This window comes from Pelobates fuscus, chromosome 5 (genome assembly GCF_036172605.1).
Source record: "Pelobates fuscus isolate aPelFus1 chromosome 5, aPelFus1.pri, whole genome shotgun sequence".
Lineage (NCBI taxonomy): Eukaryota > Metazoa > Chordata > Amphibia > Anura > Pelobatidae > Pelobates > Pelobates fuscus.
Window position 1 is genome coordinate 93080627 of NC_086321.1, and position 72089 is coordinate 93152715.

Genomic DNA, 72089 nt, shown 5'->3' on the forward strand with positions numbered 1-72089 from the left:
TGCGGCCGCCACAATGGGATAAATTTCGAATAGGGCTGAGGTCTCCCTGAATCCTGGCAAGGCATCTGTCTCAGCGGGCCAGTGACCCCTGAACCAGTCGTTCCCAAAGATGGCAGCGAAACCAGTGTTGGCTGCAGCGTCTGTGTGAATGATGGGTGAAGAAATGGAGAGAGGGGGGATAAACATGGAGATACCGTTCCAATCTGCCAAAAACTTCCCCCACATAGCTAAGTCAGCCTTGGCGTGGGGGTCCAATGAAACTGGGCAAGAGTCTGGTACCCCGTGGAGAAGGCAAAGAAGCCTGTATATAAAAGACCTTCCCTGCGGGATGATGCGCATGGCGAAGTTAAGGGATCCCAGAAGGGACTGAAGTTCCCTTCTGGTGCAAACATCATTCCGCAGGAACATGTCTAAACTCCCCTCTCAAGCGGATCAGTTTATCGTGGGGAAGGCTAGCTCGGAGGGTAACAGAGTCTAGCTCTATCCCCAAAAATGTTAATTTAGTTGTGGGGCCGATTGTCTTTGATGGAGATGATGGTACACCAAGTGTGGAAAAAAGTGCTGTAGTACTGCTGATAGCGGTGGGTGTTTGTGCCCCTGGCTCTATCAGTAAGAAGTCGTCTAATTAATGGATAACGGAGTGACACCTGAGGACGTTCAGAAGCAGCCAGCATAGTGTCTCAGTGAAGATATCGAACAGTTTGGGACTGCTTCGAGAACCGAAAGTGAGTAGTGTGGAGAAGTAGTACTTTTTTCGCCATTTAACACCGTGCAAGTGCCAGAGTGAGGGGTGCATGGGTAACAATTTAAAAGCATTTGTGATGTCCATTTTGCTGAGCAAGGGGCGACTACCAGATGAGATGATGGACTGTATGGCATCGTCAATTGTTACATACTGAAGTGAGAATTCGTCAGCGGGTATGAGTGCGTTTATGCTGGGAACAAAAGAGGAGTGCGGTGCCAATAAATCAATAATTAGCCGTTTATTAGAATATTTGTGTACTGCGACACCAATGGGGTTAGTGCGCCAGGAGGAAAACGGTGAGCAGGTGAAGGGGCCGATCATGAAACCGTTGGTAATTTCAGAGGAAAGGAGAGTGTCTGTGGAAACTGGATCTTGGCATGCTGACAATAGATTGGGACATTCCAGTGTGCCTGTGGGGATGGCTACAATACCCGTGAAAAAAAACCCTGTGTGAACCCAGTGGTCAGATATTCCGCCAAATGCCTGCTAGGGTGTGTCCTTAGGTAAAAAAACAGGTTGTTGACATTGATGTCGGTTAGTCATTTGTTAGGGGACAACCTGGCCGGGCACCTGGTCTTGGTATGTGCCCTAAAGCATATGGAGCAGATGTGCAACAATCTACAGGCGCTGAAACTGCAGGAGCCTGCGTTGAACTTATTGCACACCTGCGCCTTACCTAGAAAGGAGATGGGCCTACCCAGCTTATCACGTAGACCACCCGCTGATTTGTTGTGAGGGGTGAAAGTGGGATGAGGGGTGGGAGTGGAGGTAGTAGGATCGGCTTCGGAAGGACATAAGTCCACCGTATGAGATGTAGAGTTACATACGGCGCAAGACGGGGGCCTGAGACCAGCGAAATGGCAACAGAATAGTTCTGTATCCATCTGACACCAGTTAATTCTGACATGGAACTGTTTCAGATGGGTCGCCGCCTTCGCTGATACTGACTTATGATAGTCGTAAAAGGAGGAGCCCCCGTACTTGATGCCTAGATCCACCACCTTGTGGAGGTAGAGGTCTAACTCCTCTCTTCTGTGGGGATACACCGTGCAGATGACGTCACGGTATATCCCAAAGGCTATCACAAACTGGGGGATGGATAGTTTCTTGTTAACCCGTTAAGGACACATGACATGTGTGACATGTCATGATTCCCTTTTATTCCAGAAGTTTGGTCCTTAAGGGGTTAAGCCTGGGGAGGCATGGGGGGGCATGGTGGTACAGTGGGGATAGCCGTGGTGGAGACTGGGAGGCCCGGGGTATTACCTGGGGAGGCGATGGCGCTCTCCACCTTATATAGACTGTTATTTAAAGTCTGCAAGTTGGCCAAGATTGCTGCTAGGGTATCCTGGGTGGCCGTGCCAACGCTTGGTGGCTGTCCTTGAGAGCTAGTGCTTGGCCTAGGCTCAGGGGATTGAGCAGTCTGTAAAGTTCTGCCTTTCTAGCCATAGCTGGAAAGGGGATTACCCTGAGCCTAAGCTCAACAGTAATTTTTGGAATAGTCCATGCTCTCAAGGACGTGGGAGTTGAGAGGGTGAGAGATTCGCCTGGAGACTCTGGTCTGATGGGCGTACACAGGATCCTTTCTGGCAACTCTTCGATGGGGGTTGGTTCTTGGGACATTCTAAAAATGATTTAGTGAATCAGATATTAGAAGGGGAGTAGGGGAACTGGAGGGATATGAGCGGGGGTCTTTTTAGAAGAACTGGACTGTAATGCTAGTGCCGAAGCGAAAAACCTAGCTGTGAATTGGTGATAGGTGAGGCCCTGCTAATGCCAAGTGGCGGTGAGAGGCTCTACCTATGATTTGGCTTAGGAAAATCGTGGCCACAGACGTGGTGGCGGGGTGTTGGACTCTCGGTGACTGTAAAGAGATTTAAAATGTGTGGCCGTGACAGGTGAGGCCCTGACTATAGCCCTGTAGTAGGCCGGGCGAGGCGTATAACTATGATTTGGGCGTGGGGCTGTACCTCCGTGTTGAGGTGGGAGATGGCCTCGTGGGAGCGGATTTTCTACTAGGGTGAGCTAGGGCGGTAGCCTAGACCCTGTAAGCCAGTTCACTTGTATACTTAAGGTTGACTGGTAATTCTGGTGTAATGTGTGGATACTAACCTTGAAGGGGTTATAATCGAGAACTGGAACCTTCTAGTATTTTTATGTAGCGAGTCTTGGCTGCTGCTGTCCTCGTAGAAGAAGCCTAAGGATTAAGACAGATGTTGATGTATTTATGCGTAGCGTGGTGGCGTATGATTTGTAGTAAGGGTTGGCTGTTAGGAGCGCAGCATGAGATCCTGAATTGAGGGATCTGAATGGTTAGTCTAAGATTGGGACGAGTTTACGTTATGGAGAGAGGCTGATTGAGGCCTTGGGGTAGTGATTGCCGTACATGAGTAAGGACGTAAGAACCTGGTAGTATGGCTGAGTACCGGGTTAGGTAATGTGTGGATACTAACCTTGAAGGGGTTATAATCGAGAACTGGAACCTTCTAGTATTTTTATGTAGCGAGTCTTGGCTGCTGCTGTCCTCGTAGAAGAAGCCTAAGGATTAAGACAGATGTTGATGTATTTATGCGTAGCGTGGTGGCGTATGATTTGTAGTAAGGGTTGGCTGTTAGGAGCGCAGCATGAGATCCTGAATTGAGGGATCTGAATGGTTAGTATAAGACTGGGACGAGTTTACGTTATGGAGAGAGGCTGATTGAGGCCTTGGGGTAGTGATTGCCGTACATGAGTAAGGACGTAAGAACCTGGTAGTATGGCTGAGTACCGGGTTAGGTAGGTTGGGTATTTTCTTGCCTGATGGCATAATGACTGTAGGCCTAGGTAGAAAAATGTAAAGAATTTAACACACCGAGGGCGTAGGACCGTGAGTCAGTCGTAATGAAACGAGACCGCGTTAGGTCTTGTATGAAAAGGTCCTGTAATGAGTAGAGAACTATACCTTGATTTGTTGTACAGGTACTAGGATGAGCGTAACTGGTTTTATGCGTAGAAACCGGTGGAGGCCTAGAATAATTCTGGAGCTATGGTTTAAACCCATTGAATATTTAATAATTAGCGAAGGCTGTGACAGTATGTTATAAATAACAAAAAAATTTTACTGTGACAAGTCTAGAGTGCGTGTTGTATTAAGGCATAGACATGGATGACACCAAAGTGAGTAAATACTATACCTGGGTTTGTAAATACAAGAAACTTGAATTTGCTAACTTTAAGCAGAAATGCAAGAAACCGAGGCAATCTGTGAAGCCAAAGAAATGTAACAGAGGCAGGATTAATGACTGCGTAACTTTAAGGAGAAGACGTAGTAAATAAAAATGTGGGATTTTAGCAGAATTGCCTTAGAAGATCGTGTTAATAATTAGTATATGTATGTCGTTTTTGTACATGGTTGGCGTGGAATTAAAGAATTCTGCCCTTTTTAGTTTGGTGCCAGGGGAATCTATTTTAATTGATAAATGACCGTTAAACATAGTTTACTAACCACATAGGTGTAGGAAAAAGAACAGATTACTAAAATACAATGGCTGAGGTTTTAATATTTTTAAACATAATTAAAACTGGAAAACACAGTTTGGTAAAAGGTTGTAGTTTTAAACGGATTTAATAACTCATACTGACAGGTAGGTATAAACAGTTAAATAACCGAACAGAAAGTATGTGCTTTTAACCCCTTAAGACCGCAGCCAAATGTAAAGTTGTGAACCAAAAAAAATGTAAACAAACCACAGATTTTGACTATATGTCTGTTCAACAATAATTTACCTCTTTCATATTAAATGCACCCACACTTATTATATATCATTTTATTCAGGGGAAACAGGGCTTTCATTTAACATCAAATATTTAGGTATGGAACATAACGTAATATGAATACAATATAAAAAAATGAGAGAAAATACGATTTTCTAAAATTTTCTTAGTTCTATGTGACATTCTAACTGTGAATGTCATAATACTGTTTGCTTTTACTGCAATAAAATACACATATTTGTATTCAGCGATGTCTCACGTGTAAAACAGTACCCCCTATGTACAGGTTTTATGGTGTTTTGGAAGTTACAGGGTCAAATATAGCATGTTACACTTTTCAGTTTTTTCACATTGAAATTTACCAGTTTGGTTACGTTGCCTTTGAGACGGCATGGTAGCCCAGGAATGAAAATTACCCCCATGATGGCATACCATTTGCAAAAGTAGACAACCCAAGGTATTGCAAATGGGGTATGTCCAGTCTTTTTTAGTAGCCACTTGGTCACAAACACTAGCCAAAGTTAACGTTAATATTTGTTTGTGTGTGAAAAATGCAAAAAACTAATTTGAAAGCCAATTTTGGCCAGTGTTTGTGACTAAGTGGCTACTAAAAAAGACTGAACATACCCCATTTGCAATACCTTGGGTTGTCTACTTTTGCAAATGGTATGCCATTATGGAGGTAATTCTTATTTCTGGGCTACTATACGGTCTCAAAGCCAACGTAACCAATCTGGCGAATTTCATTGTGAAAAAATTGAAACGCAAGCCTTATATTTGACTCTGTAACTTTTGAAAACACCATAAAACCTGTACATGAGGGGTACTGTTATACTCAGGAGACTTTGCTGAACACAAATATTTGTGTTTCAAAACAGTAAAAAGTATGACAGCAAAAATATCGTCAGTGTAAGTGCCGTTTGTGTGCGAAAAATGCAATAAATTTCACTTTCCCTGACGATATCATTGTTGTAATAAATTTTACGGTTTTGAAACACAAATATTTGTATTCAGCGATGTCTCCCGAGTAAAACAGTACCCCCCATGTACAGGTTTTATAGTGTCTTGGAAAGTTATAGGGTTAAATATAGTGCTAGCAAATTAAATTCCCTATACTTTCGGCCTGGGTTGTTAGGCAGGTGCTGCAAATTGTAATTAATAAAAGGACCTAATTATGTAAAATTATTACATAAATATATATGTAAAATTATTATATATACACGTGTGTGTGTATATATATATGTATATATATGTATATCATTTTTTTTACTATTATTTTTATTTATATGTAGGTATACATATAGTGATGTATACGTATATACTTAGGTATATACATATATATATTATTTCGTTCTACGTGTATTTTGATATCTATCTCTCTCTCTCTCTATATATATATATATATTAATATCAAAATACAGTTAGAACGAAATTACACACATATTTGTAATTATTTTTTTTATTTTTATTTTTTTTTACGTATTTACATATTTTTTATTATAATATATATATATATAATTATAATTATGTATATATTTAATCAATATCCTTCTACGTGTATTTTGATATTAATATATATATATATATATATATATAATTATATATATATAAATATTAAAATACACTTAGTGTAGGTGTAAATGTGTGCGTATATATATATATATATATATATACATATATATACTTAGATCATATATATATAATATATATATATATATATATATAAATGATCTAAGTATATTTTATTTTTAACTTTAATTTTTATTTTTTTTTACTTTAAGGGGTTAAGAGGGGAGGAGAGGGGCAGAGACAGTGTCAGCCAGTGATTTTACATCACTGGCTGACACACAGGATCAGTGATCACAGTGACTGGCTGTCACTGTGATCACCTCCTGCAGATCGCGGTAATTGGCCACAGGGGGAGTGCCTGGGTGGCCAGGCATGCCCCCCACCACGATCTGCAGGGGGATTCTGCCTGCAGTTACTATGGGTCAGCCAATAGGCTGACACATAGTAACTCTGATCGCAGTGACAGGCTGTCACTGCGATCAGATCGCAGGGAGAGGCTGTCTCTGCATTCAGATCGCAGAGACAGCCTCTCCCTGCGATCATACTCTGCAGATCGCGGTCACTGACCGCAGGGGGACTGCCTGGGGGGCCAGGCATGTCCCCCGACCGCGATCTGCAGAGTGAAAATGCGGCCGGCTCCATGTGTCAGCCGATTTTAAAATCGGCTGACACATGGTAAATACCGATCGCAGTGACAGCCTGTCACTGCGATCGGAAGCTGCAGACCGCGGTCCCCAGGCACAGGGGGGCTGCCTGGGGGGCCAGGCATGCCCCCCGACCGCGATCTGCAGCGGCCATGTGCCGCCGGCCACGTGGGGGGTAAGACCGCCCAGGACGTACCATGCCGTCCTGCGGCGTTTAGAGCCGCCCAAATAAGGACGGCATGGTACGTCCTGTGGTCTTAAGGGGTTAAATTAATTTGTGTGTATGAAATGCTTGTATTACTAGAACGGGATTGGTAGATTTAGCCGTACGAGGGACCTGCTTAGGTAAAGTATAATGTGCGTTTGTTTAATTCCGCACGAATAGCAATATCATGAATTAGGTAAGTATGCGAGGGGTGAACAGGATTTACATCAATCGCTTAAGATGCACGAACGGTAAGTAAATAGGTACATGGTTCGTGCGTATGACCGAAAGGTAACTCAGAAATATAACGATTAGCACAGAGTTATGCCTATACATCGCTCGGCAGTTTTGACCGTACGAAGGTCCCAATGATACGTAAGTATAGCGGGCGTTCGTCTACTTTAGTGGCGCGAACGATGAAATGCATGAACGAGTAAGAATACGTGAACTGGTAATGTAAGGGAAAAAAAGGGAGCCCACCTCTACGCTTTTAGGCCCAAACGGAGGGAAATAGCCGAATGCTATTTCCCTCACTAGCTTACGTGAGCATGCCGGTCTCGTAACCAGAAGCCAAGTACCGCGACCGGGAGGAAGACGGGTGGCAGGGCCGCAGAAGGACAGAGGATTCCGCTGGACACCTCTTGCTGCAGGAGACTGGAGCTGTTTGGCGGGAAGCTCGGACCGGAAGTGCTGGTTGCTATGGGGATAGACAATCAACTGGAATGGCAGAGGTGAGTAGGGGCTGGGAGTTAAAGTAGGGGACTTACTCCTCCCACAAATTCAGGCCTAATGGCCTTTCTACATATAGCAAAAAACAAAAAAAAATAGTCTTGCACTCCACTTACTGGTGTCTCTGCTCGGTGCTTATCGGCATAGTATAACCAAATTACGTAGAGATAGCACTCCCAGGACTCCAAAGGTGTAAAAGTTAAATTTAGATTTTTCAGGATGATGAAAGTTTGGGTGACAAACTTAAACGTTGATCTTTTAAATTTGGAAAATAAAAGCAAAATTTTACTTTTACACCTTTGGAGTGCTATCTCTACATAATTTGGTTTTATATATATATATATATATGTGTGTGTGCGTGTTTGTCTGGGACATTAACAGCCGATCACATATACATATACACACACACACGTGTGTGTATGTAGAGGATATGTAATATGTGTGTGAAGAGGGCTTTTAAGGTCTGTAAAGGGTATGTAGCAGGTGTATAGGGGCTGAAAAGAGTACGTATCTCAGGTATGTGTCTCAGATAGTGGATGCAGTGTGTTTGTGTATGGAATGAGGTGTATGGAATTTGTGTGTAAAGGATGCAGTGTGCATGTACAATTAATTTAGTGTGTGTGCATGAATGTATTGGGTAGGAAAAAGGTTGTGTAGTGGGAGTCATGGAGGGGCTTTAGGATGTGCGTGTATGCAGCAGCAATTTGATGTTTTTTTTTTTTTTTATTTCTCATTATTTTATTACAAAATAATGATATTTATTCCTCCCTCCTTTATTCTTTCTTTGGACCAGAGAGAGGGGACATAGTGGTCATTGTGTAGTATCGGGGTGTAGTCATGGTAACTAGGCAATGCTCGGCATGACCAGAACTTGAGACAGGCATATACTCAGTCTGCACCCAAGTCTACCTGAGCCTCCCATGAGTATTAGGATGCACTGGGTTGGTGAGAGAAAGCTTTGATCTCCCCACCAGACCATATAGAGACATAACATCTTGGGCCAGCAATAGCCGTGCATGGGCATCAGAAGATGTCCTTTTAATTACCCCTATTGGCTCCAGCCCATGGACATTGTGACCCACCGGCATTTGCCTGGTTTACCAGTTGGCCAGTCCAGGCCTGGTTGGGAGAAATGCTACACACTTGCCACACGCAATCTCTTAAATGATCAGCAGCTGTCACTCTACGATTCACACGATTTAAAAATAAAACATAAAATGTGTGCTGTGTACATAATAAAATAAAATGTCATTCAATGAATGGAATTAATTTTCCTGTCCTCCTCCTGTAGTGTATTTACTCTTACTAGATTGGCTGACATTTGACCTGTACATGGTTTATGTTTACAAAGTATTTTCCTTTGACGTCTAATTTTCATTGACTTAATTGCTGTGTGCACAAGCTAAAAAAACATTATTGCACTGTGTTCTACAGAAGCCCAGAGAGGCCATATGTTTAATATTTTTCTACTTGTTATTTAGAGAAAACAAGTTAGTTTCTCAAGAAATGGGTCAGGAAAATATAAAAAATACACGGTCTCACTGGGCTTTGGTATTGTTCCCACGCCTCTCATTTGGTAAGGAAGTAAATGTTGCAGTAAAACCATAAAATTAGTTACCAGTATGCCAAAAAAGTCACCACATGTTGTTGATTGCATCTATATTCTTATCTGAAAATGGGAGAAAGCTTATTTTTTATTGGACATTGCTATAGATATAGATCTTTCCATAATCAACAAAATAGCAATATTTCTGTAATATCATTTAACCTCAGGATAACACAGGGTTGTTTAACTATGGTGTGTGGACCTGTTAACATTTCTATGATGATGATACTTTTTTCTGAATAGTTCAGGATAATTTTTCCCAATGAACATGTGACATTGGCAGATTTGAGTAATAGCACAATATAAATACACCCACCATATTAAGAAAATAACTGTACTCTGGACCATCAAAAAAAAAACCAAACAATCAAAAAAACAAAAGCAGGCGGAGCCTGACCAGCTTCCTGACTACACGCATGGCTGCAGAGCTCTTGCGACTAAACCTGAAAAACCACTAAATAATCGGGGGAAAAAGCGCTCACCCACATGAGACTACCCTACCTGGACTCAGTGTGCCCCACCGAACACCCGGATACCTCATAACGCTAACACAATGCAGCTCCAGACTACAGTCACTTCTAAGTGTAGCCTGCTTAGACCAAGCCTGAAGCATGACAAGCCTAGTTTAATCTATATTCATGTGCATGTCTATTTAAGCGATATAACCTTAAAATTGTGCATGTTCCTACAACAGTCAAACTACTATAAAACTATAAAATTGTGTCTATATACTTCGGGGAAAAAGGGAGAAAGAGAAAAGGGAAGGAAAATGTGCAAGTAGTCTAGCATGTTCTATTCAACTTTAAAAATGTGCGAGTTGCCTAGCATATCATATTCTACTTTTTACAAGGTGCAAATTATCTAGCATGTTACCTCCTATTTTTTTGAAAGAAGGAAAAAAAAAAAAAAAAGAAGAAAAAAATTGTCTAGCATGATATACTCTACCATTGCCCAGCATGTGTTCTTCTACTTTTAAAATGCATAGGGTTTCTAGCAAGTTATCTCCTACTTTAAAAGTGTGCAAGCCGCCCAGTATGCTATATTCTACCTAAAACTAAAAAATGCGAGCTGTCTAACAAGATACACTCTACTTTATAAATGTGCACATTGTCTAGCATGTTGCATGCTACATTGCAACTGTGCAAGTTGTCTAGCATATTACACGCTTCATTGCAAATGTGCAGGTTGTCCAGCATGTTGCATGCTACATTACACCGACACACAGCACAGCCACCCACCAGGGACAAACAGGGACGGAGAGCTCTCCTAAAAAAGATGGAGCCCCACTAAGGTACCCACCACACCAGCGCTCCGGTCCCACCTGCCAAAACTTCAGAGCCGGTGTCGGCTGATTATAGCGGAATACCTCAGAGACATTCTGTGCCCCTGCAGACCCTGCAGTAGAGACACTGCAAGATCCCACCGCACAGTCCATTTCACAATACAGCCAGTACTAGCCCCAGTAACTCACAACGGAGACTCTACTAACAGCACTATCTTTTAGTTGCCCATAACAGCAGTTGAGCAAGCAATATCTTATACTAACCACAGGCAATTAGCTCGCTAACCATAGCTCAAATATCAACTACCTATTCAATGCAACTGTTTCTTCATGCATGTCTGTAATACCCTTTTAAAATTGTGCAGACTCTACTAACTGCTCTAACGTGTTATGTCTAGTAACCCACTCGATACCTTCAACGTGTACCTTCCAGCAATGTTAATTTATGTTATGTTAAGAAAACACCTATGCGAAGTTAATCTATATTGTTTATAGCCATACAAAAAATGTGCCTGACCTACCAAGTACCTATGCGTTCAACTGTTTTTACCACGCTGGAGGACTGCCTTTGGGGTACCTCACAAGCGAATGTTGTAAACCTATGCACTACAAAAATAAAGAATTTAAAAAAAAAGAAAAAACAAAAGCAAAAACTAACTAAATATAAATGCGTGATATATATATATATATATATTTTCCTGGTCATAGGCAATGGCAGCACAACAATAGGTAACTCCTCCCTATCCTTAATTAGACAGGAACCTAATTAAAACAGAAGGTTTAAGTAAACTCTCCTACCACTCCCACCCTCAGTCTTGTTTCTAGCAATATCCCAGGGCGGGATCTTTGGGCTGCCATGGCCTATGATCAGAAAAGAAAATTACGGTAAGTAGGAATAAATTTACAATTTTCCTGGCCATATCCATGGCAGCAAAACAATGGGTAATACCAAAGCGATAACCAAGGGAGGGAAGAAATACACAAGACTTCCAAATTATGAATGTAAAGTGAAAACACACATACCTAACACACATAAAACGGATTACCCACTATTGCCCCATTACCAAATTGACCTACTTGAATGTACCAAAGAAAATGTCTGAAAAAAATATTAGTTGAGAACCAAGCAGGCATTTAACCTATAGGTTCCAGGTAAACATGGCCACTGTTGCTCAAGAGGGAGAAACAGCTCTAGTGGAGAGCTAACAGACCTTCAGGTACTATAACCCCTAGGACTTAGTAGCCTGAAAATAGCCAAGACTATCCTTCTGCTAATGGTTTATATAGAGGTATGAAGACATCTCCTAGTGCATTAGTGACGATATATAGACTATCAGAAGAAAGTCAGATAGTGAATCTATAAAATAGATCTTAAGACATCTATCTAGGACAAGAGAAGAAAGTTTCATTATGAAGTCTTCATTCCAATCAATAGGCTTTTAGAGCTGGAAAAATAATCCTTCATTAATATGGAGAGAATATGCCACTTTATGACTAAATTCAGTAACAGATTAAGGATTATTCCATATGTGAAAGGGTTTTATGCCGAATAGTGCTTGAAGATATGAAGATATCCTTCTGCCCAATGCTAATGTCACCAATAGACCTAACTCATGGTTAAAAGGGGGGAGAGGTCCACAGGAGCAATGGATAACTGAGGGATCATATAAATACTGCTGACAGATATTTAGATACCTCCATATCAAAGCCCCTTCACAAAAAGAGAGATCAAAGAGTGCCTCTGAGGTGATGTGGCTAGGTCCTAGATGAGTCCTGGCTTGGAGAACTTACTTGGTAGAAGGAATGTGAATGATTACCTAATTAGAAATAGGCAAGGAAAAAAGGCATTCCAACTCTGTAAAGGTATCCACGGATATACGTTTTTTCCTGGCTTTCTGAAGGGTATTAATTGTTGCACCTGAAAGAACCTTATATTTAAGCTTTTCAATATTGAAACCTTCAGAAAGAGGAGAGCAGCACCTCCTGGTGGAAGAGGAGAGTTCCACCTCCTGGTCTCTTTTGGGAGATCCCATGGAGGTACTGAAGAAGATACATAGAAGTGAAAACCATGTTGATGTTGATGCAACCTATGCAGATGAGAGGTATTGGATGTTAATGAACATATTCGATTTTGGAAAAAAGTTCCTCAACCCCATAGGATGGTACTCATAGTTTACACTGTCCAAGGCCACTTTCAGACAGTCTGTGCAGAGACTTTACTTTTACAAGGCTCTCTTATCATATGCCTCACAAAGGATCCTTTAGGGTGACTTCCCTTGTATGATCCGGATGATTTTCTTCCCATAGAGCTTTCATCGTAGGGAATTCCAATCATTAATAGGCACTCTTTTGTTTGGAACCACAGAAAAAATTAGAATGGCTTACCTATGTCCCTTAGGGTTTGACCCTTTTTCAGGGGGCAGAGGGATTTGAATCCATAACTGCATAGGATTCATATTTTATCCTTAGCAAAGCAAATCCTCTGCTAAAAAAACAGATTGATAGATACATAAAAAGATGTAATATAACTTTAATATGGGGGAAAAAAAACTATAAGAAAAAATTGTGCTTTTTGTGCTTAAAAGGGGAAGCCAATACGACACTGCAACCGTACTTACATTACAGAATACACATGCGCATGTCGGATTTTCACACATGCGCGTAAAAGGCATGGCGCGATCGTTCGAGTACCGCCTATGCATTCTCAGGTATTTTAACACCACGAAACAGACCCTAGAGCAGAAAACAAAGCAGCAAAAAGCCATGAAATTAAATGAAAGGCTGGGATAGACATACAGAGCAGCGAATAGCCGAGAATGCCCATTACCAAAGTACAGAGGCATAGAAATAAGTTAATAAAGCGGCAAATAGCCGTTAATGCCTAAAACCAAATATAGAGGCATAGATTATTGTAATAAAAGTGGCGGATAGCCAAGAACGCATAAGGAAAATCACAAGGTATAAAAAAATCAGTAATTAAAGCGGAGAATAGCTGCACATGTATTTTACAAGTCACTTAGAGGCATAGACAAAGTGAATAAAGCAGCAAATGAAAATGCAAAGAGCATAACTGATGTTTAACCAAGAAAGTTCAGATATTCTCTAATTATCCAATTTAATAGTACTCATTTAATCTACCTCAAAGGGATGACCTGCTGGGAATTGAACCTGCGACCCCCCCAGAGATGAACAGCTTCTGATGATGAATAAGCCCACTGAGCTATCTCTGTTTATGTATCTCACAGTTACATTATTACTCTAAAGGTATTGAAACTGCTTCATATAGGTCATTATAGTATTAATACACTTACTGTAACAGCTTCAAGTTTCTGAATCTTCCAATATATTTTGGTTATGTATCGTCATTTACATTTATGACATTGTTTGCTATTATTTTTTTCTCATATAATTCAATATATAATTCAAAAATAAAAAAAATATTTGAAAGACATGAAGCAAATCTAATTTTTCATGGAAAAGTTCAATATGTGTTATATGTGTGACTGTATGAATGCGTATTGCTTTTGTATATAATTTTACAAAAGGACACTACTTTAAAAGAGTATAAATTGCATTTTGGGCCATGTTTTTGAGAAGTATATTGCAGCTCTCATATTGCATACCGTTTCTCAGATAAAATATATTCTACTAAGTTGTACTAAGAAAAACGCACTGTTGTCAAAAATGATATAAACCTAAAACTTGAAAACCGCATACTTTTACAGTAATTGAACTTTAAGAAAAACAGCAAAATAAAATATTAAATGAAAAATATTTGTTTCAGTCTACCACGTTCGCGAGAAAGGGTAATTTTTGCATAAAGAATCAGGAATGTAACTTTTTTTCTATAAATATTAAACATATTTGTTCTTCATGCCACTAGAGACAGCTACACATGTCTAGAAAAGGCAAAACCCACATGTGTAATCTCCATATAATATTTAGAAATAAACAGTAACCAGCTTTATAATTAATATAGGTCAGAAAACAACAACATTCTGACTCTTTTTAAGATTCTATATCTGATCTGTGCTACTTAAAAGAAAGAAAAACGCACACACAAAAAAAAACTATTGAATATTTTAAAGTCAAAGTTAATGTATATATATATAATTTTATTCTTTTTCTCTTGTTTTCAAAGTCATACTTCATTAATAGAGATGTCGTGAACATAAAATTTTCTGTACGCGAACGGCGAACGCGAATTTCCACAAATGTTCGCGAACGGGCGAACCGGGCGAACCGCCATAGACTTCAATAGGCAGGCGAATTTTAAAACCCACAGGGACTCTTTCTGGCCACAATAGTGATGGAAAAGTTGTTTCAAGGGGACTAACACCTGGACTGTGGCATGCCGGAGGGGGATCAATGACAAAACTCCCATGGAAAATTGCATAGTTGATGCAGAGTCTGGTTTTAATCCATAAAGGGCATAAATCACCTAACATTCCTAAATTGTTTGGAATAATGTGCTTTAAAACATCAGGTATGATGTTGTATCGATCAGGTAGTGTAAGGGTTACACCCACTTCACAGTGACAGACCAAACTCCCCGTTTAACGCACCGCAAACAACCACAAACAGTCCATTTGCACAACCGCAAACTCCCCATTTGCACAAGGTTGGATACCAAGCTAGCCATGTCCCGTTCCTTGTCCTCACTGATGTCATTAAAGGTCTCTTCCTCCACCCAGCCACGTACAACACCAAGGGTCCCGAAAGGTGACAACAAGCCCCCTGGGACGCCTGCTGTGTTTGGTCTTCCACCTCCTCAAATCCACCTTCCTCCTCTGACTCCTCTTCTTCAGCCTCCTCTCTCTGCATTGCCTCTCTCTGCGTTATTATAAGGTGTGTTAAGTAGTACTATTCTTATCAGTTTAATCCCTGTTACGTCCCCTATCAGGGGACGTGTAAATGGCATCGATTTTAGGAACCGGGAGATGGAAAAAGATGCTCGGTTGGTCCTCCTACTTTAAATTTGGGGCACTGAGCGTGTAATCCAGGGCCAGATTAAGAGCCCAGTGGGTCTGGTGTGACGGGGCTCTATGACGGGGCCTAATTACAGAATTGACATGGCCCCCGGCTCGCCGCAAGGTGCGGTCGCACCCGACCGGTGCGACTGCGCCAACGAACTGAGCTTACCTGCACAGCGGCGAGTCGGGAACTACTCTTCCGGGTTCTCCTGGCCGCCTGCCAGGATTCAAAATGGCGCCAACCATGCGGTCACGGCCAGATATAGCTCTGCCCCCCAGGGTCACACGCACGTTCTGGGGCAGAGGCCAGAGAGATATTAAAATACCTAAAGTTCCCTAGGTTATTGCCCTGTCGTTTTTTCCGTTCCTGAGAGTGCGTTTTCTTGTCCTGTTTTTGATATTCCAGGTATTTTGACCTTGGCTGTTCCTGACTATTCTGATTTCTGGCTTCCCTGACTTGGCTTGTTAGTCCGGTCCTTCTAAGGACCGGTTTACGTTTTATCATTTTCCATGGGCCTGGGCCTGCGCCTGGAGCTGCAGCTCCATCAGCCCCTATGTTAATCCGGCCCTGGTGTAATCTAATGTGCCACCAGATAGGAGTGGTGTGTTAAGTAGTACTATTCTTATCAGTTTAATCCCTGTTACGTCCCCCTCATCAGGCCTTTTTTAGTCGAATGTATCGCCCACTGTCAGTCCCTTCGGGATCCATCCCTCATTCATCTTAATAAAGGTGAGGTAATCTAGACTTTTTTGACCTAGGCGACTTCTCTTCTCAGTGACAATACCTCCAGCTGCACTGAAGGTCCTTTCTGACAGGACACTTGAAGCGGGGCAGGCCAGAAGTTCTATCGCAAATTGGGATAGCTCAGGCCACAGGTCAAGCCTGCACACACAGTAGTCAAGGGGTTCATCGCTCCTCAGAGTGTCGATATCTGCAGTTAAGGCGAGGTAGTCTGCTACCTGTCGGTCGAGTCGTTCTCTGAGGGTGGACCCCGAAGGGCTGTGGCGATGCGTAGGACTTATAAAGCTCTGCACGTCCTCCATCAACAACACGTCTGTAAAGCATCCTGTCCTTGCCGGCGTGGTCGTGGGAGGAGGAGGATTACTTTCACCTCTTCCCCTGTTAGATTCCCGTTGTGCTGTGACATCACCCTTATACGCTGTGTAAAGCATACTTTTTCATTGATTTTGGAACTGCTGCATCCTTTCCGACTTTCGGTAATTCGGTAACATTTCAGCCACTTTCCACTTATACCGGGGGTCTAGTAGCGTGGACACCCAGTACAGGTCGTTCTCCTTCAGCCTTTTTATACGAGGGTCCCTCAACAGGCACAACAGTATGAAAGACCCCATTTGCACAAGGTTGGATGCCGAGCTACTCATGTCCCGTTCCTCGTCCTCAGTGATCTCACTGAAGGTATGTTCTTCCCCCCAGCCACGTACAACACCAAGGGTACCAGATAGGTGACAATGAGCACCCTGGGATGCCTGTTGTGGTTGGTCTTCCTCCTCAAAGCCACATTCCTCCTCTGACTCCTCTTTCTCACAATCCTCTTCCAGCGTTGCCGCAGGTCCAGCAAGCGATGCTGATAAGGCTGTTTCTGGTGGTGATGGTGACCACAACTCTTCCTCATCCTCTTCACGCTCATCTACGGCCTGATCCAGCACTCTCCGCAGGGCACGCTCCAGGAAGAAAACAAATGGTATGATGTCGCTGATGATGCCTTCGGTGCGACTGACTAGGTTTGTCACCTCCTCAAAAGGACGCATGAGCCTACAGGCATTGCGCATGAGCATCCAGTAACGTGGCAAAACAATTCCCAGCTCCGCAGAGGCTGTCCTAGCACCCCGGTCATACAAATAGTCGTTAACGGCTTTTTCTTGTTGGAGCAGGCGGTCGAACATTAGGAGTGTTTAATTCCAACGTGTCAGGCTGTCGCAAATCAAGCGCCTCACTGGCATGTTGTTTCGCCTCTGGATATCTGAAAAGTGCGCCATGGCCGTGTAGGAATGCCTGCAATGGCCACACACCTTCCTGGCCTGTTCAGGATGTCCTGTAAGCCTGGGTACTTATGCACAAAGCGTTGTACGATCAGATTACACACATGTGCCATGCACGGCACATGTGTCAACTTGCCCAAATTCAATGCCGCCAACAAATTTCTTCCGTTGTCACAAACCACTTTGCCGATCTCCAGTTGGTGTGGAGTCAGCCACTGATCCACCTGTGCGTTCAGGGCGGATAGGAGTGCTGGTCCGGTTTGACTCTCTGCTTTCAGGCAAGTCAACCCCAAGACGGCGTGACACTGCCGTATCCGGGATGTGGAATAGTACCTGGGGAGCTGGGGGGGTGCCGTTGATGTGGAGCAAGATGCAGCAGCAGAAGAGGACTCAGCCGAGGAGGTTATGGAAGAGGATGGAGTAGGAGGAGTAGAGGAGGTGGCAGCAGGCCTGCCTGCAAGTCGTGGCAGTGTCACCAACTCCTCTGCAGAGCCACGCATTCCATGCTTGGCAGCAGTCAGCAGGTTTACCCAATGCGCAGTGTAGGTGATATACCTGCCCTGACCATGCTTTGCAGACCAGGTATCAGTGGTCAGATGGACCCTTGCCCCAACACTGTGTGCCAGACATGCCATTACTTCCTTTTGCACAATCGAGTACAGGTTGGGGATTGCCTTTTGTGCAAAGAAATGTCAGCCCAGTACCTTCCACTGCGGTGTCCCAATAGCCACAAATTTTTGGAACGCCTCAGACTCCACCAGCTTGTATGGCAAAAGCTGGCAGGCAAAGAGTTCAGACAAGCCAGCTGTCAGATGCCGGGCAAGGGGGTGACTTTGTGACATTGGCTTCTTACGCTCAAACATGTCCTTGACAGACACCTGACTGTGGGCAGATAAGCAGGAACTGATCAAGGCGAGAGACGGAGTGGCGGATGGTTGAGAGGGGGCAAGGAGGACAGCAGTGGTTGAAGTGGCTGAAGATGCTGGACCAGGAGGAGGATGGCGGCTTTGAGTTTGTGTGCTGCTTGTACTCATGTGTTGATCCCATAGGCGTTTGTGATGTGCGATCATGTGCCTTTGCAAAGCAGTTGTACCTAGGTGGGTGTTGGATTTCCCACGACTCAGTTTCTTTTGGCACAGGTTTCAAATGGCATCGCTGTTGTCAGAGGCAGACACACAAAAAAAATGCCACACTGCTGAGCTCTGCAATTACGGCATTCTTGTGGTGGCAACAGCATGCGTTGATTGGCGTGCTGTCTGGCTGACCCCGGGTGCCAATGCATGCTGTCTGACTGTGCCACTAGGTCCTTGAGATGACCTCCCCCTGCTTCCAACTTGTCTCCTCCTCCTCTCTGTCTCCCCATCTGAACTTTCCCCCTGTTCTTCTTCTCTTCTAGCGGGCACCCACGTGACATCCACGGACGCATCGTCATCATCAACCGCTTCACTTGTATCTGACAACTCAGCAAAGGAAGCAGCAGCGGGTACAACATCATCATCATCACACCGTACGTCCAAGTGTGTAATGCTGCCTGACTGAGACATATCCCTGTTATCTACATCCTCTGGCAATAATGGTTGCACATCACTCATTTCTTCCAACTGATGTGTAAATAACTCCTCTGACAGATCAAGTGAAGCGGCTGTGGTGCTAGTGTTGGTGGTGGCAGCAGGCAGGCGAGTGGTAACTTGAGAGGTGCCCGAAGCTAAGCTGGAGGAGGATGGTGCATCAAGGTTCCGAGCAGAAGCTGTAGAAGATTGGGTGTCCTGTGTTAGCCAGTCAATTATGTCCTCAGAACTTTTTGAGTTCAGGGTACGTGGCCTCTGAACACTGGGCATCATTCTAGGGCCAAAGGGAATCACAGCACCACAACCACGACGGCCCCTGCGGGGTGGCCTGCCTCTGCCTGTCATTTTTTTTCTGATTAGTGGTACTATGCGTCCAAGCTAGCAGAAGTTTGCAGAGTAGACGCTGTAGGCCTGACACACACGCTTGCAGACAACTAACTGCTATTCAATCTATTAAAGTCAATTTTTTTTTTTTTTTTAAATGTACACTACTGTTACACCAGATAAGAGTTGCACTGGTGTGACACTGTGCCCTGGCAGGCCCTGAAACGCACACGTGTGAAGGAAACTGACTGCCATTATTTCACAGTCAAATTTCTAGTTCTTTTTTTATGTACACTACTGTTACACCAGATATGAGTTGCACTGGTGTGACACCGTGCCTTGGCAGGCCCTGAAACACACACGTGTGAAGGAAACTGACTGCTATTATATTACAGTCAAATTTCTAGTTTTATTTTAAATGCAAGCTATTGTGACACCAGATATGAGTGGTGGCACTGGACAAGTGGGCACAGTATACGCTGTGAGCCTGACACACACGCTGACAGGCAGGCAACTGCAATTAGATTACACAGGGAAAAAAAAGCAGACTGATGTTCTAGCCCTTTAAAGGGCTTTTTGGGGTGCTGTCCTTACAGCAGAGATCAGATGAGTCCTTCAGGACTGTAGTGCACACTGAATACACTAGCCTAGCTATCGATTTCCCTATTAAATCAGCAGCAGCTACACTGTCCCTCCTCTCACTAAGAATGCAGCTTCCGAATGAATCTAAAATGGATGCTGTCCAGGAGGTGGGAGGGTCTGGGAGGGAGGATCTGCTGCTGATTGGCTGGAATGTGTCTGCTGACTGTGAGGTACAGGGTCAAAGTTTACTCAATGATGACGTCATCTTCCGGCGCTGGCATCCCTACGCGGCGCGCGAGGGAGCTGAAGAGGAAGCACTCAGGGGAGAGTGCTCCTTCGCATGCCCGCTGGGTGACACCACTGGACCCCAGGGAATCCCCCAGCTCTCCCTAAGGTAAGGAGGCTGGGGGATTAAATTCAGAGTGTGTGTTAGAGAGTGTGTGTGTGTGAGTGTGTGTGTGTGTGTGTTAGAGTGTGTGTTAGTGTTAGAGTGTGTGTGTGTGTGTGTGTTAGTGTTAGAGTGTGTGTGTTAGAGTGTGTTAGTGTGTGTAGTGAGTGTGTGTGTTTGTGTTAGTGTGTGTGTGTTAGTGTTAGAGTGTGTCAGTGAGTGTGTTAGCTTGTGTGCGTCTGTTAGTGAGTGTGTGTTTTGTAAGTAAGTGTGTATGTGTGTGTTTTGTAAGTGAGTGTGTATGTGTCTGTCTGTCAGTGAGTGTGTGTCTGTCAGTAAATGTGTGTGTCTGTTAGCTAGTGTATGCGTCTGTTCGTGAGAGTGTATGTGTGTCTTAAGCACTTACCTTTCTCCAGCGCCGGACTCCCTTGGCTCTGGGGATCGCTCTGCCCCGATCCGCCTCTCAGCTCCGAATGCGCATGCGTGGCAAGAGCCACGTGCGCATTTAAACCGCCCATAGGAAAGCATTACTCAATGCTTTCCTATGGACGTTCAGCGTCTTCTCACTGTGATTTTCACAGTGAGAATCGCGGAAGCTCCTCTAGCGGCTGTCAATGAGACAGCCACTAGAGGCTGGATTAACCCTCAGTGAAACATAGCAGTTTCTCTGAAACTGCTATGTTTTCAGCTGCAGGGTTAAAACTAGAGGGACCTGGCACCCAGACCACTTCATTGAGCTGATGTGATCTGGGTGTCTGTAGTGGTCCTTTAAGTGTATGTGTATCTGCATGCACTGGCGTACATACCGCGGTCGCAGGGGTCGCAGCCATGCGACCCCTGCGACTAGGTGCCCGCCGCCATGTGTTGCGGCCCCAGCCCGCGCAGATTAAGTGTTCGGGGGGAGGAGGGGGGAGGGGCACGGATCAGTTTTCGCACCGTGGCTCCATGGGTTGTGTGTACGCCACTGGGTACGAAGTAGGTTGTTAGAAAAGTATTCACTGAGGGCTTAGTAGGTAATTTTTGACTGTTGCAGGATAGGAGTCATGGGGGCGGGGGATGTACAAATCAAATTAACACACACATCTATCTGATACATTTTATGTGTTACAAATATTAATTATGGGAAACATTTTTTTTGTGGGGGGAATAATACTCCTAATTTGCTGTGTTTTTGTGCATAGTATATAACTGCAAATGTAAGAATAAATATTTACCTCTAAATCCCCCCTGAGCACATAGCTTAACAGTGATATTTGAACGTAAACTGTATGATACATTACTCCGTTAAATGTGTATTTATTTATTACTTAGTAACATAGCTTCTACCAGGAAACCGTTTAAATACTGCCTGATATATTTTATTCCAAGAAACAAAATGATGATTTTGTGATCAAAATTGTGCCAGAAACATTTATTCTTCATTTATGAATTTGATCTAAGATTGAACAGTTAATGTTATTCTGAGTACGGTGAAAATAATGTAATCATCTCAGAGAAACAAAATATACAATTAGAGGTATAAAGTACAAAAATCGTATTACCTTAGTAACCATTAAGATGCATTTTATGATAATGTACTAAACATCAACACTAAAACATTAAATAACATATAGACAATTCCAATTAAATAATGCGTCATCAAAAATGTAAAAATCTGTACTATCTCAGTTTTACACAGCAAGAGAGCAATTACCATTCAATGTAGTTATTTGTAGGAATACAATTGCAGATTGCTTAACAAATTATTCAATAATATTACTTTCATTGGAAATCGTTGGAATCTATGATAGTGAAATGTAATGTTTCATTAATTGATATAAAAATGTCTTTAATGCCGTTTAATATTGAAGTCATTTCATGAAAAAAAATTAATTTTAGAAGGTAACTGAAATATATCAGGAACGGAAAATAATTACTTTAATTAACTTAAAGAAACTATTATAGTTTCAAAGATGCAGTTCTATCAAACTTATGAAATTATCTGTCGGTGTAATTCACAAAGTGATTATTATTTTAGGTGGAATATTTAGCTTGCAGGATGATACAACATAGTAATTAAATGAAATAATATCTGGTATATTTAAAAATAAAGTTAACCTCAAATAAAATATAATTTCTGAAATCATTTGATTTAGCGGATACATTGAAATTTTGCTGTGAGCATATATGCTTTTAGACACATATATAGCTATTTCTCAGCATGTTTCTGGACAGTGATCTAGGACTTGGTTTAACAGAGCTACGGTATCAATAGCAATATAATGTACAATATTATACACTAAAGTGAGAATTTACAAAAATGCAAAGTGAATAGCAAATTTAAGGTCAACCCAAGGGTCATCAAGGATTTAACAGAAACAATATCCCAATATTTCTTAGATAATTGTACAGATGATATCAACGATATGTGGATATGGGAGGCTCATAAGTGTGTGATCCAGGGGGTTCTGATTAAATGGGGAGCTAGATGTAAAAAAGAACGTGCTGAGGAAATAGAAAAGATGACGAAAACATTAGAGGCAACAGAGTCTACCCATAAGCAAACTCCAACAGAGGAGAATTTTAAGCGCTTAATGGTAGTCAGATCAAAGCTAAGGGCATTATTGAACTACGAAGGTCAAAGAGCGGTCCAGCTGACTCAAAATACATTGTATGCATACAGGGATAAAAGTGGGAAATTCTTAGCAAAAACACTTAAAGCTAAATTGCAAAAAACTGATATATCTAAAATCAAAGATAAACAGGGGAAAATTTGTAATACCACTGAGGAAATGGCAAATACTTTTAGTAATTAGTATAAAGACCTCTACAATTTAAACCCCCCAGAAAAGGCCCCTTATGAAAGAGTGCAATATCTATCCAAAAATATACCAATACAAATTTCAAAAGAAACAGCAGTGCAAATGGAGGAATTGTTCTCCCCGGAGGAACTCTCGGCGGCAATTGAGGCAATACCCCTTAATAAAAGTCCTGGGCCAGATGGATTATCGACATGCTACTTTAAACAATTCCAAAACATTCTTGTCCCACACTTTCTCAGGGCCTTCAATGGATTGTTTTCAACTACTGACATCCCACCATCATTGTTGAGAGCTGTAATTGCTGTGATATATAAAGATAGAAAAGATCCAGAATTATGCAGCAGTTATAGACCGATTTCTCTTATTAATCTTGATTTAAAAATATTTGCAAAACTTCCAGCAAATAGACTCAAGCCCCTTATGCCTGGACGGATCCACCCTGATCAGGCTGGCTTTGTCTCTGGCTGTGAAGCCAGAGACAATACTACCAAAATTTTGAATGTGTTACATGGAGCTATAATAAATAAAAGCCCTACAGTTTTGTTAACAATTGATGCTGAAAAGGCCTTTGACAGGGTGGATCAGTCCTATCTGTTTGCAATGTTGGAGGCATGGGGGCTTGGTCCTAGATTTCGTAATTGGATACAGATATTGTATAAAGGCCCTTCAGCCATGGTTCGGATTAATGGTCTACTTTCAAACCCCTTTATTATTAATAACGGCACTCGTCAAGGATGCCCGTTGTCCCCTCTTCTTTTTGTCTTAGCATTTGAACCTTTTTTAGAAGCTATACGTAGAAATACCGATATTAAAGGATATAAGTATAAGGGAGGAGAGGTTAAAGTAACTGCTTTCGCGGATGATGTCTTATTCACACTTACAGAACCTCAATATACACTTCCTTCTGTTCAGGAAGAATTGGAGAGATTCGGTACTCTATCTAATTTTAAGGTAAATACAGATAAATCTGAAATATTGGGAGTTGGGATAAGCATAGGAATTAAGGAAAAATACAGAAGCTTAATAGGTATAAGTGGACAGACTCTAGCATAATATACTTAGGAGTACATCTGACGACTCATTTAAAAGATTTATTTAAACTAAACTATGGAAAATTAGTAAGAAAAATTGAAGAAGATTTAAAAAATTGGAACCAACTCTTCTACTCACTAATAGGGAGAGTTAACATCATTTGATGATGATACTCCCTAAGGTATTATACTTATTCCAGACATTGCTTTTCTTGAGAAAGTACGATCCATATTGCTTTCATTTATATGGAATAATAAGCATCCACGTATCGCGTACAATACATCGACTTTACCAGTTGAGAAAGGAGGCCTTGACCTCCCACATATTTATAAATACTATGTTGCGGTACTATGTGCGCGAATTAGAGAATGGACAGCTATAGACAATAAAAAGGGTATTAATTTATTATCTCCTTCTAATCACCCAATTATAAATCATATAATACAGATTTGGAGAAGGCTTAAAGATAGATGGAGGCTATCTCCGGGACTATCAGTATATTTTCCAATTGCATCAAACTTGGAGTTCCACCATGGGATGAGCCACAAAATACTGGTAACGTTAATGGGAGAAGCAGACCCGCCAGTAACAAGTTTAATAACAGATGATACACCCACTAGATTAAGAGAGTTTCCTAGCTGTGACAATACGACAGCACTTCTAGATAAAATGGGTATGGTTTATTTAAAGTTTTTTTTAAACCGAAAAGTGTTACCATACTGGCAGTCAAGAGATAAAACTGAGTTTGAGTTACTCTGTGGTACCGGGATAGATAAAAAAACAATATCTGTCTAGTATCTATAACCTAATTCAGAGGGGTTCCATGGATAAGATAGTAAATTAATTTCAGTTGAAATGGATGCTGGGATTGAACATCCAATTGACTGGCACTGACTGGTCATTTGTGTTCAAAATGGGAATGAAAGCCCAGGTAAGCACTGCTAGGAAAATGATTTTCTTTAAAATAATTACTAGATGGTATAATACCCCAGATCGACTTAAGAAATATGGTGTATCTGCATTGGATACATGGAACACATCTGGTGGGAGTGTAAACTTATTGGGAACTACTGGATCCAGGTATTGAGTGTCATCTATAAGATTTTACCAATGCCAGATCAATTATCTCCATCTAAGATTTTACTGGGCTGGCCAGCTTCTTTCAAGGAGAACAATAATTAGATATTGTTAAGTTTCTTATTGAATGAGGCAAATGCTTTGATCCCGCTGTATTGGCCTAAACCTAGCATCCCGACTGTAAAACAATGGATTATTAGAGTGGAATCACTAAGGGAACTAGAAGAGATTCATTGGACTACCCAGGAAAAAAGAGATCACTATGTTAATAAATGGGACCCTTGGATAAAGTTCTCGGCAGGACTATCATAATAAGACTATTTTATGATAAATTGACTATGAGCAAATAAAATACTAATGTAAAATAGAACATTGATGTTAGAAATAGAGGCAGATCTATATTCTTCTTCTTTGTTTTTTGTTTTTTCTCTCTTCTTTTTTTTTCTTTTTTGTTCTGTTGAGATGCATATGATGATGTGGGACCTTGATAAAGCTATTTGGTTATGGCGTAAAGCAGTCCCAATATCTGATGATAAAAAAAAAAAATTAAGGTCAAAGGAGCTAAATTGGAAAAATTAGCTAAGTCAGCTATGCTTTCAGTTTGGCTACTCTGTCCTTAAATTTCAAATTCACTTTGAATTCTCACTTTTGTAAACAACCATGATAGTGTACTCATTGTTAGCAAGATTTACCGAGTTCAAGAATGTCAACTAAAGCAGGTTTCAAATGATTAAGGGAGCCAAATATATAAGTAAATACAGTAAGTTTGACAACAGTCATGATGAAGAGTGGTGGTCATGCATTAATAGTTAGGAAGTCATATAGAAAAGAAATTCATAGGACCTTTGCATGTCCATGATATAGTGTAACAATCTCTAACCAAAATTACTGTTATGCATCACTTGTATATCTCAAGTTGGATTTTGAGCAGTCTGGTATGGACATAGAACCTCAAGAAACCATGTTTCCATACGTATCCCAGAGTTCCCAGGTTGATATGCAAATGAAGAAAGACATCCCTTCATAGTTCACCCCTCAAGATTTTTCATTCAAGCTACCCCTGTTTCTCTCCCTAGTCTACTCCACAGTTATTTCTTCTCAGCTCTCTTAGTTAAGCATGTCTCCAGCAGTAGTTGTTTTACTTTGACCAAGTGGTGAGTGCTTAGAGCAGAGATGTGCCTTCCTTCTCACCCTTAGAACTCCACAAGTGGATGCTGTATCAATGGAGGGGACGGGGATATGATGTAATGTCAAATCCCCACACTATTCTCCTGCCAGTTGCACAAAGTACTAAGGCTGAGATGGAAGACACAGTGCTGCCCACTTGGCCACAATACAACAGCTGTAAAGGTGGAGATGGGCAATCAACAAACCACATCTTTCTTGTTGATTGAATGGAGGTATTTGAACTCCACAGCTGATCTCTTGCTGGTAGTGGGGTGGCGTCTCCTCTCTAAGTGCACACTGTACCACTGTACAGGCTGCACATCCCTAAGGCCGGTTCTGGTAATTGAATCCATCTGTGGATGATCTTACATAATTATAAGCAGAAGAGAAAGCATTAACAGTTTGAAACCTGTCGTAGCCTACAGATCTTCACCAAAGAATAATCACTTAATTGCCAAGATTGCTCTAGAGCGGATCTTTTACAGGGTGGACATATTGAGAAACAGGAAATCTTGTTTTGCGGTAATCATGGAATCCTACAGATTTGACCAGAAATGCTAAAGATTATTACTGATATGCTGAACCTCTTTCTGATCATCGGGTTACTTTGCCATGTGTATTTAAAACTGGCCAAATAACTTTCACATTTAAATCTGGCTAAGAACTTAACAAGAGGATGTAAAGATTGCATGCATATTAAAACTCAGATAATATTATATGGGCACCAAGATATGTTTAATTCAATATAATACAAAAATGCAATCTGAAATTTGCAAATGACGATAGCTAAACTTTCCTAGAAAAACATCATGTTTTGTAGATTGTCTAAATATGAATTGTCACTGTAGCCAGGTTAGCCTATCCTCAATGGCTTAAGATACATACTCTTTCCATTCCCTTGACAGATGAACTCTTGAATTATTGTACGTGGAACCATTACATGTCTACCTTCTCAAAGTGAGAATATGTTGTTAGTAAAATAGAATTATCTGACAAAGATATATGATGATAATGTTATGATTTTGTAGAGATTGAAAGTTTCTTTCAAAATGTATTGCTGTACATAAAAAAAGCTATAAATGATAAATAACAGGAAGACACCTAGTATTCAGTCAACCTAACTGTTTTTCCTAACATAACCTTAGGAAAAACAAATTAACAATCTTAAAACATCTAACACATGTAGTCGGTTTCAACATTTTGAAGTTGAATGTATAGCTGTAGCCATCCAAGACTTGGAAATAACCCTGAAGGCAAACATTACTACATTTACTTTTCATGAACACTATACTTTTGTATATCCTAACTGTTATCAATTATTCTCCTTGCTTGACAGACTAAAAGGAAGGCATTTCATCTGAAGATTAGAAGGGTATCCTAAAATGAACAGAAAATCTGCAGACATGGATTGTATAGTTTTTAGAAAAATGTTAATAACCAACATAAAGCCATAATGATTTTATATTTTTTTTCTTAGCCGTTTCATTATTTGCAATATAGCAGAGGTGCATGTGACATAACACAGAAATTGGAAAAATAATACTGATTTGTTAAAAAATCTATTTTCACCCTCTCTGTGGATAGGCTATGGAAAATGAATAATAATATTTGACGAATAACATTAAATAGTGAGTTGCAGTGAAGTGAAAATTAAATCTATATCTATCTATATAAATGCAAAATGTGCATTGCACTGCTGTCCACTGTGAATGTAAAAATATACAAGTTGCCTGCACGCACCCAAATACTCAGTGGGTGCAATGTAACATTGGTTCCGCCATCCAGCACAAAGTACCAATTCAATAAAATAATGATCCAGCAAACCACTACAGGTAAAAATCTATCCACAGCAAGCGGCAATGTGTCAGCCATGGTGTAGGCATTTATCGAGCTTAAAGTGTTGTAGTGCAATAAGTGGTGTACAAGGGTAAATCAAACATGTGACCAATTAAGAGCAAGTGACCCATTAGGTCATGTGATATGTGATGTTGCTCAGCAACCACAGGACATAAAACAAATCAAATAGAAGGCATAATAGTTCTACTTTGTGTTTACCCCTTCACTGCGAAAGGCACTTTTTGCTTGAAAAATTATTAGCATTACAGTTATTAGAAGCTATTGTTGAAAAGCTAGCACATAGTGAATGCTTAGTGAAAGGAGGGGGGAGAGACTGCAGTTTTGTATGATTTATGTTCATAATTTATGATGGAAGTTTGTAAGTTGACACTTCCTCAAAGTTAAACAATGTCAAGAGTTCACTCCTTTCCCTTTGGTGTTAGATTTATTTTTATTATTAACAAAAAGTGCCTGTACGACCTAGAACCCACTGTTGCTGGTCGAGCTGAAGTTTAAACGATGTCACTTGTGTGTTAATCCTAAATTCAAATGACAAGTTAATTAGGGATCAATAGATGATTGTTTTAATCTTCATTGAGGATAGTATCCCCATAGGCACAGTAAGCCCCTAGTGTCCGTAAATGCCCTTAAATACCTATACCCTTAAAAATGTGCGGACTAAGTCAAACATTTATTCCGTCGTGAGCTATTTGTCAGTTTGTAATATGTCCTATGCTACTTGCCTTCTGGATAGGGTCAGTTTGGCCCTGTGAAATATCAACCAAACATTCATGCTCAGTAATTTGGCTGAATTTAAACTATAAATGCTCAATACCACTATGGTACCAATAATCCTTCATGGTTCCAGTGACCCATTAGTACATTTGGTATTTCTTTTGTGATTTCCAGGTTAATATTCTGCTCTTCACAATTCCGATTTTTATTGGTTTACCAACTTTGGTTTTGAGGATTTTTAAGATTTTTCTGTATCTTTTAATGTCTCTTTCTTTTACGATCTATTACCGTAAGTCAATTGTCAGTTTTGCTGTGTTGATAACCAATTTACAAATTGTAAACGTACTTACATCTACAGATGAAAAGTAGAAAAAAGAAACAGAAAGCATTTCAACTATTTGGAACTTGTGAAAAATCAACAAAGCATTTTCTTCCAGAGAAAGTTAATTGTTCTTCCTTTGTTATAACATCAACAATGTTTTGCTGTGATAATGACGCAATTATAATCTCTTGAAGAAACATTTTGTTGATTGTCACCATTTGGATTTTGTATGGAAATGTACGTAATGACCTATATATTCTACTCAATATCATGAGTATATATTGAGTCACCATCATCAAATATTCAGAACCTATTTCTAAAAATTGCGTACTTGTACAGCAAATCAGCTCTGCTGGAAACCACTTGTTGCAGCATCTGCAAGTATCCATCTCACATAATACAGCACTTCTATAAAAATTCAGTTTCTGGTGATGACAAAAGATACAAAAGCAATCATACATCCAATTTAATTGCTCTCTTACCCACCTGCCTACATGTCAAAAAAATCAATCATTTCTAATTCTAAAGGAACAATGAAGAATGAGCACAGCAGACAGTGGGCAAACAAAAGAATCCATCTTCTTTAAATCAACATCTTATAAAAAGGGAGTAATATGTATTATGTAGAAAGAAATAAAAAAGCATAAAAATAAATTATGAAACATTGTAGGTTATGTATTTTAAGTAAAACGGATATACATGTGCTCAGTTCAATTTTATTAATATTCTGTAGTGTCAAGGTTAGTGATACTAATCCCTCAAGGATCACTACACAGACCACTAACAGATCATGACGTAGGGATTAAGCATTCCTACATCCACAAAGATTTAAGAATGGGCAATTTTCTTGTGAATTCTATACAATTCGCAGTTGAAAGTATACCCATGAAAGTAAACTATATTGTTTTTTAAACCTGTGATTTTCCAATTATTTTTAAAGGCTATGATCTTAAAGGGCAACGTCATGAAATTTTCACTTCTGTTTTTAAAAAGTTTATTACTTTTAAGCACAAGGGGGTTGCTTGAGTGCAGAGCAGGCTCCTTCCTTAAAACTAATAGGGTTATAATTTTGCTCTGGTCACCAACCTGCTTAAAGATAAGGAGGGCAGACGGTGACGGACACTTTTCATGACCAGGTCTATTATTTCATAAAGATATATGCCCTGAATAAATATGACCCACAGATTTAGGAGGTAAATGCTATTTGTGGAGGCTCGAGGATATGAGTAATTTTTTAGAGAAGTTGATTTTAATGCTGCACCATGTCCTGGACTGGATCGGGGGGCTAAACGGGGAATCCCGAGACCACATCACTTTAGTTGCTCAGGATAAGCTTTTTCATACTTTCATACAGAAATCACGTCTATTGGACGTGTGGCAGACTCAACACTCCAACATAGCAGATTTTACTTAGAACTCCCCATGATATATACTCTAGTATAGATTTGTTCCTAGTGAACACAAAATGCTTAGCCAAGTGGGACATACAAAGATTAATTAACTTGGTCTGACCATGCTGATATTGCAAACCAAAAAACTCCTGAAAGCACAAACTTTATTGGACTTGCAAGCTGCCCTTAAAAAGCTAGAGAATGTGCACAAGACTAATCCGATTCCTCAGATTTTGATTCATTTGCAGGGAGTGAGGAACTCAATTAAAACTCTATTATTAGATGACATGGCTGATCAGCTTACTTGGTCTAGGAGACCATTTTATGAAAAGGCTAACAAACTGGATTATATGCTAGATTGAGGCTTTGTTTCCCAAATATTTCAGCTGTACAGACTGCTTAAGACACTTTGGTCACAGCTCTGCAGTCATATTGGAAGACTTTACCTCATTTTATTCCAAAATGTATAGTCATGCCCCTGAGCAGACTGAAGCTGAACCTTGATATCTGACAGCCCCGAAGTATTACTTTGCTACCCTTCAATTGCTGGCCTTATCTGGTGAGTTTTGCGCTGTACTGGGCTTTGAGATTACATAGGACAAGGTGCTGACAGCCATAGCATCACTTGGAGACATTAAAGCCCCTGGCCCTGATGGATTTTGTGGAGGGTACTGTAAGGCATTTCAAGAGGTACTTGCATCTTGGTTAATGACGTTATTCATGTCCTTAGACAGGGTTAGTCACTTAGTGAAGAAATAACACTAGCAAACATTGTGTTACTGCCAAAAGAGGGGAAAGATCATACTAATATAGTGTATTATAGGACAATTTCATCATATATGTTGGTGAAAATATGTGCCACTAGACTAAATCCACTGCTCCTTAAACTTATGCACCCCAATAAAGTAGGGTTCATTAAGGATGGACAACATTTTGAGAATACGAGACATGCAGTTGGCTTAACATGGTGGGCAGTGAGGTCCGTAGCACCTTCTTTAGTCCTATCTTTGGATGCAGAGAAGACGTTTGACAGGGACTTGTGGCCATACCTGTTTGTTCGTTTGCTACATTGGTATTTACCTGAGGATTTCATCAAACCAATATAGGCCCTATATACGTTACCAAATGCTCAGATTATTTAACCATGCATTAAACAACCTCCGTTTCCTTTATTTAATGGAACCAGGGAAGGGTGCCCTCTGTCCACACTCCTTTTTGCAATGTCATTGGAGCCACTCTTGCATCTTATATGAATGAACTCAGAAATTAATGGGTTCACTGTAGGAGGGATCAGTTACAAAGTGTCAGCATAGCCCGATAAGATTTTATTAATAATTGTGGATCACTCGTGGTCCCTCCTTCCTTTACTTGAAGTGATCTCGCAGTTTGGAGCCTTCTCAAGGTAGATAGTTTTGATAAGTCCTTTATCTTGCCCTTTCATATGCAAACTCAGGACGTGATGCAACTGAAGTTCAGGTATGGATTCCAAATACAAAGTCAAGCCTTTCGGTACTTAGGCATTCAGATTACTCCCAATCTGGATTGATTGGGTCCAGTGAATTACAGGCCTCTGTTTAGAACCCTAAAATCAGATCTGGAAAAATAGGAGGTAAGATCATATTCTTAGATCAGCAGAATACATGCGATCAATATTACCTTACTACCACAACTACTTTTTTTTTCTACCAGGCTTTGTTGGTGAGGGTTCCAAAAACTGAGCTAGACTACAATTGGACATAAATGTATCTATGTGGAGAGATAAACATCATAGGATTGCTAGAAAAGTACTATAAAGCCCTAGATATTACTGGGTGTTATATATATGTACTATTTAGCTACACAATTGTCCATTGGCACTACCCTCAGGTAACATGTGTTGGGTAGACCTTGAATTGGGGCTCATGGGTGCAGACTTGACAGTCTACACTTTTAATTTCTATCTTAACACAAAATGTCTGCCAGAGAAAATATCTGACAATATCCGTTTTTTGCAATTCAACCACAGAGCTTATACCTCTAGGGAATGCATTCCACTGCTTGTGAAGCTTCGTTTACGGCTCAAAATGTTCAGAAATTGCAATTGTATTTTTGTAACATCAATATAATAATACATAAAGGAAAAGTGGGACAAACAGAAATATTCATATTAAATCATACTGGTTAAAAGCAAACATAGAGAACCTTATTTATTTTATTTAGATACAAGGTATACTAATAATTAAACCAATATGATCTTATTTAAGTTTTAATGCTGTGATAAGGTGCCATTGCACTTCATGCCTAGAACAAAATCAACGGTGGAACTTACCAGAACAAGCTGTCCCATAATGGGAAAGAAGTCCAAACATCAAGGACCCGTCCAACCAGTGGGGACCCGTGACATAGGGAATCTTTTCCTCCGACCAGCTAAGGCCGCGGGAAAACCGCGCCAAAAGAAAATGGCAAAACAAACTCTGCCTTCTCGGAGGCACAAGCCCTAGATGAGCTGGACGAGTTCCCAGCCACTGTGGGACTACACCATCCCTCCTCAGATGAGGACAATGAGATGCCCTCCACAAAAGGAGACATAAAGGCAATGCTACACAATATCTGCGCAATATTTGCGGCAGACCTCGCAACGGCACGGGAGGAGATACACCAAGTGGAAGGCCGAGTGAGGAAAGTGGAAGAGGACACACAGGGCCTAACCACAAGATATATATCAATAGAAAAACAAACCCAAGAAATCCAACAAACACAAACATTACTCACCAACCGCATAGATGCCATGGAGGACCAGCGCCGGAGTCGGAACATTAAAATCAGGGGAATCCCAGAGACGGTGATCCCCGAAGAACTCCCTCAATATGCCAGGAGGCTTCTGACTGTAATACTCACCTCAAAGCAGGCCAAACAGGCCTTTACAGACGAAATATACCTCATCCTAAAAGCACCCAGAGCCCTGGCGGAATCCCCAAGGGACGTCATCCTCCAGCTCCAGACACGATCCGCACAAATAGCCTTCATGTCAGCGTTGAGAGGACAGCCCTCCTACTCATTTGAAAATGCCCACTTGACCTTTTACCAGGACTTGGTTTAGCCTCAGAAGAAGGTGCTTGTAGTGGCGACGAAACACGTGTCAGGCAGGCAGTTAGGGAGGATATGCTACGAGTCTGTTCGTATGGATGATTAGCCAGTAAGCTGAGCAAGTCTGAGCAGGTCCTCACTAGAGATACAAAGGTTTTCTTTATTAAGAGGGGTGGCGACAAGGGGACAGAGGTTGTGTACTGAGCAAGTGGTGATCACAATTCCAAAGATCTAGCAGGACGGCTGGTCTATATCTGGTCCTCTGTAGCACTGCATGCCAGCTATTGAGTGCTCTTGTCACACCGAGTTTTGTTCCCGTACACCTTTGAAGCCACATTCCTACAGTTGTATCATTTCTATATAAGAGGGGTAATGATGGGGGGACGTTTGATGTGTATTGAGAAATTCTTAAAGACGCCACTGCACGGCTGTTAGTTAGTGCCTTCTAGCGCTGTTTGTAAATTAGTGGCTGCTCTCTCTTCGCTGAATTCGTTCCCTTACCCCCAAAGGCATTGCTCATATAATTGTATCGTTTTTAGATACACTATTACCATCCAGAACAGGTCTCTACTGTATGATACACTTACTTCTCATGTAATTCTTTTGTTGCTAAGTTCCCTTTTTCATGGGCAAATTGCAGTTTGCCACTGTCTTTACCCCATCAGATTCCGTGTTGGATACTGTTAGCGGGTATTATACGGAGGGTTAACAGCGAGTTCACAGTGTACTTGTGAGATATATAGCAGTTTAGGGGTGTTTATTTATAGAGTAACCCTTAGGTTATTACCTTAGGCCACTTTATCCCCATCCAGCACGCTCTCACATTTATTGATATCCTCCCGATTTTTTATTTTTTATTTATTTTTTCATTATTATTTTTTCTCTTTTCTTTGTTCTGGTTTTGTTATTTGGCGTATTGTGCCCCCTTTTTTTTGTTTATTTATTATTATTTCGTTTTGTTTTTGGGTCCCTACCTCTAGCATTTTTATGCAGCAACTATTAAAAGTTATGTTTTATTCCCTGTATATATGTATGGATATTCACTAGGGGGCGCCCTACTCTCTTTGACCCACCAGGTCTGCTTCTCAGGACTTGTCTAGGCCCACCCTGATATGGCGAAGCCAATTCAAACCGCTAACCAGCGCACTGCACCAACACTCCATCCCGTACCGCTGGGGGTTCCCCAGGAGCCTGGTTATCACCCACAGAAGCAAAACGATCCGCATAACCGAGCCAGCGGACATAGACTCTGTGCTTCCAGCACTGGGACTGTCACTCGACTCGGAACCGGGAACCACGGAACCGGAGCCCACAGCACCACCCCCGAAGGCCTCACACACCTGGGACGTGACCAATCTGAAACCGTTTCGACCAGCAGGAGCAGTAACAGGCCCATCCACCTCCTCTTGGCCTCGGAACACCAGCAGGCTCCCCACGACCACATGAGTAACGGGACAATTGCAGAACATCTAAACCACACTGTTCCAGAAAAACTGACAATAACCACCAGCAAAGTGTTTTTTTTTTCTTCTCATTCATTTATTTAATTTTTCTCTTGCCTTTTTCATGCTAACCTAACATGCTATATACTCTCTTATGGTTGATATGTAACTAGATCGTAGAGATACAACGACCTTATGATGTGTACCAAAATGAACAGTAGCCAGCACTCAGACAACACCACACTTAGCTGAGGGAGGGGCAGACAGCACAACGATCAAAGGGCCCCATCGCAGACCACACACAGCACGCTCCGCACCTCCAGCGAGACCCTTACTTAGGTAACACCCCCTCACCACTGAGGAATAAACTCGCACAAGGCAACCACTCGCAATCACACCAAACCATATATGAAAAGGAGGTCTTAGACACCACACAACCCCTCTCCCCTCCTCCCCCCCCCCCAAGCTCGGGATCACAGAGCTTTTCTCACAGCACCTAGAAGGCAACCGCACGAAGCACGCAAGACCGCACACAAGCACAGTTCCGCACAATTTGCAGCGCTCCATAGTTCCCCCTCCTGCTAGACCAACTATATAGTAGCCTCTTGGAGACACACGCCATCAAGGTGCCTGAGGTGCCCCCCTTATCTATCCTCCTTATTACTTAACTAACATCAAGCCAACTACCTCTCTGACTTACCCGCTAAACATCAGCTACAATATAGAAATACCACACAGCCGCGTAAACACTCATACGCTACTATATGGATACCATTGACAAATACGACCAACCAGAATACATTACCACATAAAACTACTGCTGTAAAAATACAGCTACTGATGCATACTTATAAACATGAGCTTTGTACGACCGGTTGGAGCACTAAGCATAGTTTATTATATTTTTTTTTTTTACTGTTTAAATTAGCTCTCACAAATATTTGGTATATTACTATTACTACAAAAATGTGCATTATCCTCATATGTCACCTAAAGCCTTAAACATGCATTTGCTTATACTGCTGTGGCATATTACGTTTGCATGTACTCCTTTCTATATGCACAAACAAAATAAAGAATAAAAAAAAAAAAAAAAAAAAAAGAACAATGTAAGCTAGATATATCATTTAACTATGTCAACTAAAGTCAGGGGAAAAGGAGTTAAAGAGAGAAGCATCACCCTAACCTCTTAAAAGGGAAATTACATTTTCAGTATCCTCAATAAATCTCTCATTAATGTTGCAAAATTCTCAAGAGTTCACATAATGAATATATTCAAAGATTATTCTGTATAACTAGGTTGAAAATCATTAAAGATTGGTTAATATGTATTTAAATTGTAATAATGTAATGACTACAGGAGAAATGGAATGAGGTCAAATAAATTAAATTAAGGTCAACTAGCTATCAAGGGTGAAAACATATTAAAATTAGTTATAAAACTAAACTCGATTCCACATTAACTATGTGAGAATGCTAGATATTTTAAACTCATTTACAGCTAAAGTCCGTTATTAGGAATATCCTTAGGAAATGTCTTTTGACCTGTGTAAATGTTCTACTGAGAGTTGAGTATTAGTGTTTATGTTTTAAATAGAATAATGGTATTCTGGGAATGTATCTAAAATGTAGTCATACTTGTGGCAGATATGATTCTATGAATTATTCCATCTACATATACAGTCAGGTCCATAAATATTGGGACATCGACACAATTCTAATCTTTTTGGCTCTATACACCAACACAATGGGTATGAAATGAAACAAACTAGATGTGCTTTAACTGCAGACTTTTAGCTTTAATTTGAGGGTATTTACATCCAAATCAGGTGAACGGTGTAGGAATTACAACAGTTTGTATATGTGCCTCCCACTTTTTAAGGGACCAAAAGTAATGGGACAAATTAACAGTCATAAATCAAACTTTCACTTTTTAATACATGGTTGCAAATCATTTGCAGTCAATTACAGCCTGAAGTCTGGAACGCATAGACATCACCAGATGCTGGGTTTCATCCCTGGTGATGCTCTGCCAGGCCTCTACTGCAACTGTCTTCAATTCCTGCTTGTTCTTGGGGCATTTTCCCTTCAGTTTTGTCTTCATCAAGTGAAATGCATGCTCAATCGGATTCAGGTGAGGTGATTGACTTGGCCATTGCATAACATTCCACTTCTTTACCTTAAAACAACTCTTTGGTTGCTTTTGCAGTATGCTTTGGGTCAATGTCCATCTGTACTGTGAAGCGCCGTCCAATGAGTTCTGAAGCATTTGGCTAAATATGAGCAGATAATATTGCCCGAAACACTTCAGAATTCATCCTGCTGCCTTTGTCAGCAGTCACATCATTAATACATACAAGAGAACCAGTTCCATTGGCAGCCATACATGCCCACGCCATGGCACTACCACCACCATGCTTCACTGATGAGGTGGTATGCTTTGGATCATGAGCAGTTCCTTTCCTTCTCCATACTCTTCTCTTCCAATCACTCTGGTACAAGTTGATCTTGGTCTCATCTGTCCATAGGATGTTGTTCCAGAACTGTGAAGGCTTTTTAGATGTTGTTTGGCAAACACTAATCTGGCCTTCCTGTTTTTGAGGCTCACCAATGGTATACATCTTGTGGTGAACCCTCTGTATTCACTCTGGTGAAATCTTCTCTTAAATGTTGACTTTGACACACATACACCTACCTCCTGGGGAGTGTTCTGATCTGGCCAACTGTTGTGAAGGGTGTTTTCTTCACCAGGGAAATAATTATTCGGTCATCCACCACAGTTGTTTTCCGTGGTCTTCCGGGTCTTTTGGTGTTGCTGAGCTCACCGGTGCGTTCTTTCTTTTTAAGGATGTTCCAAACAGTTGATTTGGCCACACCTAATGTTTTTGCTATCTCTCTGATGGGTTTGTTTTGTTTTTTTCAGCCTAATGATGGCTTGCTTCACTGATAGTGACAGCTCTTTGGATCTCATATTGAGAGTTGACAGCAACAGATTCCAAATGCAAATAGCACACTTGAAATGAACTCTAGACCTTTTATCTGCTCCTTGTAAATGGGATAATGAGGGAATAACACACACCTGGCCATGGAACAGCTGAGCAGCCAATTGTCCCATTACTTTTGATCCCTTGAAAAGTGGGAGGCACATATACAAACTGTTGTAATTCCTACACCGTTCACCTGATTTGGATGTAAATACCCTCAAATTAAAGCTGAAAGTCTGCAGTTAAAGCACATCTTCATTTCATTTCAAATCCATTGTGGTGGTGTATAGAGCCAAAAAGATTAGAATTGTGTCGATGTCCCAATATTTATGGACCTGATTGTACATCACACACATTGTGTTGATCACAAAAATAAACATGTTTAACATACATTGGCTTAAAACTTAGATTTTTAGATTGACCTATGTTTATTCCTTGCTACTTATCACAAAATGCCGAACAAATCATGTTTAGATTTTACATAAAACAGATCTTCACAGGATTCCTTGAGGGAAACATTTGCTACAATACACTTCGCCTAATGTGGGTAAATCTTTTTCAGCAACTGAATGATGTCTTTGTCAGGTGAAAAGAAAGAAAGACAGTCTGTCAATCCATTTTACAGTCTAGCCACAGCTACTAATCATTTCTTAACTCACATCCTAATCACATTCTGATCACATTTTAAGCTAATTTTGTATTGTGATGCAGTTTAGTTTAGTGATAAATGAGTGACAAACTTCACTTTCAAAGTGAGTTTGCCATGAGCTCCTGGAAGAGCCTGCTTGCCAGCCTCCTGGAGGGGCAGTAACAGAGGGTAGGTGGTTAGTAACAGGGGGTGGGGGATAGAGGGGCAGTGACAGGGAGTAGGGGAGATGGAGGGGCAGTGACAGGGAGTAGGGGGGTTAGTAACAGGGGTAAGGGATTGGACAGGGGGAGAGGGTTCATAAATACCTTCTCTGGTGGTCCTGTGGACGCCCTCTCTCCCCAGTGGTCCAGCTCTCTGGTCTGCAGCTCCGCCAGGAGTGAGCTGCAGACCACGTGGTAAATCCCGTGATCTCCAGTCAGAGCGTTGCCTTGGTAACCCGCGGCAACGCTCTGACAGGCGGGAGATCGCGAGACACTTCAGTCTGCAGCTCCCTCCCAGTGGAGCTGCAGACTGGAGGCTGGCTCTCTCTCCTGAGCAGACTGACAGAGGGGCCTCACACCCTGACCGAGGATCCGATGTGGTAGTCTGCCCTAAAGTGATTTAGACGGCCGCGAGGCCCCCACCAGCGCGAGGCCTTAGGCGGCTGCCTAGATCGCCTAATTTTTTTTTTTTTTATTCTTTATTTTTGTTGTGCACAATAGTAACATACCGCTCTGGTGCGCCACAACAGCGACATCAGGATAAGTTTAGAAAACATTTGCTATACAGGTTGTGACATATGTTAGTCAGGCACATTTTTAAGTTATTAGGATTAGTATTTCAACAGTGTAGATTCTCGCTTGAGTAATTATAAAACATCATTAATTAAACTCTGTGTGTCAGGTGATGTGGACTAAGGTTAGGTAAGCATACAGATACTGAACCTGACTATTTGCTAGTCAATGCCATATTTTCTTTAGATATTGCTTTAAAAAAAAAATCGCTAGACACAAGAAATGAACAAAGAAAGTCCACTGAGAACAGATAGCTATTACCCTCCACCCTGACCAGCTATGCTAAACAGAGTAAAAAATTAACTAAATGAGCTGAGAGTGCTACAGTGCTATGGCTAAATAAATTGACGCTTGGACTCTCTGTCAATCATTCATCTTAGCTAGTCTGCTTCAGGCATATGCAGGCAATTGAGGATCATAAGGGTTTAGTATCTATGTTCTCAGTAAATACTTGGTGCTTATTGTCCACACAGCGGTAGTTGAGAAGGGGCTCCCAGGGTGCTGGAGCGGTGTGCCCGCTGTTAGACATGAATGTGAGTGCTTCAGCCTATGCCCATAGGAGGGAAGTCTCTCTTGGTGTCTTGATGTGCCCTGTCTTTGGTGCTTCTGTGTTGGGAGTCTGCTCTTGTAGTGACCTGTAGGATGTGCAGCCGCTTGATTGCTTGGTGTGCAGCGCTGGTTATGATGAGTTGGGTCGTGCTGCGCTTGATGCATAGTTTCAGGTGAGATGGGGTGCTTGCGTGATATGCTTGGTAGGCTATTCCACTTATGTGCATTTGGGAGTGGGAGTATCGTGGTACCTTTTCCCGCCGTGGGGATCGCAGATATCTACGTCGCCGGATGGCTGTCCTGGGAGCTTGAGGCAGGTATCTGTAGTAGCGGCGTCTCGTTGTGGGTCGGACCCATGATGCTACAGTTTTCACCGCCATCTGGAGAGTCACTCCGCGGCTGTGCAGTGTGGCCCAAAAGCTTGCGCAGATCTGGTCTAAGGCCTCCAGGAGGTATGTGGGTGGCTGGGCGCAGGTACTCTGCTCGTTAGGCCCGCGCTGGGCGGCCATTTTGGTTGTGTCTTGGTAGTTTGGTGCCCTTGCCTGCTGTGTGGTCTGTTCAGCTGCCCTCTGTGCCAGTCAGATTGTCCAGTGTGGACCGGGATGTCCCCCACCGGTCCGGGGGGGGGGGGGAAAGGGTTGGGAGATGCGAGGTCTCTAAGGGTTCCGGTGTCGGGGAGAGCGGCCGCCTCTCCCCGGCCCTAATCCCAGTAGGCCGCACTTGGATTCCCACTCTCTTAGCTCCGACAGGCTCCGGGGTGGTCTCGATCGGGTCCGTGGGACACCCCCGACGTGGGTGGTGTACCCTCGGTGGTCTTCTGGCAGATTTGCCGTCGCTTTTACCCCGGTTTCTGCCCGCCAGGCAGGAGCTTGTGCTTTGCGTGTCCGCACGGCTTGGCGGTCAGGCTCCGCCCCCCTAGATCGCCTAATTTGAGAGTCACCTCTGCAGATTCAGTACACAGCACTAAAAATTGCTTTAAAAAGAAACAAACGAAAACTTTTGTCAATACACAATCACAATAAAAGTACTTTTAAAACAGACAAACAAAAACTCTTGTCAAAATTAGCATGAACATCTACTACAGAATCACAGAGGATTTGATAGATATTCACTCCATGTTAATCATAGTATTTTATCATGAACCCAATGAATGCAATAATAATCATGAATTGGAAAAATCAAATGCAGTAAATGTGTATAATGGTTAATAGTGTTACTTTAATTATATTGATTCTATCATATTTAGTTATGTATGCTATAGAATGTTGCTGTAGGACACACCATTTAAAGGTTAATGGCCACTGACTGCCATATAAATAAATACCTAGTACATCATTTAAATAGTCATACTCACTGTATATTGTATGTGAGGAATGCACAGATTGCATAGGTCGTGTGAATGCAAGCACACCATTTTTTCATTGGATAGGGAAGAGACAGTTGCTTAAATATGCATTGCTTTCTTGCAGAAACTAAATGAGCCAAAAAAACTGCATAGTCCTGACATAATTGTAACTAATGCTAGATCTAAGTGAATGACACACGAACAATCGCCATGTAAATTGCCATGCAAAAGAATTACAAATGGTACGTTGAAATTTCATTATGATAGTCACACTTTGAAACTGAAAATTAGACGGTGAAAATGGTTTTATGTTGGGACATGTAAATAGTTCAAATTTGCTATTTGGCACAACCATCATTCACTGGAACAGAGCTTCATTAAGTATTCTGGAGGAATGTTAACAATAACAATTAACAAATAATGTAAAACAGCAGGTGTTTGCAAGAAACATGAGAGAAAAAAAGAAATACCTATATACAAATAAATATTTTATGTATGCATTTGTGTATATATAATGCAGCTTGGATTAGCCATCTTTTTTATTAACCAACATAATAGTTAAAAGGCAAGCTTTCAAGAGTTTTACTGTCTTCCTCAGGTCTACAGCAATCGTAATCAATATGATAAGAGTTTAACAGTTAATACAACTGATTTTATTAGAAAAGGGGAGGAGGTTTTATATGTATTAAGTCCATTTGGCCTGTAATTGTGGGAGGTGCTTGTTATTCACTCTTAGCCTACTTAAGGGACACCCCTTACCTGGCTCCTTACCGTTCGAGGTCAGCGTTCAATGACGATCCACTTCCGGGTTCTCTCAGACGCCATCTTGGTTTTCAGTATGCACAAGTTTTTCCGCTGCAAGCTGTGTCCAGGAATCCTGTTACAGGCCTTTCCGTCCATCCAGCCTCTCTTAACCCCGGTCATCGCCATAGATCGCGTCCCAGGGACTCCTAAACCGTAAGTTAGACTTACCTGTCAAGCCAGGATCGGTTCTCACGGCATCCGGTTCAGCACGGGTCCTCACTTTACGGTCTTTTTTCCCTGTTATATGTTGCAAATTGGACAGTCTGTTCGTGAAATCATTTCGTGCAATATTCGGCAATTTCATTGTATTGGTTTTAAGGGGTATCATTTCGCCTAAATCTGTTCCGTGTTTTCGCGAAATGAGCTATCCTTTCAGTTATTTCGCCTTTCAGCACTTTTTCGTTATATGCTTTAACACGCTTGCCTGTTCGCATGGGTTTCCATACATGTAAACTCTTCGATTTTATGCTTACTGGATGTAGACTAATTAAGTGTTCTTGCATAGCAAGACCACTTAATGTTATCTCACATATATATTATTAAGTGTTCTTGCATAGCAAGACCACTTAATGTTATCTCACATATATATTATTATTATTATTATTCTTATTATAGCCAAATTTGCCACCCTAACTCCTCCCACAGTTTTTACACTACATAGACAAAAATATACCAAAACGTGCAGATTGTTCCCGATCGGATTGCTATTACTTTGTGGAACGTTTCGCCGAATGGTTCACGGAATATCGTCGTTCTTGTGGCGAAATTTGTCCCATAGGAATGAATGGCAAAGCTAGAGTGGGAGCTGGCAAAAGCTGAAAAATCAGGACATGATTTCTAAACTGCCACCACTCCCTCATTTTCAGGCCCACCTACACAAATCTTATATCAAAACGTTCAGCTATCCCTGCTGCCACTAGAAATGTCCACGGCTAAGCCATAGTCCTGATAGTTTTCACAATATGACCATTTGTTTGCAACTCACGCCTTCCATTGACATTCATTGAAACTCTACTCTGCAAAGCTCACATTTGAAGGGCATTTTCTAAACTGCGACTGTGGCTTCATTGTTAATATCTCAGAGACATACTATACATCAAAATGTAGGTCTGGGTCTTGTGATTCTCACAATATAAAGCTCTTCACTGTAGGATTTATAGTTTTAGAAATATGACCGTTTGAAGATGGCAACCGCAAAAATACTCTGACCTGTGCCAGGCTGCAACAGCAAGTGATGTCATAGACAAAGCATTTTACACCTGCTCATTTTTTTATAACTGTATGTTTTAATGTAACTGTGAAGCACTTTGGGCAACAACATTGATATTAAATGTGCTATATAAATAAATAATAACAGTTACTCCGCCCACTCCAGTTGTAGACTACTGGTGGAGGCAAGAACACTTCACAATTTCCCCAGAAATTGTAGCTTTTCTAGTTATTATTATTATTCTTATTATAGCCAAATTTGCCACCCTAACTCCTCCCACAGTTTTTACACTACATAGACAAAAATTTACCAAAACGTGCAGATTGTTCCCGATCGCGTTGCTATTACTTTGTGGAACATTTCGCTGAATGGTTCTCGGAATATCGTCGTTCTTGTGGCGAAATTTGTCCCATAGGAATGAATGGCAAAGCTAGAGTGGGAGCTGGCAAAAGCTGAAAAATCAGGACATGATTTCTAAACTGCCACTACTCCCTCATTTTCAAGCCCACCTACACAAATCTTATATCAAAACGTTCAGCTATCCCTGCTGCCACTAAAAATGTCCACGGCTAAGCCATAGTCCTGATTGTTTTCGCAATATGACCATTTGTTTGCAACTCACGCAGTCCATTGACATCCATTGAAACGCCACTCTGCAAAGCTCACATTTGAAGGGCAATTTCTAAACTGCGACTGTGCCTTCCTTGTTAATATCTCAGAGACATACTATACATCAAAATGTAGGTCTGGGTCTTGTGATTCTCACAATATAAAGCTCTTCACTGTAGGATTTATAGTTTTTGAAATACGACCGTTTGAAGATGGCAACCGCAAAAATACTCTGACCTGTGCAAGGCTGCAGCAGCAAGTGATGTCATAGACAGGGCCATTTGCACCTGCTAATGTTTTTATAACTGTATGTTTTAATGTAACTGTGCAACAACGTTGCAATTAAATGTGCTATATAAATAAATAACAGTTACTCCGCCCACTCCAGTTGTATACTACTGGTGGAGGCAAGAACACTTCACAATTTCCCCAGAAATTGTAGCTTTTCTAGTTCTATTTACTGTTTAAAGGTATCAGGGTTGTATTGGATTCCATAGCAAACCAGTTCACATATCTGCATGGATTATTTGACTCCCACGCTTTTCAAGGGTTTTCCTATACATTTCAGTCACGGTTTTCAGCCTACGGTTACAGGCCTCATTTCTGGTTTTAAACTACGACCCACGACATATACATGAGGTTACGGTTTCCTTTTCCCAAACAGGGAATTCTCGGGTTGAATCACATGCACTGATCCAACCAATCTTACGTCTTTGCATTACAGTACTATCATATACAACTTTACATCATCACTTTGGAGAATTGTTTTCACCCCTTCCCCTTTATTGTTAGTTATATGTCGGCATGGCTCATCTAAGTACAGGCTGTGGCCTCTGCCCCCCCTTCTTACTTGACCCCCATCATACATCCCCTCTGTTTCTAGCCAGAATCCTGGCATTAGAAGACACTGCATCACTTGACCTTTTAGTAACATTTATGTTGTCATGGCATTCACTACACTTTCGTGCCATTTACCAGTTTATCTCCTGGCAACAGGGCCACAGACTCCCTAAGAGGTATTTACCCCTTCTTGGCATTTGCCATTGGCTAGTGGTCCCGCAAGGCCAACACCCTGCCTCAACGTTCGGAGGCAAACACCCATCCTGCCACACATGAGCTAGTCGCCTCGCAAGTTGCATAGAGAGGGCCTCACCTGTCACTCCCTTCCCCTTTTTTCTGTGTTACAGTCACCAAGAGGCCTATAATCCTGCCTCTACAATGGATGGCCTCGAATCCCCTCGCACCAACGCATAGATAGAGCCTCTCAAGCCACATGGCAACTAGCAGGGCCTCACCTGTCACCAAACAGGTTTAATGTTTTGCCATCCGGCTTAGCTAGCCTGCCAGTACAATCTCTGTGGTTTTCATACACTAATTAATTGTTTTGTTTTTAGTATGTCTCAAGAAGGGGTAGAGGATTTCTCCCTGCCTAGCACCCCAGCTAGAGCAATTACTCCTACACGAGGAGGAGAGGTAACCAGTCCCTCGTATAACCACTGAATTGAGGAGAGGCTACAGCAAGGAAAGCAGAGCTTTTCAAATTACTACGCACTTCAATAACAACATGGATGCTGGGGAAGGGCCCAGCCACTCCAACCCGGGAGACATACATTCCATGTGGTCATCAGTCATGGCGTCCATGAGCAAGGTCAACTCCAGGCTGGAGAGGCTCGAGTCAGTCACCATGCTTTCCCCAGCACCGGCCGACTTGCTATTAGTTGCTCCAGCCATCACCCATGAGGACCAGGAAGTTAACCCTGCTCATATGATCCCTGAGCACCTTAAAAAAGATATCCTGGAAGGTAAAGATGTAAACCTGGCTTCTCTGCTGATTGCCTCCCAGGATATCGTGGAAAACAAGACTCATGCAGATATGGTGTCTGTTGTGGTCAGATCTAGGGATGCCCGCCTAAACAGGAAACTGACTATCCCCGAGTTTGTAGGAGGTAGGATTGATACCGTCATTTTTTGCAGACACTTTGCAGGTCTAAGAACACCGGCTTGTGCATACTGCTCCTCTACGGCACATATGACAAATTTCTGTCCCACCACGGTGGACGAACATACTTCCACGCAAGGAGCTAGTTCCTCTGGTGTTTCAGAGAAATTGACTAGAGACAAACTGGGACGCCCGATCAAGTTTCTGGGCCAGTCCCAGATATGTAATAATTTCAATGTCGGGTCTTGTAATTATAGTGAATGTAGATTATTGCATTTCTGTTTAACATGTTTTAGGGCACATGCCAAAACCATGTGTCCAAATAAAATGTACCCTAAGCTATACCTAACGTCCATTAACATTTCGGTATTTACAGCTTTTCTGTCACATCACCCGTCTAGATACTTGGTAGATTTTCTTATCTCTGGTATAACAGAAGGCTTTCACACGGGTATTCTACACATACCGTCCGGGATTCTGGAATGCCCTAATCTACAGTCCGCACAGCACAACCCCACAGCTGTTGACACTCTCATAGCCCAGGAAGTTGCTGAGGGTTTCTTATTGGGGCCTTTCCAGTCTCCTCCGTTCAACAAATGGCGCACTAACCCCCTTTGTATTGTCACAGGGAAATCTTCCCTTAAACAGAGACTCATCATTGACTTGTCGGCATCACACTCATCGGCCAACCCCAGTCTTAACTCCCTCATACCCTCCGAAGAATTCTCCCTGCAATACACCACCATAGATCACACTATTACAGCTATCATACAAGCAGGGGTCGGAGCCTGGCTTAGTAAGACCGATATTACTAACGCCTTTAAATTGCTGCCAATCCACCCCACACTGTGGCACCTGCATGGCATCAAGTGGTCTGGGAACTACTATTTTTTCTCCCGCGTTAATTTTGGGTCCAAAAGTAGCCCTGCTATTTTCAACACATGTGCCGAAGCATTGTGCTGGTTACTATTGAACATAGCCAGATGCCCTACTGTATTACATTACCTGGATGATTTCTTACTGGTCGAGGAGAACACTTCCCCTCCCAGTAGCCTCAAAGCTACCATCAATCTATTCGAGTGGCTAGGTGTCCCAGTCTCCCCAAAGAAAACCGAGGGGCCAGACACGATCATCACATTCCTGGGTATTCAATTAGACTAAACCACGATGCAAGCAAGCCTGCCCCACGACAAGATAGGAAACATTCTTACCTACATCAACCACTACGTTTAGCTCGGTACTTTTAACCGCAAAGAGCTACAGTCCCTGCTGGGTTCTCTAAATTTTGCCATGCATATCACACCTCAAGGCCGCTCCTTCATATCATGACTCTTGTATCTATTTCCACTCTTCCTACACGACACACACAGGTTGTCCTTAGATACCCAAGCTCCGGCAGACTAACGCATGTGTAAGAAATTTTTAACCACTTGGAATGGTAAAAGTATGTTCCTCCCCATTTGGTCAGATGCGGCATCTACCACAGGTTTTGCAGCAATTTTTGGGAAAGAATGACTTTGGGGCAGCTGGCCTACAGCAGTTCAGGATTTGGAGGGTTTTTCCACTACCTCAGCTCTCTTTGAGATCTATCCCATCATGGCGGCTGCCGTGGCATGGGGTCATTTATCGACAGACTTGTCAGTACATTGCTACTCAGACAACCAGGCAAACTGTCACATCATCAACAAAGGTCATTCCAAATCCCTTACGATCATGAGATTTCTGAGGAAACTCACTTGGTTTGCTGCTTGTCATAATTTCTTCCTGTATTGTTTCCATGTTCCAGGTGTATGTAACACAGCTGCTGACAGTTTGTCTCATTTTAAATTCCAGGCATTCCATCAAGCACTCCCGTTAGCTGCGCTCAGAGCCATGACAACATTTCAGCAACTAGTACTGGACTAGACGCCATTATGCATCATAGCAGGGCACTGTCCCAATTGCCACTGTCAAACAATACGCACAAAACATACGACATGTCCTTTATGTTATTCAAAAGATTTATTTCGGAACATAATATCATGCAACCATTTGTCATGACATCTTTGTTGGGGTTCGCTTCTTTTTTCCACCTTAAACTTAAGATGTCATACAACACCATTAAACTTTATCTAACAATACAAGTTTCATGGCCTCTCACCAGATTAAGACTATCTTCAGGGGCATTCAGAGATCTGAACCCACACGTACATCACAGAGGCTACCCATAGACAACCATATTTTCAAAGCATTGTCTAACCTGCTTGATTTAAAGCCTTTTGACACCAACACGAATTCTGTCATCAAGGTAGCAATCTACATAGCTTTCCATGGATTCCTAAGACCTAGAGAATTCACTACGACCAATGCCACACAATCTACTCCTTTTCTCCTCTATTCCCACTTAACAAAACACATGGATGACTCTGCCTCACTCCAAGACCAGTCAGCATGCACCAGTAGAAGTAGCGTTCTATCCTACGCACAACAGGTGGTGCCCCGTCACGATTTTTGATGCATACATACAGCATCATAACTCACTACCATCACAACCATTATTCATTTTACAAAGTTCAGTACTCACCACTACAACCTTCATGACCTACGTCAGGTCTTTACTCACTCAGCTGGGCCTCAACCCAGCTAACTACTCGGGGCACTCCTTCCGCATAGGGGCAGCATCCACAGCCTCCAGTGTTAACATTCCGGTTCATGTTATAAAAGCACTGGGACGCTGGAAATCATCCGCTTACTCACGGTACATACCGAAACCCAGTACAAGAATTAAGAAATGCATTTAAAGACATGTCTGGTTGATATGTGTATTTGTATTGGTTGTCTGTAATAAATTTGATTATTTAATTTTTGCCCTCTTCTGTCTCAGGCCTACCTCATCGTCGGTTCCGGCACACCACAACCGACTTGCTCTTTTATACCATCCTATGTTCATTATGGTATTTTACTCTGTACTATCATGAGCCCCTAACACAAGTATTAAGGTAATTTGGCCTGTAATTGTGGGAGGTGCTTTTTATTCACTCCTAGCCTACTTAAGGGACACCCCTTACCTGGCTCCATACCGTTCGATGTCAGAGTTGAATGACCCTCCCACCACACCACATTATAAATAATTATTTTCCTTTTCTTCTTTTCTTTTTCCTTGGTAGGCCCTCTTCTTTCTCAGGCCTACCTCATCGTCGGTTCCGGCACACCACAACCGACTTGCTCTTTTATACCATCCCACGCTGACACATTAAAAAACAGTTACGTTTAATTTTTTGTTAAGTCCCAGAGTGCTATTCATTCCATCTATTTTATTGTATTTTATGCCGCAGTGGGCCCACAGAGATTTACCATAGAGTGCGGATTCCTTCTGTTATATATATATATATATATATATATATATATATATACACACACACACAGTGGAACCTCAGAACTCAAACTTAATCCATTCCAGAAGGCTGTTTAAGAACTGATTTGCTCGAAAACCGAATCGAAATGAATCTGTTCCAGACGCCCAAAATCACAACATTTAACACAAATTTTGCAGTTTAATAATACCTTACATGCATAAAATCATACATAAAAACAATAAACACAATGCAAATGAGCTGAAAATTTTATTTCACTTTGCTTGTCAGCTCTGTTTGCTGACAGAATGGAGCTCTGTTTTGCTTTGTCCAGTGCTAGTATGTCGATGTGTCATACCAACAAGGTTCCAAAGAGGTACCAACGAGGTTAATGCTGTATGATTTTGTTCTAATACAGACTTTTGTTCAGGTACGGAGACATTTTTTTCTCAAATTGTTTGTTTGAAAACCAAATTTTTCGAGTAAGGTAGTGTGTGATGAACTGAGCCTCGTCATGTGTTCTTGGAGGAGCTTACATGCCAGCCTCCAGACTTCCAGGAAATTACTGAACCCCTGAACTGATCTGGGTGATTTTTGGATATGTTGGTCACCCAGATCATGGCTATCCGGCGATGTAACTTTTGTGGGGGTTTTGTGTGTTTTACGGTATTTTGGGTTTTTTGTAAAAATGTGTTATTTGTGCCTGGAGAGAATTGAGTTTAATACGATGGTTGACTCAATTATCTCCCAGGCATAGGGGAGGGATTGACCTATTTTGTATGGGAGTGTCCTGGATCTGAGATCCAATGTGATTGTGTATTTGTTTCTACTTGTGTTTCCTTTCAGGTCCAGGGGGGAGTGCCCCTTGCATGGGGACGGTCATAAAAGGCCAGTTGTGGCTACCATTAAACACATTTGTTTTACCCTTCATGAACTCTAGGCTCATGTTTGGGGGATTGGAGAGTTATATTCACACTCTGGAGCACAACACTTGGAGCACAACACTTGCTCTTATAAGAGCAGCCTGCTTCGCTCTCTGGACTATATATATATAAAATAGAAAAAAATACCGGCACTCTAGGTCTTCTAAATGATGTAATTTATTTTCTGTCAATCCAAAGGTCAATGTTTCAGCCTCAGTTCAGGGCTTTCATCAGGACACATTAAAAACATTTAACAAAATGACAGGCTTATATAGGACTGTAAATCACATTAAACACTCACCAAATCAGCTGTTCCCAATCACTCCTGATGCTCGGCGTCTATTTCGGCGTAATTGCGCATGCGTGCGGCTATAGGAATCCCCTCCCTGTCACCAATCAGCTGGGGCCCCTCACGTGACGCGGCTACGTCACGTTGCCCTGGAGACCGCAGAAACATTGCGGCTATGGGCAATATTATTGTGCTTCCGTGTACCGTCGGGAGAGTCCCTCCTTTCATCCGTGATAGGTCAACCCAGTGGATGACGTGGGAGGTATTCCAACGCCCCCAGTCATCAAGATCGCTGTGAATGAGGAGGTAGATTCATAAGGGCAAATCACCAAGTTAGGCTCTGTATATATGACATTATAATTCAAACAACCATGGAAAAAGCTTGTATTATGCAATGGAAATTGACTAGTAATTTTCAGTAAGACATGCATATAACAAATGGGTAATAATAGATACATTATTCTATCATATAAAAAGCATATGTAAATAAAGAGTAAATAGTGAAAAATATAAACAAAATAAGTATAAAAATATATGTGTCAACAATGTGCAATATTGTGAAAATGCTTAGTAAGTAGTATATCATGAGAAAAATGTATACTGTATGTGATAATATATATTTAAGATCTGAATATCAGATTAATGTGATATTAGTGACCATTGTATATCATTCTATGAGAAAAAGATTATAGACACATCATAATAATAATGTGGATATCTTAAAGTTAAAGTCAGTTATATGTGATATTTGAAAAAGTGACCATTGTATATCATTCTATGAGAAAAAGATGGTAAACACATCATGATAGTAATGTTAATGTCTAAAGTGCTACTATAGATATGTGATAAATAAAAATCAATTCATACTTGAAACGATTGTAGGTCTAAAATGTCACGTGAATTATATAAAATAGAATTACAAGATACTGTGCATAGTCTGACTAGCATCTCCGTAGAGAAGAGTTATAATAAAAAAAAAAAGGAAGGGAAGGGGAAGTGGGAAGGACCCACTGGACACAAAGGAAAACCACCTGTGCGGAGATAATTCCCGTATTTAATCTATCAGATAGACCATTAAACCAAAAAGAAATTGACATCCTTAGTAGGGGACTCTCCTTTATTCCTACAAGAACTCCTAATAAATTTGAATGGCAAGTGGAGTTATACAAATTTGGACGTACATTGAGATTAAAGGATCATTTCAATAAGATCAATAGGCAGATTGAAAGCTCAGATATCCTGGTTAATAAACATCAATTTAAGAGACCCAGTCAGTTTGAGCCCTCACCAAATCAGTCTACCATTAAGACTTTCTTGTCTACAATAAAAAATGAAACAGAAGATATAATGACTAAATATAAATCACAATTCAGTACTTTTTCTAAGGAACAACATGAAATTGTATGCAAATTGATATAGAGCCTAACTTGGTGATTTGCCCTTATGAATCTACCTCCTCATTCACAGCGATCTTGATGACTGGGGGCGTTGGAATACCTCCCACGTCATCCACTGGGTTGACCTATCACGGATGAAAGGAGGGACTCTCCCGACGGTACACGGAAGCACAATAATATTGCCCATAGCCGCAATGTTTCTGCGGTCTCCAGGGCAACGTGACGTAGCCGCGTCACGTGAGGGGCCCCAGCTGATTGGTGACAGGGAGGGGATTCCTATAGCCGCACGCATGCGCAATTACGCCGAAATAGGCACCGAGCATCAGGAGTGATTGGGAACAGCTGATTTGGTGATTTGGTAATGTGATTTGCAGTCCTATATAAGCCTGTCATTTTGTTAAATGTTTTTAATGTGTCCTGATGAAAGCCCTGAACTGGGGCTGAAACGTTGACCTTTGGATTGACAGAAAATACATTTCATAGTTTAGAAGACCTAGAGTGCCAATATTTTTTCTATTTTATACTATTTTTCTGCTGGGCACCAGGCTATATATTTATAAGTTGGAGTGCAGGATTTTTTTGCTTTTACTATATATATATATATATATATATGAAACTTAACTTAACTTTTACTATAGGAAACCTAAAACTAGAATAGCCGAACAAGTGAGGAACATCCAAAAGGGGTTCACCAACCCTTTAGTATTGACATTTTTTTTTTTTACATTTCAGTAGGGATCCAAGCCAGTTAAAATACTGTGCTATATAAATACTGTGCTAATACTGTGCTATAGAGAAAATTGCCACCCCTTGGCTAGGTAGTACAATGCTAAAAATACTGGGAAAACAAGAAATGGAATGGATTTTTATTTCAGATATTTATTCTCTCGTTCTGCCCCCGTTTGTTTGTTTATCATATACTTAGGTATATAAAGTTTTTTCTCTTTTGAGACTTTTGTTAAAGGCTTTATTATAAACTGCAAACCCATAGATAGTTTGTTTCTGTAGCATTAAAAAAAGCATAACTTTGGACATAAACTCCTTGTGCCCAAAGCGGAGTGCATTTCCTCGAACAAGGGAAAAGTTAAAAAGAAAAAAGTGTGCACAAAAAATTAAAACCGAACAAAAAACCCCACTTGTTTTGGTCAGTGGCATGAAGTTATGCACAAATGCTAAAGGTGAATTATCTACTCCAAAGTATCTTCAAGTATTTTTAGGCCACAGCTGTTAATCAGACTGGTCAATGTGCACGTTCCTTTTAAATGTAATCTAAGTGCATGTTAAACTCAAAAATGTAATTTGGTAACCATTTATTACCAAAGCAGCATTTAGGAACCTTAGGGCATGATATGGCATGCATTGCCAAGGGTAAAAGAAATCTAGAAAATGCAGTAGAGCTCACATATCATTAACCAGTGTGGAATAGCACTGACCACCATAAAACAGTAAATCTCACTATTTGACACACTCATAAAAATATTTTGATGTAAACTTTAAGAGTCTGGGTCAATATTCATATTTTCTTTTTAGTCAGGAGCAAGATTGAAGCAAGCACAAAAGTTTAGTTTCATTGAAATCATCAAACTGTGAGACTTCTTCTTGAATTAAGACACCTTAAACAGTAGGTGTCAATGCCAGGATGTCATGATCTAAATACTTCGTAGGGCATCATTTTCAAACTATTATTGAATATTTTATTGTAATGGCCATTACTTAAGAGCCATGCCCTTACCAATTACTGTAGTATGTGCTGTCTGTCTATCTATACTCCAGTACTGGATTGTATGACTGGTGGGTACAATGGATTGTCACTGCAGATTTCACTTCTTAACAAGAAAAATGATGTGACAAAGCATTATTTGACTTTGTAACATTTAGACATGCATCAGGTTATATTGTCGCATTCTTAAGCAGAAAGAAATGCTTTAACTGATGCCTTAAAACCGTAACTTGTATCATCAGGTTTACACTCCTATTACCTGAACTCTACTGAAAGTTAAGCTTAAACAACCTCAACTAGTGTAGTGCCTTCCTTGTTCAAAGCAAGACTGGTTATACTGATAACCTCCATGTTGACAGTGCTGGATATTGTTTCGGACACTCATCCTCCCCAACCACCACCAGACCAGACAATGTTTTAGCAATCCTCCGAGTCCAATATTTTCATTATTTAGTTCACTGGCACTACTAAAAGAAATTAAGCTCTGTTAATTCTTCTGCTGTCATATCATATTTGATCCAAGATATTTAACTCTAGAGTAGCATTCTCTTTCATTAGATTTTGGGACCCATGTAATAAATGAACTGTCAGACTAAGTTGATTTCTCTATTGCATTGTTACTTTTGTTTCCCTTCTTTCATAAATTAATGTTTTGGGTTTTTTTGGACCACTACGATATACACAAAAAACGCTGATCTTGAAAAACCCGCATTGCAGTTCCTCACAAAATGCATTTCTGATATCTAAAATACATCACAATTTTAATGGCAAATATACAAAAAAATAGATCCAGCACTGAATCATTTACATGTGTTAAATTTTCAAACATAAAGAAAAGCCGTTTTACAAAAGAAGAAAACCAACAGTTAGCCTGTCCCTGTAGTATAGTGGTAAGTCAAAATAGAAAAGGAGAGAGAGTGAGAGTGAGAGAGAGAGAGAGAGAGAGAGCAAGCGAATATAGCCCTATCATTCAGTTAAACTAAAGCATCAATGCCTCAGCCATTTTATTTAGATTAAGAATAATACTCAGTAGAAGTGCTAATACTTGCTATTTTTAAGGCTTGCAAGTAGTTGAGTTATGATCCCTAAAAGCATATTGACTGTGGCATACTTTATTTTTTTTTTACAAAAAATAAACATCAAACCCATCTCCCCCAAAAAGTTGAAAATTAATTCATTGTGCTTCAAATATGTACTAAATGTTGATGTGAAATGTACAAATATGTACTAAATGTTGATGTGAAATAAACAGGAAAAAATCTTCAGACACTCACCGAATTAAAATCACAGGAAGATTTAGTGGATCAAAAAGGCAAAGCAACATTTCAACCTACTAAGAGGTCTTTATCAAGCTAACACCACAAGTAAACCAAACCATATATATATATATATATATATATATATATATATATATATATATATATATATATATATATATATACATACATAAAAGTGTAACTTGTCTGTTTATGAATGTTGATGTGAACCACCTCATTAAATCATTTATCAAATAAAAATAATACATCTTTTATTAACCCCTTAAGGACTGAGCCAAATGTACACGTTGTGAACAAAACAAAACGTAAACAAAACCTGGCATTTGCGCTAAATGTCTGTCCAAATGTCTGTCCAACTGTAATTCACCTCTTTCATATTAAATGCACCCACACTTATTATATATCATTTTATTCAGGGGAAACAGGGCTTTCATTTAATATAAAATATTTAGCTATGAAACATAATTTAATATGAAAAACAATGGGAGAAAATAAGAAATTTTGTTAGTTCTACATGACATTTTAACTGTCAAGTTCATAATACTGTTTGCTTTTACTACAATAAAATACACATATTTGTATTCAGCGATGTCCCACACGTAAAACAGTACCCCCTATGTACAGGTTTTATGGTGTTTTGGGAAGTTACAGGGTCAAATATAGCACGTTACCTTTGAAATTGAAATTCGCAAAATTGGTTATGTTGCCTTTGAGACTGTATAGTGACCCAGGAATTAAATTTACACCCATAATGGCATACCATTTGAAATAGTAGGCAACCCAAGGTATTGCAAATGGGGTATGTCCAGTCTTTTTAGTAGCCATTTGGTCACAAACACTGGCCAAAGTTAGCGTTAGTATTTGTTTGTGTGTGAAAAATGAAAAAAACGTCAATTTTGGCCAGTGTTTGTGACTAAGTGGCTACTAAAAAAGACTGGAAATACCCCATTTGCAATACCTTTGGTTGTCTACTATTGCAAATAGTATGCCATCATAGGGGTAATTTTCATTCTTGGGCTACCATAGGGCCTCAAAGGCAACGTAACCAATCTGGCGAATTTTAATGTGAAAAAAATGAAACACAAGCCTTATATTTGACGCTGTAACTTTTGAAAACACCATAAAACCTGTACATTAGGGTTACTGTTTTACTCGGGAGACTTTGCTGAACACAAATATTTGTGTTTCAAAACAGTAAAAAGTATCACAGCAATAATATCGTCTGTGTAAGTGCTGTTTGTGTGTGAAAAATGCAAAAAAAAGTCACTTTTACTGGCGATATCATTGTTGTAATACATTTTACTGTTGAGACACTAATATTTGTGTTCAGCAAAGTCTCCTGAGTAAAACTGTATCCCCCATGTATAGGTTTTATGGTGTCTTGGAAAGTTATAGGGTTAAATATAGTGCTAGCAAATTAAATTCCCTATACTTTCGGCATGGGTTGTCAGGCAGGTCCCGCTAATTGTAATTAATTAAGATACCTAATTATGTAAAAATATTACATAAATATATATGTAGAATGAATATATGTATATATATATATATATATATATATTTTTTTTTTTAAATGTTATTTATATATAGGTATATATAGTGATATATACGTGTATATATTTATATATATATTATTTCGTTCTACGTGTATTTTGATATAAATATATATATTTAAATTTATTTGTTTGTATATATATATATATATATTAATATCACAATACAGTTAGAACGATGCTGGAGGGGGATCCATGGCAAAACCATGGAATATTACACAGTTGATGCAGAGTCTGGTTTTAATCCATAAAGGGCATAAATCACCTAACATTCCTAAATCACAATGGATATGGATTGACACATGACATATGACATATTGACACCTTGACATATGGATTGACACCTGTCCTCAGAGACCCTGATACACACTGACACAGAGCAGAATATGGACTGTTCCCCCTACATAGGGCCACTTGGCAGACATGGATTGACACCTATCCTAAGGATCAATGATACACACTGACACAGAGCAGAATAGGGACTGTTCCCCCTACATAGGGTCACTTGGCAGATATGGATTGACACCTGTCCTCAGGGACCCTGATACACACTGGGGGAGGACCTACTGTCCTCCCTCCCGCCCCAACCCTGCACGGTGGGTGGGGGCCATAAAAATAATGAGGGGGGGGACCTACTGCCCTTCCCCCGCCCCCACCCCTGTGCGGTGGGTGGGGGCCATAAAAATAATGAGGGGGGGACCTACTGTCCTCCCCCCCGGCCCCCACCCCTACGCGGTGGGTAGGGGCCATAAATCACAATGGGTGGGGACCTACTGTCCTCGCCCCCACCCCTACGCGGTGGGTAGGGGCCATAAATCACAATGGGTGGGGACCTACTGTCCTCCCCCTGCCCCCACCCCTGCGCGGTAGGTGGGGGCTATAAAAATAATGAGGGGGACCTACTGTCCTTCCCCCCTAGCCCCCACCCCTGCGCGGTGGGTGGGGGCCATGAAAATAATAACCCACCCCCCCACCCTAAAAGAAGTTACCCCCTACCTACCCCCCTCACCCTAAAAAATAGTGAGGGGGGAATAAAATAACTAACCTGTAAAGAAAAATTCAACTTACCATTTGACGTCTTCTTTTTTCTTAAATCTTATTTCTTCAGCCCCAAAAAAGGCCAAATAAAAAGCCATAAGAACTGACGCAATGAAAAAAAAAAAAAATCCATCTTCACCCATGGAGGGCTCCGCGCAGACTGAGCTCTGCAGGGCGGGGGAAGGCTTATAAAGCCTTGCCACGCCCTGCAATTAGGCTAATAACACTCTGATTGACTGGTTTAAGCCAATCAGAATGCTCTTTGTCATTTTACACAGGGTGGGAAAATTCTAAAGAACTTTCCCACGCTGTGTAAAATGACACAGAGCACTCTGATTGGTTAGATTCCAAGCCCACCAATCAGAGTGCTCTTTGTCATTTTACACAGCGTGGGAAAATTCCAAACAACTTTCCCACGCTGTGTAAAATGACACAGAGCACTCTGATTGGTGGGCTTGGAATCTAACTAATCAGAGTGCTCTGTGTCATTTTACACAGCGTGGGAAAGTTCTTTAGAATTTTCCCACGCTGTGTAAAATAACAAAGAGCACTCTGATTGGCTTAAACCAAACAATCAGAGTGTTCTTAGCCTAATAGCAGGGCGTGGCAAGACTTTATAAGCCTCCCCCACCCTACAGAGCTCAGTCTGCGCAGAGCCCTCCATGGGTGAAGATGGATTATTTTTTTTTGTGCTCGTTTTTTTTTTTTTAAATTGCGTCGGTTCTTATGGCCTTTTATTTCGCCTTTTTTGGGGCTGAAAAAAGATTTTAGAAAAAAGAAGACGTCAAATGGCAAGTTGAATTTTTCTTTACAGGTTAGTTATTTTATTCCCCCCTCACTGTTTTTTAGGGTGAGGGGGGTAGGTAGGGGTTAACTTCTTTTGGGGTGGGGCGGTGGGTGACTAGGGGCTTGTGGACCCCTAGTCACCTTTGATTGGGGGGGGATTTTTATTTAGGGCCCCCACCCACCACTCAGGCGTGGGGACTGGGGGGGGACAGTAGGTCCCCCCTTATTGTTGTTTTTAGGGCCCCCACCCACCGCTCAGGGGTGGGGGCCAGGGGGAGGACAGTAGGTCCCCCTCTCATTATTTGTATGGCCCCCACCCACCGCGCAGGGCTGGGGGCGGGGGGAGGACAGTAGGTCCCCCCCATTGTGATTTATGGCCCCCACCCACCGTGCAGGGGTGGGGGCCGGGGGGGAGGACAGAAGGTCCCTCCCCCTCATTATTTTCATGGCCCCCACCCACCGCGCAGGGGTGGGGGCAGGGGTAGGACAGTAGGCCCCCCCCAGTGTGTATCAGGGTCCCTGAGGACAGGTGTCAATCCATATCTGCCAAGTGACCCTATGTAGGGGGAACAGCCCCTATTCTGCTCTGTGTCAGTGTGTATCAGGGATCCTTAGGATAGGTGTCAATCCATATCTGCCAAGTGACCCTATGTAGGGGGAACAGTCCCTATTCTGTTCTGTGTCAGTGTGTATCAGGGATCCTTAGGATAGGTGTCAATCCATATCTGCCAAGTGACCCTATGTAGGGTTACAGTCCCTATTCTGCTCTTTGTCAGTGTGTATCAGGGATCCTTAGGATAGGTGTCAATCCATATCTGCCAAGTGACCCTCTGTAGGAGGAACAGTCCCTATTCTGCTCTGTGTCAGTGTCTGGGGGGAGTATCTGCAGTAATACAGAGTGTCTGGATGGAGTTTCTTCAGTAACACAGAGTGTCTGGAGGGAGTATCTGCAGTAACACTGAGTGTCTGGAGGGAGTATCTGCAGTAACACAGAGTGTCTGGGGGAATATCTGCTTGTAACATTTATATGCACTGAAAAATAAAAATAAATAAATAATAAATTTAAAAAAAAAATGAATGCAGCTTCCGAATGAATCTTAAATGGATGCTGTCCAGGAGGTGGGAGGGTCTGGAAGGGAGGGTCTGCTGCTGATTGGCTGGAATGTGTCTGCTGAATGTGAGGTACAGGGTCAAAGCTTACTCAATGATGACGAATAGGGGGCAGACCGAACATCGCATATGTTCGCCCGCCACCGCGAACGCGAACACGCTATGTTCGCCAGGAACTATTCGCCGGCGAACCGTCCGGGACATCACTATCGGTCAGGCTTTATGCAATGTGATTATCAGTGCCAATAAATAATACTTTATAACGGTGTAGCTGTCACGGCTCCTGGCATGTCTGACCGCGTGACTGCACTTAAACAGAGCAGCCACGATGTCAGACATACTTTAAACTTACCTTGGGCTCAGCGGGTAGCTGTCCGGTCTCCCTCCTTTCCGGTCCCCAGCAGGTGTGATGCTCTTCGGAGCACTGGCCGCTTTTGGACCGTGCTTTTATATGAAACCTACCTTCGCCCACATCAAAGATGGCGCTGACGTGCGTGCGGCGTCAAGTCAGACGCGCATGCACGTTTTGGGGTCAGACACATCCAATTACAGCCTAAGGAGGGTTATTTAACCCCTTAATGACACAACTTCTGGAATAAAAGGGAATCATGACGGAATATATCCGTCGTCTGTCCTTAAGGGGTTAAACTCAAAATAGCATTTAGTCAGTGCCCTGTCGTTGTTTCCCTTAGGTGGTTATCCGAGAGAGTGTTCCTGATGGTTATATTTCTGGTATTTGACTTTGGCTTCGTTTGACTTCCCTGATTTCTGGTATCCTTGACTTTTGGCTTTCCCTCATCATTGTGTCTCGTTCTGTATCCCTGACCTCGGTAAGTATTCTGCCTAATCTTAAATACGTTAAGTCCGGCCATTCTTAGGTCTGGTTATACGTTATCCTTAGTCCTAGGTGTGATATTATTCTGCGTGCTGGATCAACTATTAATCCTGACAGTTGCCATATCAAACTCTCTTTTTTTATTTTAATTGTGCAGTGATAAATTTACTCTACTTTACTCTCCTCCTCATATTATTATCTCCATCCAAAAGTGACATTACAGGAGAAAGCAAGGCTTTTCTTTATTTCTATCGTCTCTTAGTTTGTAAGCATGACACACTTTCCCAGAATAAAATATGTCTAGATTTTAACAAGTTAGAATGTAATGCATACATTTGTCCTTTAGATTGTGGGCTTCATCGAGTTTATTTCTTTAGAGATTTATAGAGTTATTATAGATGTATTCTCAGTGGATTTTTCTTAGCATTCATTAAAGTTTTTTCCCTTTTTTTTTTTTTTTTTTTTTACTTTGAGAAATATTTTCTTTATAGAAATATTTGAAGCACAAAGATGAAGCCAGCCTTATGGGGAAATGTTAATCTGTAGGGAAACATGGTGAAGAAAAATTATTAAAGACGTCACTAGAGTCTTGTGCCAGTTGTGCTGATAAGGAAGGAGTCACATTTTTGTAGCCATTTGAAATGTCATGGGAGTCAAACTTCTTGCATATTGTTAAATCTTTTTGAGTTCTAAATAAAAACAAAAAAACATTTAGAAGCATTTATGAAACTAAGTTGGCAAATGTATATACAGAGAAAGTATTTTCACTCTAAATTAATGATGACGTAATCATACTAATGTTATACTTTGATGGGCCCTCTTCCACATTGCTGCGTAGTGGTTATCTGTAATCTTAACATTAAATTGTTTTTTGCTTTCATTTTCTCGGTAAAATGGTGAGATCATCACCCAGAGAGGAAAATAAACCCTACTATTTGCATGGCATTTTAATAAAACAAGGCTAAGAGGGAACTTCCTAAACACCCATAAAGCACTTCAGGTAGCTGAAGGGACTTAGGGTGCTAGAGTGTCTCTATAAGGTACGTTTGCTATCTCTTTGCTTAGTACTATAATTCAGTAGAAGGATAAGAGGGGTAGGGTTTATCTTTATTCCCATCTTTTTAATACCAAATATGTAAGAAAAAGTTTTTAAAAGCAAATTAAGTTTATTATTTACAGAATAAGCAGTACTTTTATTTCAAGCATAATACTTTTATGCATGCTTCATTTTATGTATCCAGCGTAACAAAATGGCCTTCAATTTGCCCTGTATTTTTTCTTCTAAAAAAAAAAAAAGTTTTTTCCTGAAAACACAATATATTTTTTTTTTTTCATGGCTTTAAAATTTCCAGATATTTTATATATCCAAATACTGATGTTGTTAGGTCACACCCAATTGTACCCTCATGCGTTTTGCTCTCCCAGTTCCACCCTCATGGCCCTCATGTGCCCCTGTCCCACCCATTATTTTTTTTTTTTTTTTACTCTGCTGAATAACGATTTAAAACAAAAGGCAGCAGACATGCAGCAGAACTTTGCAAAGTTCAAGCAGTTTTAATGGAATATGGTCATATAGTTAAAACTATTATATTTTTTTGGAAATAAAACCAATGAAAATAAGACAAAGTGGATTCAATGATACAAGAGAAGAAAAAAATATATTGTGAGTTACAAATTAGTTTTTCCTAAACAAATTGAACAAATAAATACATGCTTATAGTGTTTATGCAAAGATGCTACAGGGACAGATTGCTGGGTTGAGTTGAGGGAAAAGAAAAGTATATTTTAACTTTTATTAGAGAAGCTGCAGGGATTATTTACTAAACTGTAAGTTACGGTGATTTACTTCCTGAATCACAATTTAAGGCTGGTTTATCTACTTTAGCCTAGTTGAAGATTTTATTTCCTAAACTTTTCACCTTGATTCTCAAGGAAACACAAATTGCTGTTTAGAGAGTTGACCCCTAAATAATTGAATGCACAATGTGAGCAAAATGACATCTAACAAGAGATATCTCATGTAGTAAAAATTACAATAATGAAATTCCTCTTGACATTTTCAATTATAGTCAAATATGAATTTTTGATAAACCTGCCCCTGGGGGTCTGCAAACTACACGCCAAATTAAAATGTGTTTTCTTAAAATTTCATCTGCACTGGTGGTCAAATAGAAATGCCTTTTTTTGACAACTAGAGCATTTAAATATATTATATGTGATCAGCGAATGTCTGTTTATACAGCTTGTTCATGGGTGGTCATGGGAGACGAAAGGGGAAACATTTAATTTTGTCTGCATGAGACCTAGAAGCAAAATTGCCGGAAACCATCTTCTGGTATCACTTACCATCCTTTCTCATTTGTCTGGATCAGTGCACTTATTGTATCTGGATCTGTATAAATAGATCACACAACGGGGAACTTTTAGAAATACTTTCCTTGAAATTTGACTAAGACTTTAAAACATCGTATGTTGATATTTAAAAAATACTGAAATGGTGCGTAAGACTTCCAGCAAAATTGTATATATTTAAAAAATTATATCTTGCGATTGATGTCAGCACAATAACAATGTTTTATTTTTCTTTAATCGTATTTAAATTATGTGTAAATAAAAACTTTTTGTCTTGCTGCCAAACCTTCTTTTTACGGTTGATTGCCTGGCTTCCCATATTACACAGAGTAAGCAACATAGTAATCTACAGGGAGTGCAGAATTATTAGGCAAGTTGTATTTTTGAGGATTAATTTTATTATTGAACAACAACCATGTTCTCAATGAACCCAAAAAACTCATTAATATCAAAGCTGAATATTTTTGGAAGTAGTTTTTAGTTTGTTTTTAGTTTTAGCTATTTTAGGGGGATATCTGTGTGTGCAGGTGACTATTACTGTGCATAATTATTAGGCAACTTAACAAAAAACAAATATATACCCATTTCAATTATTTATTTTTACCAGTGAAACCAATATAACATCTCAACATTCACAAATATAAATTTCTGACATTCAAAAACATAAAAACAAATCAGTGACCAATATAGCCACCTTTCTTTGCAAGGACACTCAAAAGCCTGCCATCCATGGATTCTGTCAGTGTTTTGATCTGTTCACCATCAACATTGCGTGCAGCAGCAACCACAGCCTCCCAGACACTGTTCAGAGAGGTGTACTGTTTTCCCTCCTTGTAAATCCCACATTTGATGATGGACCACAGGTTCTCAATGGGGTTCAGATCAGGTGAACAAGGAGGCCATGTCATTAGATTTTCTTCTTTTATATCCTTTCTTGCCAGCCACGCTGTGGAGTACTTGGACGCGTGTGATGGAGCATTGTCCTGCATGAAAATCATGTTTTTCTTGAAGGATGCAGACTTCTTCCTGTACCACTGCTTGAAGAAGGTGTCTTCCAGAAACTGGCAGTAGGACTGGGAGTTGAGCTTGACTCCATCCTCAACCCGAAAAGGCCCCACAAGCTCATCTTTGATGATACCAGCCCAAACCAGTACTCCACCTCCACCTTGCTGGTGTCTGAGTCAGACTGGAGCTCTCTGCCCTTTACCAATCCAGCCACGGGCCCATCCATCTGGCCCATCAAGACGCACTCTCATTTCATCAGTCCATAAAACCTTAGAAAAATCAGTCTTGAGATATTTCTTGGCCCAGTCTTGACGTTTCAGCTTGTGTCTTGTTCAGTGGTGGTCGTCTTTCAGCCTTTCTTACCTTGGCCATGTCTCTGAGTATTGCACACCTTGTGCTTTTGGGCACTCCAATGATGTTGCAGCTCTGAAATATGGCCAAACTGGTGGCAAGTGGCATCTTGGCAGCTGCGCGCTTGACTTTTCTCAGTTCATGGGCAGTTATTTTGCGCCTTGGTTTTTCCACATGCTTCTTGCGACCCTGTTGACTATTTTGAATGAAACGCTTGATTGTTCGATGATCACGCTTCAGAAGCTTTGCAATTTTAAGAGTGCTGCATCCCTCTGCAAGATATCTCACTATTTTTGACTTTTCTGAGCCTGTCAAGTCCTTCTTTTGACCCATTTTGCCAAAGGAAAGGAAGTTGCCTAATAATTATGCACACCTGATATAGGGTGTTGATGTCATTAGACCACGCCCCTTCTCATTACAGAGATGCACATCACCTAATATGCTTAATTGGTAGTAGGCTTTCGAGCCTATACAGCTTGGAGTAAGACAACATGCATAAAGAGGATGATGTGGTCAAAATACTCATTTGCCTAATAATTCTGCACTCCCTGTAGATAAAATAAAAAAGACTCTGGGAAATCAAGTTCAACTTTAAAGAAGAAAAAAAAAACAATAAAAGTTAAAGTGATGGACAATTGTGCCAGAAAAATGGAAAAATCCTTCTTGATTACATAGTAACAGAATTTTTTCTTGAACATTTTTCCAAGAATTAATAATTATTACCTTTAAAGAGGTCAGTTTAATAAGTGGAATTTCCAATAAAAAATGCCTTGTAGTGATCATGGTGCTCCAACAACAGTGCCCAGTGCGTTTTTTCTGCACTGGGCACTGGTGTTGGAGCACCATGATCACTATTTAATTTAATTGAATTTTATTTGTTTTTCTTTTTTCTTTCCTATGCCTGTCTAGTTAGCTTTACAGGGAGAGAGGCTTTTTAAAATTAAAATATCAGTCTGATTTTGACTGACTTTATACTTCTATTTCAGTTCCTATCTCTCTCTATTTTGAAGTATGCTCCTAGGCTTACAGGATATTCCCTAGGATGTTTTTGATTATGGAGATTTAGCTACTCAATACTCTCATCCCTAAGGCAGATCACAATAAAGCGTACTATTAGGGGTGAGTGTGAATATTAGGTCTATTATCTCCTTATCTCTACTATCCTGGGCTGGCATAGGACTGCAGGATCACTTGTATATACTTTGTTTATTTGGGGTCTCTGACCATATTATTTTGATAGCCAGGTTCTATATTTAGACACAATAGCGCTATATATATTTTTCCAGATGTTGCAGTAAGCTTCATTTACATACTGAAACTGTCTGCATACTTTCTTGTTTTTTGTTATATTGATATTTGGGGTTATGCCCCTTTGAGATTCCTGGAATCTCATACTGGTACTACTGTCTCTGTGCAACACCGGTCACCACTGCCCCCTCTGGGAGGTGTGGATGGTGGATACACAGGGACATAGAACGTTCTGTTCTTTGCTTTTTTCTGATTTGTAAATATCAACAAAATAAAGTGTCAGCGCTATACTTAAACACCTAATTTAGGTGATCACTCTCAATCTGAAGTAAAACACTAATAAATGCGGATTCATGGAAATACTTCCAAGTGCAATAAAATAAAATACAATAAAACAGACCAGCATAAGTGTAGTACTCAAATAATCATAAAAAGTCTTGCTATAGGGTCCAATAAATCTTGGGTGATGATCTTATACAGGGTTAAGATTAGTCTTGCAGCAATGTCACAGCATCTGTAGGTACATTGTTGCACTGTGGGCTTTTAACCTTGAAATGATACAAAAAGACCTATCATAGCATAATACTGCAATTTAATCAAGTTAACATACAAAACCCTTCCCCCAAATTAAAGACCCTTACATCAGCAAGTCGTGGTACTCGTTTCCAAGACACCACAATATAAACTCTCAGCGCTGATAAAATGAACATTCAAACGGAGAGGAGGCTGTGGCTGGCAAACAATGCTGACAGTTAGACGTGCATCCACCTCTGGCAGCAGGAAGCTGTTCACACTTTCGACGCGTTTCGCCCACAATACCAGGCTCTCTCAAGATAGTGTAACAGTTCATTGGGGCATGCTTTTATATGCTCCGGTCTAATTAATTAGTAAAACGTCTGTTTAATTATTCAATAAAGGGTATTGTCTATATCTGAACATTCTTGGTCCACAGACAAAACACAGTTAACCATTTCAATCATGTTAGGATAAATCCTAAACATTATAACCATAATGCCCATTTATGAATACAAAGATCCTATCGGGCATGAAAGATAAATACAATTATAATAAAAATTGTTCAATGCAAAATAGACAATAAATACTTGGCTGGAAACTAAAAAAGTGTATATATATATATATATCAAAAATGGTGATAGGAAGAAATCTAGACATATAGACATATGGTTTCCTTATGTTAAAGGAGAAATTGAGGAGTCATCACTAAGGAGTATTCCCTGGTAGATTAATAGAGTAATATATCAACATAGATTCTTGTCTAAAATATTTAAAAACATACCAGATATATATATATAAGTTATATGTGAATATCAAAATTGTAATAAAGATTCATGCTGAAAAGCATCAAATCTTATATATCTTAAAACAAAGCAACTCGAATATAAGTAAAGATAACAAATGGACCAAAACAACTTTGTTTCTTTTCAGACATGGCTCACTACAAGTGTTAAGAAACTCCACCATGGGCGTCATCTATAGAAGCTAATTATATAATATTCACAAGTTCAAGATCTACATTCATTCCTGACGGAGCCAAAGTTTTCAATCTATAGATCCAGGACATTTCCTGATAGATCAGTTTTTTTGCTAATTCTCCTCCTCTCCAGGGAATATTGACCTTCTCAATACCACAAAATTCTAAACACCCTGGATCACTGGCATGATGTTCCATAAAATGCCTAGATACTGAATGTTTACCAAATTTCCTTTTAATATTATAAATGTGCTCATTAAGTCTTGTTTTTAACATCCTCTTGGTTTGTCCTACATACTGTAACCCACATGGGCAGCTTAAAAGGTAAACAACTTGCTTTGAGTTGCAAGCAACGCATTCTTTAATATTAAAAGATTGTTTGGTAACTGTGGATTGAAAGTTGGCGACTTTTTTATTGTAGGGAGGACCTGTCGCTTTACATATGCTGCAATTCCCACATTTGTAGAAGCCCTTTTCTGAATTAAGAAAATGTTTTTGAGGTTTAGGTGGTCTAAAGTGGTGTACCAATTGATTTTTTATGGTCGGTGCTCCCCTAAATATAATTCTAGGGTGATCCGGTAAAAAAGTAGCCAAAGTGGGATCTTTCTTAAGAAGATGCCAATGTTTCGTGATGCACTTCTTGAGGAATTGCGATTGACTACTGTAATTAAAAATTATAGGACAGTTAAAACTGTCGTCCTGTAGTCTCTCTCTCTTAGTTGGATTCAGGAGCATGTGTCTCTCTATATTGTCAACCCTTATGATGGATTGTTGTAGGAGCTCTGGCTCATATTCCTTTTCTAGAAATTGAGTCTTCACCTTTCCCAGTTGTTTCTTGTATATTTCAGGGTCTGAACAGTTTTTCTTTATGCGTTGGAACTGTCCATATGGTACGTTAGTCAACCATGGTGGATGGTGACAACTGGACCTTAAAATGAAGCTGTTAACATCAACAACCTTAAAAAAGGTCTTGGGGGCGTGGCCAGCTCCCCAAAAGAGATATGGGGCGCAAACATCGCAGATTACAGACCTCTAAGGCCGCCGGGCAGCCCGATATCAGACGGTCATTTGATAGGCCGCAACAGACTACGCAAGATGGCGCCAGGAAGACCACAAGGCTCCAGTGAGTCGGAAATGTCCCCAGACGAAGAGGGACCTGTAATAACACAAACCTCCAGCGGAGTATACTGAAGGGAGGACTCCGACTCAGATACATCGCCCTCTACCAAGGGAGACGTTAAAAGACTCCTGCTTGAGCTCCGCGGGGTCTGGAAGAAGGACCTGGACGGAGTGCGAGGTGAAATTGGCGGCATTGTGTCCCGCCTGGGAGCGGTGGAGACCAGAGGGGTGGAGAGAGACAGCAGCCTTGCAGAAACCAGAACGAAAGTGGCAGACCTCTCCCAGCAGCTTTAAAGACTCACCCGCACAGTCACGGCCATGGAGGTCAGACACCGGAGGAAAAATATACGCATAAGAGACAGTGGGACCTGAGTCGGTGCTGGAGTTCTCCAACAAGGTGGCCACCGTGATGGCGGTAAGGGGAGAGGGAGGGCTGTCACTCATAGCCTTAGCATTCCGGATTAGGAAGGCCGCAACAGCCCCAGCAGACGCCCCCAGGGACATTATTGCCGTCATACGGGACGCAGCGGTGAAGGCAGCGATGCTGAACAGCTCCCGGAATACACCCACCGTCGCGGTGGAAAATTGCCGAGTGCGGATTTTCGATGACCTACCCTTTACTGTTCTACTGGAGAGACGCGGATTCATGATGGTCACCAGACTCCTCAGAGACCACGGAATCAAATACAGGTGGGGTGCTCTAGGTACCCTGGTGGTACCGCGGGGAGACACAGTACTGACGCTGTCTGCAGGGGAAGACCCAGCGGATTTCTTGCAAAAGCTCCAACTACCACAGTTACCGCCCGCTGCCATCACAACAAGTCAGACGCAGCCAGCAGACAAACGCTCCACCGAGAAGGGAAGAAACCCAGAGACAGGTAACATCGGGGGAGGCCACAGTTGGAAGGACTGCCGGGACAGGGCGGAGGCTCAATCGGGACTCAAACTCAGTTCGAACCTTTTTTATTTTTCTTATTAATTTTTTTTTTCTCTTTCTTTGGGGTGCTCCCCTAATTCTGACCCTCCAGTGGTTACCCCTGGGGCTATACCAGTTACCTGGGCCCTGCAGAGAGGGACCAGTGCCCCGCATGAACTGACAACCTGTTCCGCCGAGAAGTTAGCCACTACCCCATAAGAGTAGCTCATGAGCCCTGCAATGCGCACATGGACACACCACCCGAAATGCGAACGCACACCATTGAAGTGCATATTTTGTTTTGCCTCCACAAGAGACACTATTATGTGTTACCGAAGTATTTAATTCATCTCCACTAGAGTTGTCTGAAGGTTTTCTCAGTGTGTTCACTCTAACTCCATCGGAGTCGCTAATATGTATTATAAATGTGTTGTTTTCACCATGTTTAAGCCGCTAATGCACGATACCACCGGGCATAATCTAAACCTATACGAGACACTAATATGACCTAACCAATATATTAGTATATATTCTACCCCCACATGAGTCGGTAGAGGGAATTATCAATGTGCCTTTCCTCTGACCCCATATGAGCTACCATAGTGATATATTATATTGTTACTCCCTAAACCCACATGAGCGATCGATCAATAAGTCTTAACACCCTGTGGGCAGCTAACGAGACATTCTCCAAGGACTGTCCCCTGCCCGCAAGTGGCCCCAATATCAAGAGCAGCCCAAGCGCTAAACATTATTGTACACTTTAAGTCAGTTGGGGCGGTGCAACTGGCCCGCAAAACTAATTCGTAATGCTTCACCCCTCGAAAGCAGCGGGCGGGCAGGCCTGCATGGCATACCTTAAGCCCGCTGGAGCCACTAGCATTATACCCCAAGATGTGAATCTTAAACCCCCTCGGGCTTCTAGGGTGCTACACCATACTGTAAACTGTCGGTCCTTATGGCCGAACAGCGCGAGATACTGGCTCGCGAATTTACTACATTTCTCTTTGGCTCCCTACCAGAGCTGCTAACGTGATCTACCAAGATGAATACACATACACTGTTACTTTAGGTTATGTTTACCTTTTATCCTTTTGTAATGAACGAATGTATATTTTCTCTTTGGCTCAATACCAGAACTGCCAATGTGAACTACCAAGTTGAATACTAGCACACTGTTACTTTATGTTATGCTTAACTTTTATCCTTTTGTATGGAACAAATGCGTGCTACCACTTAAACCAGTGGTAAATTTACCACAACAAAAATAAAGAATTTAAAAAAAAAAAAAAAAAGGTCTTGGATTTTAAGCTTTGTTCTTCCACATATAGAACTAGATCTAAAAAGTCAACACTAGTTGCACTGAATTTCGAAGTAAAAGCTAAATTGAATACATTGGTGTTCATGTATTCTAAAAATAGGATGAGTTCTCTCTCCTCTCCTTCCCAAATAAAAAAAACAATCGTCAATGTACCGTTTATAGAGGACCAGGTTCGCAACCCAGGAGTGACCCTGCCATATATAGAAATCTTCCCAGTAGGCCATGAAGATATTAGCGTAACTGGGTGCGAACCTGGTCCCCATAGCGGTACCTGTGATTTGGAGGTATACCTCCTCATTGTGCCAAAAATAATTATGGGAAAGAATAAAATGAATACATTCAACTAAAAACTCTATTTGTTCCATTTGTAGCTCTGAAGTCTTATATAAAGTGTGTCTGACTGCCCTTAATCCTAATTCATGTTGTATAACAGTATATAGTGAGGTTACGTCACAAGTGACCAGCCTATATGTATTCTTCCAAGGTATGCCCTCTAGTATTCAAAGTAGTTCACTACTATCCCATAAATATGATTTGGTCCCTTTAACTGATGGCTGCAGTAGTGTATCTATATACTGGGACAGATTTGAAGTTAGAGACCCGATCCCAGAAATGATTGGTCTCCCAGGTGGTTCAGTTGTGTGCTTATGATCCTTTGGAAGAAAGGTAAAAAATGCTTTCCTGGGATATGTATTTAAAACAAAATTGTATTCCTTCTTTGTCAAAATTCCCACCTGTCTCCCCTTATCCAAAAGAGTAGTTAAATCTCTCTGGAAGTCTGAAGTTGGATCTCTATTTAGTAACTCATAAGTTTTTTTATCTAATAGAATCCTAAAGCACTCTTTTTCATAATATTCTAAACTTATTAACACAATACCCCCGCCCTTATCGGCGGGCTTAATAATAATATCCCTATTGTCGCTCAGTTCCTTTAATGCTTTTTTCTCTTGCAATGTCAAATTTTGATGTTTATTCGGGATTCTAGTTGGAATTTTCTCCAACTCTTCTAGTACTGCTATGTTAAAGGCGTTCATATACGCACTTAATGGATTTGGGGGACAGAACTTGGACTTCTGTTTAAGGGCTGTGATTTGTAAATATATTACAGAAATTAGTGTTTAAAATCTTTTCTGAAAAATTCACATAATTCATACCATAAAAATATATATAGCTGACCAGAATCATGTTTTTATTTTTTTCTCAACCAGTTTCCTTTTAAATCCCGTTATTTTTCATTGTTAATCTAAAATATTGCACTAAACGCTTTTCTTGGCTTTATAAATAAAGTGATTAACATAATCCTATTTCTAACTGAAAAACTAACACAAAATGTAGTGTTTGATACCTTCATGACATGGATTGTTGGTTTACTTTTAGTAGAAAGGCAATTTACACTTAAACAGGGACTCTTTAAAGGGGATATTTATATAAAATGACAACATGAAACAATGGTAAGCATCAATACCAAAAGGTGTGGGAGTTTACAAGAACATAGCGCGCATCCGCCCACATCTAACGCCGGACGCGGCTAAGATACTGGTTCATGCTGTTGTTCCCTCTCGCCCTCTACTGCAATCCCCTTCTCACCGGTCTTACATGTTCCCAGCTTGCACCGCTGCAATCTATAATGAATGCGGCTGCGAGGCTTATTTTCCTGTCCGGTCGCACCTCCCATGCCTCCACGCTCTGTCAGTCCCTGCATTGGCTTCCAGTTAGATATAGGGCCCACTTCAAAATTCTGTCGCTTGCTTACAAATCCCTACATAATGCTGCTCCAACATACCTATCCTCCCTCATACACAAGTATGTCCCGTCGAGACCCCTGCGCTCATCCCAAGACCTACGCCTATCCTCTGCCCGGATCCCCATCTCTGACGCTCGCCTTCAAGACTTCTCCAGGGCTGCACCTATTCTGTGGAACTCTCTTC